The sequence below is a fragment of the Schistocerca americana genome, chromosome 1 (genome assembly GCF_021461395.2).
Source record: "Schistocerca americana isolate TAMUIC-IGC-003095 chromosome 1, iqSchAmer2.1, whole genome shotgun sequence".
Taxonomy (NCBI): Eukaryota; Metazoa; Arthropoda; class Insecta; order Orthoptera; family Acrididae; genus Schistocerca; species Schistocerca americana.
Window position 1 is genome coordinate 999,384,293 of NC_060119.1, and position 72,089 is coordinate 999,456,381.

Consider the following 72,089-nt stretch of genomic DNA (forward strand, 5'->3'; position numbering starts at 1 on the left):
TGGAACGTCCTATCACACGAACACCTTACTCACCATGTAGGGAGCGTAGGAGCATCTTGAAGAATATGTACTGCTGTCGTCGTGATCACGCACCAAATTACACTACTGGCCATTAAAATTGCTACACCAAGAAGAAATGCAGGTGATGAACGGGTATTCATTAGACAAATATATTATACTAGAACTGACAAGTGATTACATTTTCAAGCACTTTGGGTGCATAGATCCTGAGAAATCAGTACCCAAACAACCACCTCTGGTCGTAATAACGGCCTTGATACGCCTGGGCATTCAGTCAAACAGAGCTTGGATGGCGTGTACAGGTATAGCTGCCCATGCAGCTTCAACACGATACCACAGTTCATCAAGAATAGTGACTGGCGTATTGTGACGAGCCAGTTGCTCGGCCACCATTGACCGGAAGTTTTCAATTGGTGAGAGATCTGGAGAATGAGCTGGCCGGGGCAGTAGGTGAACATTTTCTGTATCCAGAAAGGCCTGTACAGGACCTGCAACATGCGGTCGTGGATTATCCTGCCGAAATGTAGGGCTTCGCAGGGATCGAACGAAGGGTAGAGCCACGGGTCGTATCACATCTTAAATGTAACGACCACTGTTCAAAGTGCCGTCAATGTGAACAAGTGGTGACGCAGACGTGTAACGCATGACACTCCGTACCATCAAGGCGGGTGATACGCCAGTATGGCTATGACGAACACACGCTTCCAATGTGCGTTCACCGCGATGTCGCCAAACAAGGATGCAACCATCATGATGCTGTAAACAGAACCTGGATTCATCCGAAAAAACGACGTTTTACAATTCGTGCACGCAGGTTCGTCGTTGTGTACAGTATCGCAGGCGCTCCTGTCTGTGATACAGCGTCAAGGGTAACCGCAGCCATGGTCTCCGAGCTGATAGTTCACGCTGCTGCAGACGTCGTCGAACTGTTCGTGATGATGGTTGTTGTCTTGCAAACGTCCCCATCTGTTGACTCAGGGATCGAGACGTGGCCACACGATCCGTAACAGCCTTGCGGATAAGATGCCTGTCATCTCGACTGCTAGTGAGGCCGTTGTGATCCAGCACGGCGTTCCGTATTACCCTCCTGAACCTACCGATTCCATATTCTGCTAACGGTCATTGGATCTCGACCAACGCGAGCAACAATGTCGCGATACGATAAACAGCAATCGCGATAATCTACAAACCGACCTTTATCAAAGTCGGAAACGTGATGGTACGCATTTCTCCTCCTTACACGAGGCATCACAACAACGTTTCACCAGGCAGTGACGGTGAACTGCTGTTTGTGTATGAGAAATCGGTTGGAAACTTTCCTCATCTCAGCACGTTGTAGGTGTCGCCACCGGCGCCAACCTTGTGTGAATGCTCTGAAAACCTAATCATTTGCATATCACAGCACCTTCTTCCTGTCGGTTAAGCTTCGCGTCTGTAGCACTTCATTATTCGTGGTGTAGCAATGTTAATGGCCAGTAGTGTATGAACCATGTCCCGCCTTCTTTTAGTACGCAGGGGAACATCATACACCTCGGTAACTTCGTTTGAATTACGTTTATTTATTTGAAGTTTCATTTAAGTTCATCTCGCTGCGTATTTCTTACAGTTATCTTCTATACTATACTGTAGCAGCTCTCCCTACATATGGTCCAAGTCTCTCTGAGCTTAGTTGCTTGTTAGTGACGCATCATATGAAAATTCCTTCCAACCTTAAGTTTTGACACCGACTTAGTTTTAATTTGATCTGAAGTTTCAACCCAAACGTTGTTTCCTTCTTTAATTCCGATGACATTGCAACTGTGAGTTTCTGTCGGAGTGTGCTACTCGCGACAGAAAACTTCCAGCCGGCGAATTCTAGCAATGAAAAACGGAAGATTTTCAAGATTAAGGAGCCTCGCAGAATAGTCCCTGCGGCACGACCCACTGGCAAGTGCAGCACCCGCAGAGGGTGGCTGGGCGCCGGAGGAAGCGTCAGCGACGCGGCTTATCCATTACTTCATTAGGAGGTAATGTGACAGCTGGAGACGCCGCGGCGGCTGTCACCGCTAAGTGGTGATTGACGACCGCCAACGGCCCGCGAAAGAATCGCTGACAGCCGCCGCCGGCAGAGTGTGTGGCTGTCCCCGGAGGACTGGCCGCGCCACTCCTGAGGATGCGACCGCCCAGCCGCAATCTATTCTTCATGAGGCAGGCCAGCGATGGCGCCGTTCCCCCAGTTCGGAACACCACCACCCCCGCCCCGCAGAGAGCGGCGCGAACATGGCTTGCAAATCCTTAGAAAGGTGGAAGCATATCCCATACTAGCATCTGAGTCAAGGTCGAAAAAATTGTGGTGGCATGCAGTTTCCACTCTGAAACGTACAGAGATACCTATAGCCTTCTTATACTGCACAAACGTTTTTATAGTGTACGTACACGAATTGGGAGAGAATATGAGGAGAAAACTCACAACTTCTGCAGATGATGCTGTCGTTTATCCTCTAGTAAATTCAGCAGCAAATCAAAATTAATTGCAAAAGCTGCGCGGGATTAGCTCAGCGGTCTAGGGCGCTGCAGTCATGGACTGTGCGGCTAGTCCTGGCGGAGGTTCGAGTCCTCCCTCGGGCATGGGTGTGTGTGTTTGTCCTTAGGATAATTTAGGTTAAGTAGCGTGTAAGCTTAGGGACTTATGACCTTAGTAGTTAAGTCCCATAAGATTTCACATACATTTGAACATTTCATTTTTGAATTGCAAAATAATTTATACAATATATCTACGTGGTGTAAAAAGTGACAACTGACAGTAAACAACGGAATGTGTAGTGTGAAACTTTCTGGCAGATTAAAACTGTGTGCCCGACCGAGATTCGAAATCGGGACCTTTGCATTTCGCGGGCAAGTGCTCTACCGACTGAGCTATGGAAGCTCGCGAAAGACAAAGGTCCCGATTTCGAGTCTCGGTGCGGCACAGAGTTTTAATCTGCCAGTAAGTTTTGCATCTGAGCGCACTTCACTGCAGAGTGAAAATTTAATTCTGAATAAGAAGAGCAAGTTCCTCAGTATGACAACTAAAAAAGTCGTTTTAACTTTCGGTTACTTAATAAATCAAACAAATGTAAAAGTTGTCGCTACAACTAAATTACCGAGGAATTACGATTGCGAACAACGTAAATTGGAACCATGACACTGAAACTGTTGGGAAGTTCAAAGAAGACTCTGTTTCGCTGGAAAAATACTTAGAAGATGCTACAAATCTACAAACGAGAGTGTCTAGACTAACAAGGGGAGGCCGCCAATTGTGAAATTCAGATTCGATTCATACTGCGCATAATAAAAGCTCATGGCCAGAGGTGTAATGTGGCAAAGCACCAAGATGCACTTCTCAGCCGTTGTTGAGAAAATCGACAGTTAAAAGAAACCGTTGCCGTGAAATACTCTCTACGATTAATAATTTTCTACGGCGTCGTGGCGCAGCGGTAAGCGCTCGGGTTCGTAATCCGAAGGTCGCCGGATCGAATCTCGCGCCATGCAACCCTTTTTTTGTATTTGTTTTTAGTAATTATATATATATATATATATATATATATATATATATATATATATATATATATATAATTCCCGGCAATCAGTTGCAACAACTTATTATTGCATAAGTTGTTGACAGTCGTTTGTCGTGCAAAAACTGGCGATTTCGAACATCATTATGTTTTCCGCAAACAAAGTTGTATTTCACAAATGTTATTAATTGTCTTCATAATGTTAACCACATATAGTTAACGGAAGACGTAGAAACGGTATTCCGAAACGAATACGTGTAGCGTAAGCCAAACGTTCGAATTAGAATAGAGACCCCACGAACACAAATTTGCTGCGGCATGTATGAAATATAAACTCCGTTACTCGCTCGTTACACTTGAAGGACAGATGTTGAATGGGCCGAAACGAGCCGCCGCATAACAGCGTAGTTGCCTGCTAACTTCGAAAGAAGGTAGATGCGGTCCCTAGCGCAACTTATAACATCGTCGAAAATCAGTGCGGACGGGAGAGCTTTGGTACACCCTGTTAAAAAAACGGAAAAATGGAGGCGGTACAATTGGAGAGCGATCCGCCTTCACCAGTATGCATAAGCAATTCATTAATAGTTTATATATATATATATATATATATATATATATATATATATATGAATTACAAAAAACTAATAATAAAAAAAATTACATGGCACGAGATTCGATCCGGCGACCTTCAGATTACGAACCCGAGCTCTTACCGCTGCGCCACGACGCTGAATAAAATTATTAATCGTAGAGAGTATTTCACCGCAACGGTTTCTTTTAACTGTCGATTTTCTCGACAACGGCTGAGAAGTGCATCTTGGTGCTTTGCCACATTACACCTCTGGCCATGAGCTTTTCTTATGCGCAGTATGAATCGAATCTGAATTTCAAAATTGGCGGCCTCCCCTTGTAAGCTGTCCTGTTTTGGACTACTGCTCGCGGTATGAGGTCGAAATCAAATAAGATTAACGGAGGATGTCGAAAAATTTCAAATAAGAGCAGCCTGTGTTCTGCTATCGCAAAGTAGTGTGGGGAGCTTCGCAGATATGTAACCGGGTTGGGGTGGCAATCATTTAACTATGGCGCTTTTCGTTGCGACGAGATCTATTCACGAGATTTCCATCACCGATGAGGAAGTCCGAGCTCGTTCTGAAAGACTTACGTTTGCTATCCGAGTGTGTAACAGTCGAGAAATTGTCTGAAAGTGGTTCTACGAACACTCTGGCAAATTGAGGTTGGGAGTGCAGGGCTATTACGTACGATAGTATGAGAACGTAGTGTGAAAACTTGCTGATTTTCTTGCTTTCCTGATTTGTCTCTATACAAGACCTGTCAACGACTTCCTCTATCGTGATGGAGGAACGTTAGTAACTATACCGTTTCCTCTAGATTGTACATATACTATCTGAGCAAAAGATTATGTATTGCAGAATTGAGCACCGGATGTCATGACAGGCGCACACACCTGGGGGAGCTGTGTTGTCAGCAAAGAAGCAGTAACTGGAGAATGGATCAGTCAGGAGAGCTCAAGGACTTCCAGCGTGGACTAATCATTGCCCATAATCTGCTCAGGAAATCCAGCAGGGTCATTTCAGCCCTACTAAAACTGCCAAAGTCGACTATTGATGAACGTGAAGAAATTACGACAGTTAAAGGAAGATCAGACAGTCTTCAAGTATTGATGGAGAATTGCGGAGAGTGATGTAAAATATTACAAGAAATCAACGGAGAGAATAACCAATTATTTCCAAAGTTCTGCCGGCATTCCGGCTGTGGCTCCTAAAAAGCCACACATTTCTGTCGTCAATGCTAAGTGACGCTGGAGGTACGGTGAAGAGCGACGCGATTGAACAGTGGAACACGGGAATTGAGTGAACTGGAGCCATGTATCACGCAATACCCTGTTACAGTCCCAGGGAAGGACTTGGATTTTGTGAATGCCTAGAGGATTTTACCTACTATCGTGGCTATTGCTAACAGTGAAACATGAAGGTGTTGGAGTTACGGAGTGGAGGTGATTTTCGAGGTTATGGTGTGGTCTCCTAATTACGATTAACAAAACGCTAAATGCGGATATGAACCCTTTTTACAGCAGTGTGTACTGCGTTCAGTATGGGAATAGTTCGGATACGGTGGTTGTTTCTTTCAAGTATGACAATGCCCCAGTCCCAAAACAGCATCAGTGAAGCAGTTTTTCGTGGAAAGGACTTGCCTGCCCAGAGTTCCATCCTGAACCGTTTGGGATGAATTGGGTTGTCGACTTCGCTCCAGACCCTAATGTCCAACTTCATTGGCTGGCTCATTGGAATGTGTCAGAAACAAAGTTCAAGCTGTCATAAGGGAGAAGCACGGAGACACCTTATATTAAAGTCCAGTAATAGGTGTCTTGATACTTTTGATCATACAGTGTAAGTCAGCGTATTTCTCTATACCTTTCCAATTTCGATTCCCGTTTCCATGTACAACTAACGGTACAGGCGCTGTACCGGCTACAGCAATTGTTGCGCAATTTGTTGAGTTATCAAAATTCCGAAGTCGTACGTTTAGAGTGACAAATGTAACTGTTACACCGACTTTTAAAAACAGAGGTCAGGACAGTCTTTTTCTGGTATAGCATCTCTTTAATTTCGTTGCTTTATCGCTTAGGATATAAAACGCTTTCTCAGGACACTCACTGGAAGAAATAGTTAAAGGCAGAGGATGACAGCAAGTGTCTGTCGTTTCTGTCCCCCTGCGACAAGATAGCCATGATCTTGGTGAACTACAATGTGAAGACGGTTTTGCGGCTTCATACCAAAATTTAGCACATGTTTGGCATGATTAAAGATTTCTTAGGACTAAGGACAACCGGCGTGTATGGCGTCACATGTGTGGCCACTAATACATAGGCCAAACTAAATGTTGCATTTCTCAGAAATGTGTAGAAACAAACGAGGAACTTCCGTCTCGGCTACATAGGCAGGTCATCTTCGAAGGATACGTCTCCATCTTGGAAGACACAAAGATACGAGATCGTGTCAGGTGTTTCTGTTATCAATGAAGCGATAGGAAAAAGAGGGTATAAAAATCTGGTGAACTTCGGCTTGGGGGTGAGATACTGTCTTTACAACAACAAAGGATGGGGCCCCTCCACGCCCGCACCAACGTGGTGACCAACACAAAAGTTCTACTGTCACCTCCGTATGCATGTTAGTTTTGAATCAAGGCGTCACAGGATGCAGGCTGTGATGTTATCCATGCGTCTGGGTAAGGCTACTCATTAACATTGTCCATCAGGAGATAGTAGTGGTCGAAAGCGATCGAAGGGTAGCGGTTGTAAGAGCAGAGGAAAAAAAGTGCCAAGGCCAGCGCCAAGGGAAAAAAAACCCTGGCAGATGGATCTGCTGCTGCGCCGTCCCTCAGCTGCACCGGGCTGTTCTCCGCCCTACGCCGTTTCCGACGTCGTCTACTCTTCTGCTGCTGCGTCGGTGCGGCCGCGGCCGCTTCGCCGCCCCCGGCACGGCTGCGGCTAGAGAAAGCCGCGCAACCGCGCCAGCTGGCGACGTGCGGGCCGCCACACCGGACACAAGTCGGCAGAGCGTTGCTGCCGCTGTCGCAGGCGCGGCTGTCGTGCTCACCTGAGCACTTGACGCACCGCGCCGCGTTGCGGCAGTACTTCGCAACATGGCCCTCGCCCTGGCACCTGAAGCACTGGGGCTGAGGATCCATGGCGGTCGGGAGAGCCTCCGTCGTAACCGGGAAGCCCAGCAACTTCCGCAAGTCGAAGATGTCGCTCCCGCCGTCGGCCGTTTGCACGGTCACGGCATAGAGCGGCGCCCTCTTCCTGTTGGTCCGGTTGTGCAACCTTGCGGCTGCATTACCAAACCCGGCTCGCAGCAGCCCTTCCCGGACCGCTGCCCCGTCACAGCACCAAGGCAACCCCCTGAGGAGTGCCTTAGTCGTCTTCATCCTTCCTACGGAAGGTGCCTTCTCACGCGCCGGCGGCGCGTCGACGATGTGGTCGGCCACTGCGACCTTGATCGCCCTGTGGTCGGCCACGTTTGCAGCTCGAACGCAGATCAGCGAGTCTGTATCGACAGACTCGTAGACCACCTCGTTCCGAGCGCAATTCGTCATGGTGTCGAACAGCGCTGTCCACCCGCCTTTGCACTTGACGTACAAAGGGGGGACAGGCCGCGACTCGTCTTCACAGGAGTTCCTTGCACGGTCGGCAGACTCAGAGAGTCGCACAACCGAAGGACCCTTCGTAGCGGCAGGTTTCCTCTGCGCACCCTTCTTTCCCATGCTGCGAGGCGCGGAACACGACAATTTGCACGCGTTGTCAAAACAACGCACGACAATTTGCTCTCCGCAGCGCCCACAGCACAGAAAACCTCTTCATGAGCTCTCAACGGCCGAGTAAGCGAAGCGCGCAACAGCAGCGATGCGCTCGCCTCGCCAGCTCAGGCCGCTCTCTCATGAGATACTGTCAGAACGCCAGGTCCCTATAAGACAGACTGCTAGCCCCGGGAAGAGACGCCACTCCCCCCACTCCCCCTTCCAAGAGCTCGCGATCGGCCAGCCCGATGCAATTCCGAGACACGAAAATACGACCTGATCCGGATAAATACTAGTATCCGACAGAACCCAAACACTTCACCGGGAGATGACTCATGAGATACGTCTTCAAACCTAGCCTAATGACGGAGATATGATTTCTGGAGAAGAATTCATCAACAGTTACGCTGTCTCATAGTCCAGCGTTGCTGATCAATAGGAATTAATTAGCTATCAAAGACGTGGACTGCACGAACACAATCCACAATCACTCAAATATTATTATGAATTTACATACAGATAAACAAAATCGTCCGTTCACTAACAACAGAGATGCCACCAAAACGTATCCCTGCACACTTTGACTTAAAATAATTATAACTCAATATTAAAACTGACTGAATTATGACTAGTGCTTGTGACAAAACACACCTGTGAAGTGTGGGTGGGATGAGCACTGGATGACGGATCCCCAGAGTACACATGAAGTCGCTACGGTCGCAGGTTCGAATCCTGCCTCAGGCATGGATGTGTGTGATGTCCTTAGGCTACTTATGTTTAAGTAGTTCTAAGTTCTAGGGGACTGACGACCTCCAAAGTTAAGTCCCATAGTGCTCAGAGCCATTTGAACCATTTTTCACCTGAAGTGCGACACGAAATGCGTAATACATTAACGACTTTCGTGTAACGGTCTCGGCAGCCTCAGTCACTGTTAACCCTATTGCAAGGTGTGTGTGCGAGGGTTGGCGGGGGAGGGGAGGGGTGGTGTTGGGGGGGGGGGACAAGTGTAACAAGTGTAGTCTTGTCAGGGCGGTCGTTCCGACCTCATCACCCTGGACCTGCATGTTCACTGGTGTGGAACAGGATCTAGGTGTTCATGTGGCAACCTGATTAATTTATTTATCATTTACAGCGAAGCTCGAGACCCACGTCAAGTGGATAAGATTGGTACTGAAGTCCAACTCACTGTCCCTGAAGGCAGTATGCTGGAAGCAACCGGCCCACAGCCGTAATCAGCACAGGGTGGCTTGTGTGTGGTTTATTGATCCGGCGATGGGAGGTGATAACTTGATCAGTGGTAGTAGGATATTAGTTCGAACCTCATCAATGGTCGATGTAAGACTGTGTGACGAACGGTCCCGTTCAAAGATGCTGACTGACGATGTCTATACTAGTGGAAAGCGGCTATTCGATAGTTCTCTGCAAAACAGGGCGCTATGGCAACCTACAGCAGCAGCCAGCTTGATGCTCATTGCCGGCTGGGTGGACGCTAATTATACGCTCCTTTACTCAACACGTTCTTGTGTAGACGCTCCCGGTGTCTCAGAGTCACGGTGTCTAATGCACAGTGGCGTCACGGATTTCGGTAACATCGTTGGTTGCTGAAAGGGTCAACTAATGTACTGGGACCGGATGGGGTGGCGTAATGCTCCACAGTTGCTTCCTGTAATCTACTGCTATTATGTATTAGCTAGGCGATGACCTGAAAGAACTAGGTAGCAGCTATTACACATGGATCGACTAAAATCCTCTTGACGCAGCCTGCAGCGACGTATGAACCACACCTTGTGGCGCTCCGATGACGGTTAATTACGCATAGACAGCATTTAGCTCCCAGTATATTCAAAATTTCTTCTCTCGCTTCGAAACCGCTATTGTTAAGTAACTAGGGAAAAAAAACGTTTAATGAAGTTTCCAGTTATTTTAGTCATCGACAAACCTGATGACATTGGTGTCTTGAGTGAAAGTGAAGAATAATTACATTATCTGCTGAATGGAATGTACAGTCTAACGTTCGCAGAATATGGACTGAGAGTAAACCGAACAAAGACGAAAGTAATGAGAAGCAGCAGAAATGAAAACACCGAGAATTTCACATCAGGACTGATGGTCACGAGCTAGATTAAGTTAAGGAATGCTACTACCTAGGCGGCAAAATGACCAATAACGGACGGAGCAAGGACGACATCAAAAGCAGACTAGCACTGGCAGAAAGGGCATTCCTACCCGAGAGAGGTCTAGTAGTGCGATTGAATGAGGTTCCCAGTTATTTTATGCATCTACAAAAAATGACCAATAACGGACGGAGCAAGGACGACATCAAAAGCAGACTAGCACTGGCAGAAAGGGCATTCCTACCCGAGAGAGGTCTAGTAGTGCGATTGAATGAGGTTCCCAGTTATTTTATGCATCTACAAAACTTTACGTTAAATACAAAATTTAAATAATTCTGAACATCAATTGTATGTTTGTGGCAAATTATCGCTAAGTTGAAATCTGTCAAATGAAAAACGTATGGTTGTTATGTTGGGAGATAGTTGTTTCAGCGAAACAGTGCAGTATGTGAAAACAATAATGTTCTGCAGTATAGGGTAAACGTGGCACAGCTTCACATATTGCGTTATTATCATGTGCTAGAAGCACGGTCCATCTCATGAAATTACCGATAAATACATCTTCACGTCCTACTTTGGCTTTCTAGAACATGCCGTATTAATGAAGCCTTGCCTTTCTAGGCGCCTGATTGGCTAGTTCTTGAGAATAGAGACCCTAGAATGGCCGACCCGAAGAGGTGAGGTCATTCTGAGAGTGAACGTGCGTGGAGAAAGCCGAACATACTGCGAGAATATACTTATTCTGTTTCAGCTGCATGTCATTATTTTAAAGTGCTTATGGTTGTGAGTGAAACACAAGAAGAGAGCTTGTGGTAAATATAAAGAATCAAGTTATCCCCAAAAATTAGCTGAGGACACGTTTCAAGCAAGATGAGTGCTACCAACGGAACCATGACGAAGCATCTTCTGCGTAAGGGACACGAAACAGAAGACGCAAGATGAGTGGAAAGAATATTCGTGACATGAGCTAGAAATGCACTCGCCACCTTCAACATCAGAGTGAAACGATTGGGTGTTACAACCAGCAAACATCATCAAATTTTCTGCAGAATACACCAGTGAAGTGATTGCGTAATGAATCCTTGTCCCGGGATGTATTCGTTTTGAAACCCTGTCGTAGATGCAGACCGTGTGCTAGTGCGGGACTTGAACGAAGAGCTATTGCGTTCGACGACAAAGATATTACCGACTCAGCTATACAGACATGACTCACAGCTCAGGCCCAAAGAGTCAGAACTACCAGAAACTCTTTTCAAATTGCCACCCAGCACAAAAGCTCTCCTGCGAACAATGGCGGAACTAGTATTCCTGGAAGAAGGGGTATTGCAGAGAAATGGCGTAGGCCTTTTCGTAGTGAATCTTTCTCTTTACAGCCCAGCCTGTACTGAAACTTTTACAATTAAAATTGTATTCCAGCGATGAAGTCGTACTAAATGCCTGATGTTCATGGACGATGATATTATGCCGTCCGAGCACGTATCACGACTCGCCCTCACCCCTTCAAAAACATCCCACATACATTACACGCTTTCCAGGACCTAACACCCCAACAACCCACGAAAACATAATATTGAGAAGAAATGGTTTAACTACGGCAAAAAGGCTGTTTTAAGGATGAATGTTTCACTCTGCAGCGGAATAAGTGCGATTTAGAAAATTTCTGACAGATTAAAACTTTTTTTGAGTCATCACTCTAGTAGCACCTACAACCTACGTCCTCAATCATTTGCTGGATGTATTCCAATCTTTGTCTTCCTCTACTGTTCTTGCCCTCTACAGCTCCCTGTAGTACCACTGAAGTCATTCCCTTGTGTCTCAACAAATGTCCTATCATCCTGTCCCTTCTCCTTGTCAGTGTTTTCCACATATTCCGTTCCTCCTCGATTCTGCGAAGAACCACCTCATTCCTTATCTTATCATTCAACCGAAGTTTCAACATTCGTCTCTAGCACCGCATCTCAAATACTTCGTTTCCCTTATGTTCCGCTTTTCCCACAGTTCATGTTTCACTACCTTACAATGTTGTGCTCCATAAGTACAGTCTCGGATTTATTCCTGAAATTGAGCCACATGTCATTTGGCAGATTTAAACTTAGGGATAATTAGCCAGAAACATTACAATTAATGTTCAGAGTTACTTAAATTTTGTATTTGACGTAAAGGTTTGTCGATGCTTAAAATAACTGAGAACCTCATTTAATCACACTACTAGACTTCTCTTTGTTCCAGTGGTTGTCTGCTTTTGATGTCCTCCTCGCTCCGTCCGTTATTGGTTATTTTGCTGCCTAGGTAGTAGCATTCTTTAACTTAATCTAGCTCGTGACCACCAGTCCTGATGTGAAGTTTCTCGGTGTTTTCGATTTCTGCTACTTCTCATTACTTTCGTCTTTGTTCGATTTACTTTCAGTCCATATCCTGCACACGTTAGACTGTACATTCCATTCAGCAGATCATGTAATCATTATTCACTTTCACTCATTACGCCAATGTCATCAGCGAATCGTATCATTGGTATCCTCTCACCTTGAATTTTACTTCTACTCCTGAACCTTCCTTTTGTTTCCGTCATTGCTTATTCAATGTACAGATTGTACAGTAGGGCCGAAAGACTGCATCCCAGTCTTATATTCTTTTTAATCGAATCACGTCGTTCTTGCATCGGCATCCGGAGGTGGACTTTGAGTGGAGATGGAGGCGGGGAAGGACGTCGTGTCGTGAAGTGTCAGGGCGTCAGACAGTGCACCATCAGCGGCAGGGTGGTCATCCTGTGGACATTTCCGATGGAGGTGTTGTCTCTTACATTTCCTCAGCGACCGTTGCTTCCTACCATGGTGTTCCGTGTCGGAAGGCGGGCGGCTATCGTCGGACACGTGGCCAGATGGCAGAAAGGCCACAGCTCCATGATCAACAACCGTGGGGTCGGGACGGACAGCTTGTGCCCGCTGACTGTCGTTTATTTTCCGTTAATCGCGTCGTCGAGAGGAGCCGACGCCGGTACCGACTAATTCAGAGGGGGTGCAGCTGGCACCACTGCCACAGACAATTACATTCATGCTCATAAATTAAGGATAATTCTGATACATGGTGAAACAACGCTCTGGTGGTTGGTCTGAAGGTTTAAATCACCTCGGGGTATGACCATGCGTTACATTTGACCTGTGGTCGTCGCACGGTGGCCCTGGAAGCAGTCCACATACGCAGAGGTGTGTGGATTCATGTCAGAGTACGGTGCAGCGAGTAAGTTTGCAGATGTTTTCAGACGTGCTAGTGGTGACTGTGTGTTGAAAATGGCTCAATGAACACATATTGATGACGTTATGAGGGGTAAAATACAAGGGCGACTGGAGGCTGGTCAAACTCAGCAGGTAATAGCACGGGCCCTCCGCGTGCTACAAAGTGTGATCTCAACATTATGCGAACGATTCCAGCAGACAGAAAACGTGTCCGGACGCTACAGTACGGAACGTCCACATTGTAAAACACCTCAAGAAGACCGATATCTCACCATCAGTGCCCGCAGAAGGCCACGGAGTACTGCAGGCAGCCCTGCTCGGGACCTTACCGCAACCTCTGGAACAGTTGTCTCCAGACACACAGTCTACAGAGGACTGAACAGGCATGGTTTATTCACCCGGAGACCTGCAAGGTGCGTTCCACTGACCCCTGGTCACAGGAGAGCCCGTAAAGAATGATGTCAAGAACACAGTATATGGTCATTGGAACAGTGGTCTTAGGTTGTGTTCACGGATGAGTCCATGTATAGCCTGAACTATGACTGTCGGCGGGTTTTCACTTGGTGTGAACCAGAAACCAGATACCAACTCCTTAATGGCCTTGAATGGGATCTGTATGGAGGTCGTGGTTTGATGGTGTGGGGTGGGATTATGATTGGTGCACGTACACCCCTTCATTGATGTCGGGGTACATGCGCAGGAAACAGTGGCGTTTTGTAGCACATGTGTTACGGAACAGATTTCTCAACTTATCATCAATACCGTGGACTTACAGATTGGTGTCGTGTGTGTTCCTTATGTGCTTATGCTATTAGCGCCAGTTTTGTGTAATGCCACGTTGTGTGGCACCACATTCTGCAATTATCATTAATTTATGAGCTTGAGTGTAGATACTGGCGGCATTTAAGATTTACCGTTCAAATTTGTCTGTTGAGAATCTCTCCACCACCAGGCTGAAGATACCCACTCAAACGTGCGTGACCTGAAGCAACCACCAACGAATGTTGACTTGCTCATGCCACTGGCAAGCACTCCCTCCACTGGCGGCGCTCACCTGGTGTCCAAAGCAGCGAACACGCCTTGTGACCTGTATTCTTCGCGCCAGCCTGCTATCGCTACGGCATAAATTGGAGCATTTTTTTTACTCTCATCAGTACTTTCGAAGGAGCATTACTCTATGTGCAGAGTAATTCAGGTGTCCCTAACAATCGGTTTTATGCAACCTGCAACGCCTTCAAAAACCACATGTGAGGTTTTTATATTCTCTAGCTTCCTGCGCGCGAATCATTAGCCCCGCGGAAAAAAATGCACTCGGTCTTTCTGTCGGATATTTAATGTAGTTAAATTTCGTAATAGGATAACTTTCCATTGGATTGCCACAGTTTTCGAGCTATTCAAGGAAAACCCGTTTGTAGGCTTTTTGAATAACATGGAATCTACAACCTCTTTCAAAAACTACATTAAACTGTATTAAACTACATTACATTTCCTATAAAAAGGTATTATTCATTTTTGCTTTAGGACAAAGGGTTTAGGCGTAGCGAGCTTGAGAGGACGAAAATATTGGGTGTGGTATTTGTTGAGGTTTGCATAAAGCCCAGTGGTACAGGCAGCTGAATCATCCTGAATGCCAATATTACTGCTGACAATGTGCCATCAATATAGCACTTAATGCGACAAAGTAAAAATGGTGTGCAGTTTAGTGATGTGAGTAGCTGTTCTGGAAATTTGCAATTAATATGTTTAATTGAGTGATTAAAATTAGGTACTCCAAAAATAAGGCATTTGAATTAGTTATTCGACTTGAACGGGTTCAGTATATGTCACCCATTAATCCTACCAACTGGCACTGTCCTACTAATTTTTATATTTACGTTTTGTTGTTTTAAAGAGAGAGTGGTAATTGTAGTTTCCCACACTCGTTTTGGAAATGAAATGCTACAAGGTTATCACGCAAAAACAACAGTGTAGTCCTTGGTAGCAAAGTTGTAGCTTTGATGAAATATTGTTTCTGAAGATGGCGTATTATGAACAAAAATATTCCTAACCTATAATTCAATGGCACTACGTAGTATTGCTCTTCTCTTAAACTTCCTCATTATTGGAACACTTTACAACAGTTTACGTTGAAAAACGAAGTATGTGTTTCAAAGATTTCCATGTCTTTTTATGTCGCATACATGCCTAACATATTTTCTGTTGGATTTGTGGGATTGCATTGGTACCCACAAAGCACATTTTCAAACGATGGAAAGCTTAAAAACATCTCACACTCAGAGCAAATTAAAACACTCACAAACAGTCAAGGATACAAACATTATGCACCAAGCATGGTAGAAGGTTCCTTCCACAAACACCATGAAAAAATTTCATTTCTGGGTTGATAAGTTAATAGTGAAAAATAGTATGGGCTGCATTTATTTAATCTTATTGTTTACAGTGCATTCGGTCAGTAGATCACCATCAGACAACAATCAAGACAAGTATTTAGCAGAGGTCTGCTCTTGATGTTGTATTCGGTCAGTAGATTACCATCAGACAACAATCAAGACAAGTATTTAGCAGAGGTCTGCTCTTGATGTTGTATGACGACGATTACTGACCAAAAGCACTAACAAATTTAACATGAAATAAACACGCCTGAGACTGTTCTTCACAATGAAGACAGCAGTCACTGTAGTTCCATAGACATTACGTCTAAAATTATAGGTAGTGTAAGTCTACATATGTTCCACTTATTCAGAAAAACGGTGCACAAATGTGAAGCTGACTACGAACATAATTCCGAGAACTTCTCGGTTAGTCGTAGTAATTGCACGTGTTGAATTCTGTTACCTGCGACATCATACTGCAATTGTATAGTCAGTTTTGGTGTTAATATATGCCAAAGACCTGTCGGGTTGCAAAGTTAATGAAAACATTTCCTTAGCATCTGTCCCTTCTGATGTTTAATTTCCAGGTTGTTTACCCTACAACGAATCTGTAAATCGTAAACTGTCACGGTCGAATACGTTACATGCTAAAATATTCCGGGCAATTCTTCTGTGGTCGAATGTATGACTTGGAGAAACAAAACTTTTCGGAGACGAGGACGAAATGATGGGTTTCTCCAAAAATTTCTTTGACTGTGGCCTGATAGCCCGGAATATTTTGTAAAGTGCAAAGCGTTTATGGGTATGCAAGCACATTTATCTGTGAATGGATCTATAAGCGGGAGAAATGCAATCAATAAGTGCTAGGGAACTTATAGCTATCCCACAAATACTATTTACCCTTTCATTTGAGAAATGCATCCCCGTATTACAGAAAAAGTTAGGGTTTTAGTCATTTGTGTATGAGGCCATGCGTTAAGCAATAAAAAAGGGTGCATTAAGATCAGTCGTTAGTGTACTGCATCAGCACTATTCGCAGAAGCTATGATTTCCTGTTTTTATGAACTCAAAGTGTATTATGGAAACATTGCAGAACGATTCCTAATGTGAGGACTGTTCGTTTCACAAAGCACGGACACTTTCTCATTTCATAACCTTCCTGCTACAGGACAGAGAAATATCACAGAGTTACATCCCCAATGGACTTCATTTACGGAAAGAACTGTGAAAGACCGACGGCGAACTGCCAAGGACTTACAATCAAAGGTCAGTTTCAAATGGGATGAAATCTCTTACTCATGAAAAACTTTCGTACGCAAGTAACCTTTTTATAAAGAAACCTATCTGCACATTTCAAAATTGGTGAAGGTTAGTGTCTGACGTACGTATTCTAAAAGGAACTCAATAAAAAATTTTCTTTCTTTTCTCAAAACAGAATTAATTTTTACCACCCATGTTCTGCAACCTGTAATTCCACCGAAAAACGTGTGGGTGACCGATCATTTTTCAGATAATGAAGCCTAAATATCCATCCCCATTAACACCCGTTACATTTTTTTTAGCTTGACATAGTATTTGGTCGATCTGCAGGAGATCAAAAGCAATACGCTGACAGATTGCGTAAAAATTCGCTTCCGAATAAAGCCTATTATTAAAATCCGCTTAAATCTGTCGCCCAATGAACCCAGCTAGAAATAGTTCCCCCGTGTGAGTCAATTATTCGCGAATATTTCTGCTGACAAGATTAAATATTTTGGCCGCGATAGCGCTGAATACCGGACGATCGAAGCAGCCGCAAAGCGAATTATTTATGCGCAATGGCACAAAATGAAACGTGCTGTCCACATTACGCTGCTCGCTATAAGCAGGTATGAATTATTAACCAGCCAGGCCACTGCACTACCGCTTCGGATCTCTCGCACCTACACACATACCGTCAATAGAATTCGTGTCTGGCCGGTCGCGGTGGTCTCGCGGTTCTAGGCGCGCAGTCCGGAACCGTGCGACTGCTACGGTCGCAGGTTCGAATCCTGCTTCGGGCATGGATGTGTGTGATGTCCTTAGGTTAGTTAGGTTTAAGTAGTTCTAAGTTCTAGGGGACTGATGACCACAGCAGTTGAGTCCCATAGTGCTCAGAGCCAATTCGTGTCTGGGACTGCGAGCGTTCATTGTTTTTCCGGGTATTGCGTTTCTGGCAGAAATTGTTTTCGACGATTTATACGACATATACAATTACACTTTCTGTGATAAATTGAAGAACAAATTGAAATTAAAACTTAATAAAGAAACAAATTCAGAGCCGCACGTTTAGCTGAATTAATTTGGTGAATACGTAATTTACTGATCACAACGAAATATCTGGTAACCATTTTCAGGTAAACCTCTTTATAATCTTTGTCGCTGAATATGTGATATATTAAGAAAGGGCTTTACAAAAGGAAATCTGTATATAAGACCATGTGATACTTTGAATTATTTCTTAATTTCATTTATCTCCATTACGGGCTGTGTAATCGACACAGCTTTCCAGTAAAAAAGAAGTGTAAAAAAGTATCTTATAGAGTAAGGTTCCTCAAGTCGTAGCCCTTATGAGAGAATTACGTTTTTAGTAGATTAATTTAAATAACAAAGTCTGTGTTGTGTACACTCAAACATTATTCTTAAACTACCAACTAGCTTCCAAACAAATACAATATCTTTTTTTCAAATTGAGCTTTCAATCTTGTTCAGATTTGTACCTTCGATACGATTAAAGTGCCTGGTTTCCTAATTCGTATCAGTATATTCTAAGTCGTATTCAGGATGAGAAGTCACCTACGACATAATAAATCCACGGAATAATGTAACAAAACATCACAGTAACAAATTACAAACTATAAACGTAAAGTTGCTCCGGTAGACACACGCAATGAGAAAACAGGAAACAAAATATCAATTCTTAACAAATTAAATTGCTTAAATTGGCGTATCAAGAATTACTTGGTTTGCACACAGACATCACAAAATTTTTCTTAATTTTACAGTTGATCTGCCTCTAAATTTTTGGGGCTGTGTTCTGTGTCCATCCAGTGAAATCAAAATTTGTTTTAGGTCATTCGGGTCACTTTTTTCTACTTTTCTACATTTTATGAAGTTTTCTGGACATCAGACAAACGGTTCTGATGTCGAGCTGCCAAATGCTGTGTTTGGTGGATCTCCGCTTTTAAAGACACAATGGAATCTGCTCCGCTTAAATATTAGTATTGGAGACATGTATTCGTCTGACACACTCATTGCACATACAAATGTCGTTGTGAGACCCCTTCTCTGCTTGTGATTGCATCCACCTAGTATTTGCCTTTTCTGGCAATTGCTTTAGACGCTTTGTTAACTATGGATAATGCGTTTTCATCCTCACTATACAGTGCGCTTGGTCAGCAGTAAGCTTATGTTCGGCTAGTATTTCCTCATATTTATCGAAGAACTCATTAACACGCTGTTTATTAAACTCCTTCCTTTGTGCCATCGGTATTGCTTCGGAAACTCGCAAGGCTCAAAGTGGGGTGAACTTTCATAAATCAATAGTACCATTTTTTACGGCCTAGAATTTCTTCCTTATTGAAGCAAGTTGGTAGGCAAGTTTTCTTAATTCAGGAATACTTACTCCGAAGAAACCAGACTCTAAACTAACCATATTCTGTGCTAATTCATCTTTCATTCCTGCTGTCATGTCACTAGGCCTTCCAAATTTCAATATTTTCTTTAAATCCTTTAAATGACGACGCAGTGTACGCTTTAGTATATTATATCTTCTACGTGTTTCATTCATTCCATTTCCACCATTCCGATCTTCCAATAAAGCATCGCACATATCCCCCTACTTCCACTCACTGTAAGCTCTCTTCGTCATACTACTCAGCTAAAACAAATAATTTATAGCTGGTATGTACCGGTACAGTTAACGAATTCTCCACAGATGCGATTCAGTTAGTACGACCTGTATCTTTTCAAGCCAATGTTACAGGCATAGAACCATAGTTTTGTACCCATTTATTATCCTCAAATGAATGGCAAGTACCACGCGCGGAGTGGGCGCGTGGTTTGAGGCGCCGTGTCACGGATTGCGCGGCCCCTCCCGCTGGAGGTTCTAGTCTTCCCTCGAGCATGGGTGTGTGTGTTGTTCTTAAATTAATTTAAGTAGTATGTGAGTCTAGGGACCGATGACCTCAGCAGTTTCGTCCCTTAGGAATTCTCAGTCACCCACCCCCTCTTCTCCGAGATTTTTACGACAAACTGTAGCAAAAACAATCCGCTCACTTGTTTATTCTTACTTGCACGATTATTTAGTTCAACTTCACACCACTTGCTGTCACATTTTCGAAACGTGGGATCAGGTATTACTGGAGTAAGCCGAGGACTTAGGATGTGGTAGGATTAACACAACTCTACCCTACCTAATACTGTTGATTAAGAACCGAAACACGTTGTGTCTGAGGAAGGAACATTGTCCTTTTTTTCTTTTTTTGAATCATCAGTCTTCTGACTGGTGAATTCCTCTCCTGTGACAACCTCACCGTCTCAGAGTTTAACTTGCCACCTACGTTCTCAATTATTTGCTGAATGTATATCAATTTCTGTCTTACTCTACAGTTCGTGCCCTCTACAACTCCTTCTAGTACCATGCAACTCGTTCCCTGATGTCCTAATATATGTCCTATCCTCCTGTCCCTTCTTCTTATCAGTGTTTTTCACAAATTCCTTTTCGATTCTGCGCAGGACCTCCTCATTCCTTACCTTATCAGTCCACCTAATCTTCAACATTCGCCTGTAGCACCACATCTCAAATGTATCTCTTCTGTTCTTGTTTTCCCACAGTCCATGTTTCACTGCCATACAATGCCGTGCTCCAAACGTACATGCTAAGAAATTTCTTCCTCAAATTAAGGCCTACATTTGACAGTAGTAGACTTCTCGTGCCCAGGAATGCCCTTGTTGACGGTGCAAGTCTGCATCTGCTGGCCTCCTTGGTCCGTCCGCCATTGGTTATTTTGCTGCCTGGGTAGTAGAATTCTTAATTTCATCTACTTCGTGACTATCAGTCCTGATTTACGTAAAGCTTTTCGTAGTTCTCATTTGTGCTACTTCTCATTAGTTTCGTCTTTCTTCGATTTACTCTCAATCCATACCCACCACATCTTGTAATTCTTTTTCACTTTCACTCAGGACAGCAATGTTTTCAGCGAATCGTATCATTGATACCCTTTCACCTTGAATTTTAATTCCACCCCTGAACCTTTCTTTTATTACCATAGTTGCTTCTTCGTTACACAGATTGAACAGTAGGAGTGAAAGACTACATCTCTGTCTTACACCCTTTTTAATCGGAGCACTTCCTTCTTGGTCGTTCATTCTTATTATTAGCTCTTGACTCTTGTACATAGTGTGTGTTATCCGTCACTCAACATTGCTTACCCCTATTTTTCTCAGAATTTCGTACATCTTTCACTGTTTTCCAGGTCGACAAATCCTATGATCGTGTCTTGATTTTTCTTTAGTCTTGCTTCCATTATCCATCGCAACGTCGGAATTGGCTCTCTGGTGCCTTTACCTTTCCTAAAGCCGAACTAATTGTTATCAAAGACATCCTCAATTTTCTTTTCCATTCTTAGGAACATTGTGACTGATTCATAATGTTATGTTTTTTCATACATATTGTTACTAATGAAACTGCGAAGTAAACGACCGTAGTGATATTTTGATTAGCAGTTCCGGAATAATCATCCAGCAGCTTTGTCGGCAGGATTTTTTTCTCTAATGTTAGCCCTGCCCTCAGTAGGCGTGGATATTTATTTTTTGAAAGATTGTGATTAATATGGAACTGGGCACTGGCGGATACGTCTACATCTACATACACAGTTAGCAAGCTAACGAATGCTGTATGGCTGCAGTTGAATCGATACGCATCAGCGGCAAATACCTGTCCTTTATTCTCAAAAGTGTTTCACGGAATGAACGTAGTATTCCTTCAGTGGATTCCCGTTTGAGTTCCCGAAGCATCTCCGTAACACTCGCTTGTTCATCAAATCTATCGGTAACAAGATGAGTCTGGTAGCCCACCCAGTTTGGATCCCAAGGACTGGGGCAGACTGAGTCGCACACGTGTTCTATACGCAGTCTTCTTTATAGATTAGGTACACTTACCTAAAACTCACCCAGTAATGCGAAACTGACCTTTCGCCATCCCTGTTACCGTCCTTATGTGATCCTTTCATTTCACATCGCTGTGCAACGTTGTGGCTAGATATTTAATCAACGTGATTGTGTCAAGCAGCACACCACCATTGCTGTATTGGAACATTACAGGATTGTTTTCCTACTCAGCTGTATTAACGGGTCTCCACAAGTACAGGATGCTGTCATTCATCACACCAAATAGAAATTCTTCATCATTCTATATACTTCTAGCGTCTCTCAGTGACGATACTTCCCGTATACTACAGCGTCATCAGCAAACAGTCGCAAATTGCTGCTCTCACTATCCGTAGACTTCTTGCGAATTGCCACTAAGGGTCCATCAAGCTTAAAGGACGAAACATCTCTCTGTGTGACAACTGAAAGGGTTCGAGATAATCTAGGAAAACTGCACACGCCAATAAATAATCCCATAAACCATTAGCCAAATACTGCCGGATCCTTCCACCAACAGAGAAGGAAGACAAAGATTTAATGCCTTGTCGCCGTCGAGGTCATTTGAGGAGGAGCATAAGCTGTAAGTGAGGGAAGAATTCGGAAGTAAACTTGGCATGTCATTATCGAAGTGACCATCCTGGAATTTGCTTTAATCTGTCTGGAGATATTACTTAAAACAAAATTTTTTGTGGTCGGAAAAGGATTTTTACCGTTGTTCTCCCGCCGCCAACAGTGGAATCATTTAGATCGACGTTAGCCACCATGCAGTAGTGCGTTAGAGTCTTTGGCTACTGACAGATAATAATTTGAGGTTCATATTAATGGAGTTTTCCGTCAGTCCTTTGTAGAATAGTTTCACAGTTATGGCTGAAATTAGACAAACAACATTTTGTTCTACTCATTTTTCTTTCGATCTGGATACCTGATTATTGAGTGGTTCAAATGGTTCAAATAGCTCTGAGCACTATGGGACTTAACATCTATGGTCATCAGTCCCGTAGAACTTAGAACTACTTAAACCTAACTAACCTAAGGACATCACACAACACCCAGTCATCACGAGGCAGAGAAAATCCCTGACCCCGCCGGGAATCGAACCCGGGAACCCGGGAGTGGGAAGCGAGAACGCTACCGCACGACCACGAGCTGCGGACGATTCTTGAGTGACCGGCTGGAGGTTTCTGTAGTACTGTCGGTTCCGGCAGAGGAGGTAAAACAGGTGAATGAAACAATGCCATCTGGAGAGGGAGGGGAGAGGGGGCTTACCGTCTCCTGAATAGTTTGATGCGGATTGTCACGATTTCCTGTCCTTGCAAAGCACTTCATCTTTACATCAGAGTGGAACTTAAAGATGTACCTCCTCAATTATTCGATGAATGTGGTCCACTCTATGTCTTTCTCTACAATTTCTCCTCCCTACGGCTCTCGCTAGTCACATTAAGTTATTCCTTCATGTGTTAACACAGTTTCTGTCACTCAGTTCCCGCTCTTAGTTGGTGATTACAAACTTTCCTTTTTTTTTTTTGCCTATTGTATACATAACCTCTTCATTTATTATGTTGCAAGTCAAGTTACTTTTTGCTCCAACAGAAGATCTGAAACAATTCCATTCTCTTCTTTCTCGTTCTTTTCGCAGTTCATGCTTAACTTACGCACACTGTTAAGGAAAAATCTCAGAAATTTCTATTTGGGACTGAGGCCCATGTTAGTTTCTATTTAACTTCGTTTGGCGAGGAATGCTTTGTTTACCATGTTTCGTCCATCATGTTTTATTTTGCTTCAAATGCAGCAGGATTTCTTTATTTAGTCTATTTCTTGTTCCCCAAGTTTGATGTCATGTTTGCCGTTGATCTTAATTCTTATTGTATGTAATTTGTCTTTACTCACGGACGACAGCAATGTCATCACACAATCTTATTAATGACATCATTCGTTTCTGTATTTTTTTCCAACAACTAATCCTCTCATTTATGTCGTTCATTACTTCTTCTGTATGCTGATCCAATAGTAGACGAAAAAAGTCCACCCCAGATTTGAGCCATTTATCTTCCAAGGACTTACTGTTCTCTTCTGGTACATGTTTAATATCGGTTTTTCCCTCTAGAATACCCCTTCTTTTCTGATGACAGCCAATTTCTGGCACCACTTTACGTTGCCGATCTACATCTACATCTACATGACCGCCCTACAATTCACATTTAAATGGCTGACAGAGGTTTTACCGAACCACCACTAAGCTACTTCTCTACCGTTCCCTTCTAGAAACACACGCGGGAAAATCAAATGCTTAAATGTTTCCGTGCGGGATCTGACTTTCCGTATTTTATTACAATGATTATTTCTCCCTATGTAAGCGGGCACCAACAAAATATTTTCAATTCGGAGAAGGAAGCTGGTGATCGGAATTTCATGATAAGATCCTGCTACAACTAAATATGCTTTTGCTTTAATAACTGCCACCGCAATTCGTATGTAATATCCGTTACACACTCTCCTCTTTCTCGCGATAATACGAAACGAGCTGCCTTTCTTTGTACTGTTTCTGTGTCCACCGTCAGTCCAGTCTGATGCGGATCCCACACCGCGCACCAATACTTTTAAGAGGATGGACAAGCGTAGGTTATATGATAAATCACACAAATCTCAGGACTGTGACTTTAACTAAATATTTAGATCTTAGAATTACTATTAACTTAAATTGAGACAATGACGTACATAATATTGTGGGGAAAGCAAACCAAACATTGCATTTTATTGGCAGAACATTTAGAATATGCAACAGGTCTACTAAAGAGACGTCGTTCACTTGAGCGACTTGGTAACCGAACAGGTGAATTTCGTAATGAGTCGTAACGCAAGATCCAGTTTGGGCTTCTGTGTTAAGATGTTCAATTTCGGCTAGAATCTATGTATTCGTAAGATATGTAATTCAACTTACACCTCTTCACAATATGTCTAAATATTGTCTATCCGTTCTAATGTTAGTTCTTTGTACTACAGATCTGATGATACTACAAAACGAATAACCTTACAAGCAGTGCACTAAAAAGAATTCAGTGACAAGTAAAAGACTATATTATCCATTGAATAGGGACAATATTCAAGTATATAATGAACATCAAAATAAAATAATGATAAATAATGGAACCTTATCTCAAACTAGTAATCTCTCTCAACCCGAGCCTAGCATTAACAAATTTATTAAACACACCTTTTAAACCAAATTTTGCTTGTAACAGTGTTTGCCTGAATACGTATGAGGACGTTTACACCATTTTTTACTTTATAGTCATACTTTCCTGGCAACATTTTGATATCTGACCCTAAGGGCATTGCGTCTCAGAACCCACAAAGAAATACCACTCTCCTGTGACAAGTTGCGCCTTTACTTTTGATCGTGTGGCTGCTTCTCATGCAATCATATTCCTGTCTTAAAATTGCCTAGTCGTGGATGAGATTTAGCAAGTACTCCACGCGCTCTGTGTGTCTGTGTCTGGGAGCACTACAGCGAAATAAATACAACTACTTATAGGCGTAAATACTATAATCAAGCGATCCATCTCAAAGTAGCAGTTGCTTTTCGTGATGCAGCAATGCCAGACATCTCACATCTAGCGGAAATGTAAACGAGCTGCACATACACACAGTGTCATATGATATTCGCCATTATTTCTAAGCACTTTTTTATATACAACGAACCTATTTGTAAAGGAATTCAGCCCACTACTACACTCAGAATATAACCCGGCAGTTTTGTAGGAGCTACCGTGGGTTTAAACACGTGATCACGTCCTAGGTTTCTGGCTTCTTCAGCGGTTGGCGAGGTACTGGAGAAACAAGCTCCGCCTCTTTCTCACAGGGGAGGCATCATACAGGAATCAATACTGCATTCACAGTGCCTACTAAAGAGCGACGATGTGTTGTTTACTTGCCAGAGATTTCAACGGGCGGAAACATTCCATACCTGCCCGAAATCTAATTTCTACCTATTCGTTCGTTCCCAGGAAAATGTAAAATTATGTTGTGCATATAGTGTATTGATCGACGTGCGGTCTTGCCGAGCTGCCTCGAGAGGTATTTCACATCAACGGAAACCACTACGAATTCCGCAGCATAAACATTGTGCCATCAACTAAGACCAAGGTCTGCTGTACTTCCAGCTTTCCGACTACACACTGTAGGATATTTTTTGCAGTAGTTGGTATGTAGACTACTTTTATTCTCCAGCGTATTGTATAACTCCATCAGTAGAAGAAATGTATAGTCTAGTGTAGTTGTTTTCAAACTGTGGGCGCAACACGCAGTGAGCGGGCGTGGGGGGTGGGGGCGGTACTGAATAATGTGCAAGGTACGTTTAGGAAATCATTTTTAGTAACAAACACATTACGATCATCTTTTCCCTCGGCCAAAGGACATACCACTGACCTGGACTGAATTTCGCGAGCCTTGAGTGTCACCTTACCGCAGTCATAGTCGTAGTGTTGTTTGAAATGATTCGGCGAGCTCGGCGACGTCGGCCGTCGTCGGAATCACCTATTATCGGCTGCACTGTGTCTGAATCCTTAAGGTTAAACTAACACGCGCAGGGCAAGCTATGGCTCGTGTATCTCGACGCCTCTTTACAGTCTTTTAGACTTCGCGAGGATGACCTGACTGCAGTATAAAGCTATTCCTCTTTAGTGACAGATATAATGTCACCAGTGGTCCGTCACCTGGCGGATGGGAGGGAGAGAACCCAAAGGCGTAAACGAGAAAGTATTATGAGAACTGTTTACCGCTAGTTGGTAACTGAACATCTACATCCACGCGATTACTCTGCTATTCACAGTAAAGTGGCTGGCGGAGAGTTCAATCAACCAATCTGTCTCTCTACCGTTCCACTCTCAAACGAGCACTTAAATTCTTCTGTGCGAGTCTCTATTTCTCTAATTTTATCGTGATGATCATTTCTCCCTCTGTAGGTGGACACCAACAGAATGTTTTCGTAATCGGAGGAGAAATCTGAAATTTCATGAGAAGATCCCGTCGTAACGAAAAACGCCTTTGTTTTAATGATTGCCATTCCAATTCAGGAATCATGTCTGTGGCAGTATCTACCATATTTCGCTGACTTTGTGTAAATAAATCGTTTTCTTCGAGGTAATTCATAATGTTCGAACACAGTATATGTTCCAAAACCCTACTGCAAATCGACATTAGTAACATGGACTTATAATTCAGCAGATTACAACTATTACCCTTTTTGGATATTCGTGTGACTTGAGCAATCTTCCACTCCTTAGGTGCGGATCTTTCTGTGAGCGAACGGTTGTATATAATTGCTAACTATGGAGCTATTGTATCAGCATATTCTGAAAGGAACCTGACTGGTATACAATCTGGACCGGAGACTTTGCCTTTATTAAGTGACTGAAGCTGCTTTGCTACACCGAGTTCACCTACATCTATGTTTCTCATCTTGGCAGTTGTTCTTGATTGGAACTGAACTTAAGGAGAACTTCACAAGCCCAGATCGCTAAAATAGCGTTATACTGGAAGTCCACTTTCGACAGAGCTATGCTGTCGTTATCGGATCTTATGCTTTTGAAAGATCCGATGATGACTGCATAACTTTGTCGAAACCGGCCGCCAAATAAAATGCTTGCGTGTGAAGTTTTCTTCAGTTGCCATACGTCACTCATCGCACTTATACTGACCATGTCAGGAATATATATATATTTAGTGATAGGCTTCACAAAAACTGCAATCAGTGATGAAGAACATCAGCAGTGGGTAATTTCTTTAAGCATTTTAGCTGCGGATAACGTGAAGCCTAAGAAGTTGAACAGACAAAAAACTAAGTTTCTATCCAGAATAACTTTGCTAAAACGACAAATGTGGCTTCTAAGGCCCTTTTGGTCTGTTACCATATTTCGCACAGGATTGGTAAATGCAAGGAACCACGCACAGTTGCAGAAACTCTGATTTTAAAAGGAGCGATCAATACGTTATCAACAATGTTAGGTGGCACAGTTGCTTGATAGGTGACAAGATTTCCTATCTCTAATGGCACATGGAATAGAAGAACTTTAGATATTTCTGACGATTTACTCGGGCAGCTGTTCGATAACTTGTGTAACATCTGTTTGCCCTTCAAGTGAATGAGTCGACTAGTCTTCATGCAGGTCCTTATTTTAATGCTTATGTTCGTTACGTTGATGAGTTTGGTTCAAATGGCTCTGAGCACTATGGGACTCAACTGCTGAGGTCATTAGTCCCCTAGAACTTAGAACTAGTTAAACCTAACTAACCTAAGGACATCACAAACATCCATGCCCGAGGCAGGATTCGAACCTGCGACCGTAGCGGTCTTGCGGTTCCAGACTGCAGCGCCTTTAACCGCACGGCCACTTCGGCCGGCGTTGATGAGTTTAACAGACGAGAGGAATTGATGTTCTGTGAGCCAACACTAGAAACAGCTACAGCTCATAAGCCTTTTTGGCACGATCAGTACCTTTTTAACCAAAACGGGATGTCACAGAGTGGTTGCGTAGGAGTATGAGCAGATGGATCTCGGTCAAGGTCTGGAACTCATGGTCGGTTGCAAGCGAAAGTTAAAACTGTAGCTCCTGATACAGCACGACTCTCTGCATGATACATTAGGAGGCTCTGGCCGATAAGGAACTTATCCTACCCCTTCATGAAGTGCTGCAAATAGTTACAGAAACAGTTAATATTATTACAGAAAAATCTATAAATTCCAGGTGCTGAAAACACTCATTTGCTAACGATTTTAGTAATACTCGATGGCTTTCAAAGGGTGAAGTACTGAAAAATATGTTGCAACTGAGCAGTTATGTATACTGTTTGTTGAAGGAGAATCACTCTCTGGCACACTGTATCAGGGGCGGAGATTTTCTATTGAAAATGGCTTACCTTACTAACATTTTTTGAGAAACTAAATGTAAACAAGTCAGATCAAGGTAATCAGCCAACTGTACTATCTTGGAGTGAGGCGTCCATAAAGAAATTAGATCTGGAAAAAAGCATGCGAGATAAGTTCCCTACTCTAGTGACACTATTAGAAGACACAGATAATCAGATACTTCCAATTGAGATCAAAGCTTGCATTCATCCTCTTGCGGTACTAAAAGTTCACTGACGATTTTGATAAATGTAACTGAATGAAAAATCCATTCATAAATGTTCCTCGTCCATTCATATAAAAGAGCAAGAACAACTTATTAATCTCTCTTGTGACATTATACTAAAGGGTAAATTCAAGAACAACTTATTAATCTGACTTGTGACATTACACTAAAGAGTAAATTCAATTGAGTTTCTCTATTGGAGTTTTGGAGACACATTAGCAAGGAATTCCTAACGCCGACCCAAAATGCAATGAACACCCTGAGTCCTTTTGAGAGGCTTGCTTTTCAGCTTTGGCAGTTATGAAATCGAACTACCGTTCAAAGCTAAATATTAATAAAGATCTTCGAGTAGCTGTTTCTGCTATGACACAAGGTCTTGAGAAACTTTATTGTCAAAAGCTAATTCATCCATCACTCTGACCTTTGTAATTTAAATTTTTAATGCTTTGGTAATCCTTGTTTGCTGGATTTTTAATACTTTCATTCCGTAGCATTTGAATAAACTAAATGATAGGAAGAAGAAATTCCGTATTCATGTAGTTGGTTTCTGTTGCGCAAAGCCCTTCTAAAAAAGAGAATAGTGCAAAGAAGATATAAAAACTAATTATTTTTAATAAAATAGGCTGGGAGACCTAATACTGATTTTCCTCGAGAAGGAAAACCCACCAGAAATACGCTTGAGAACCACCTATCTAGAGCAGCGATCTTCTGGAGAACGATTTCGTACCATTGCATTATGGTCTTCACCAGAACGGTCAGTTTAAAACATCTACGAGTGCAGAGACAGCATTATAAAATGTAGCATGTTCGATTGTAAAAAGTTATCCTGATGTTTAAAAAACGAATTTTGTGAGACTTAGCTGTTCTCCAAAATGTGTTAATCGCTTCCACATTGCTGGAAGATGTAAGGGCGAGAGCTGATAGATATCGTAACAGTTAAATCTAAAAAATTGTTTACTCTGTTCCATAATTATCTTTAACTCCAACCAACCGAGTGTATTGATTGTAACCATATGTGATCGATTTCAAAGCGTAAAACCCTTCTTAATATATAAAACGTGGTAATCGACGTATTACTCGCCCCAAAGTGATGAGTTTTAAAGTTTTACTTTATTTTATGCACTTCGTTACAGGAAGTAATGTGGCACGACAAGTGAAATTTTGAAATTGTGATGACAATTTGTCGATTCCTTAAAAATAAAGCTTTGCGTTGCTTATTCTGAAACACGTTAAAACGACGGATCTTCCTGAATGAAGTAAGAGATCATGATCCATTTATATAATGAAATAAATATTTACACTGGCCTTTATCAACCTCAACTCTTAGATTTCCGGCAGGCTTCCATCATCAGTATATATCGTTAAGGAATTCCTTCCTTTTTTTCGTATTGTTACGATTAGATTCGTGACGGCAGACACACAGTTTATGGCTGAGGTGGATAAATAAGGAGTGTGACAGTCGTTTCGTTGTATATTGTAATACAGATACAGTAAATGTAATGCCGTTTGAAAATTCCACGTAGAGAATTTCTTCTGTGCTTTTTATTGTCCACAACATAACTGAAAATACTGAACAGTGAAAATCCTTAGAAGCACAGTTCCTTGTTTATTCTGTGACTATTTTTGTTAGTTTTATGTTTCCCACGTTATTACTGTTCATTACGTTTAACTATCAATGAAAAAGTATGACAAAGACATACTCAGACCTCTTCCCAGATATTTCTTATGAGTGCTCGTGAATTTGTATATTCTCTTGAACCATTAACAGATCAAATTTTGCTAATAATTAGTTTTTTTTCTTTCACTTTTCGAGATAAAACCACATACACTTAATTCGTGCTTCCTAGGTCCATTAAACGTCTCGGCACTCGATCAGTGTGTGATTCTCTACCGGATGTTCCCCGTGATCGTAACGTCTTACATTAGTATTTTCTGTCGCATTGTAATTAGCTCGAAGCATACGTTAAATCTTCATCTGAAATCACAACTATTGGTCACATAATTAAGTGTAACTGACAATTTGACATGCTACATGCCACCGAAAACGTTTGGACATGATATGCTGTAAGAAATATCATCGTAGCCTCTAGCTGAGGGATAGCAGGTATTGCCGCTGACTTCCACAGATCTAATTGTTTCCCTTCTGAGTCGCTTCTCCTTGGCTTCCTCATCCAGAGGTTTGCTTGGACGACGAGAGATATCTCACAGCAGAAATTCACTGTGACGCTCCCGCTCGTCACGGCCATTTTAGAAAAGAGCTTGAAATATGGCCCACTCGGCCGGTGCACTCAGAGGCAGGGAAAGTTGCCACTGCTTGCTGGTGTTTTATGTAAACACGCAGAGCACCGCAGTGCGAAGCCGGCCATCTGCCGTGATGAACGGCGGTCCGTCGGCGGAGTGGTGGCATCGGATGGGCGGTGGGGGAGGGGGGGGGTGGTAAGGGGGTTGGGTAGGGTTCACGGAGAACATCGCCGCCTCTCAGATACTGGCCACTATCGTTCGGCACGGGGTGGCTCTCTTCGCCTGCCGGTATCGTCCCCACTCAGCGGGAGAGACAACGGGCAGATGGATGCCAACGTTCCTCTCACCACAGGCGCCAAACAGGAAGGCGACCACGTGTTATATCTCGCCTTCTGTCTCGTTTCTTGTAACACTGACTTGGAAATCGTGCTCTTCAGAGCGTCAGTCATAGTGATACAGGCGATTAATCGATGAGCTACGATCCCTATTTGAGTTCTCGAAAAGTAATTGTACGGACGTAGTGCCTCACGTTCTCATTACTTATCCACTTTGTAACCCTGCTCTTTCAGGATTTCTCTCGCTTTTTTCCAATTGTGAATCGCAACGGATAGTGATCCAGTGCCTTTCATGCAAAGACCCACAATTCTCTGCAGCTAATACTTTGAAATTACAATGAAATGAATACTCCTAGCTGCATACAGGCGTTGATATAAATCAACGGGGACAGTTGAAAATGTGTGCCTCTACCGGGACTCGAAGCCGGGATCTCCTGCTTACATGGCTAAACGCTCTATCCATCTGAGTCACCGAGGACAAAGGGGATAGTGCGACTGCTAGGACTTATCTCTGGCACGCCTCCCGTGAGACCCACATTCCCAGCTCATTGTTGTTGTTGTTGTTTGTTGGGGGAGGAGACCAGACAGCGAGGTCATCGGTCTCTTTGGATTAGAGAAGGGTGGGGAAGGAAGTCGGCCGTGCCCTTTCAAAGGAACCATCCCGGCATTTGCCTGGAGCGATTTAGGGAAATCACGGAAAACCTAAATCAAGATGGCCGTACGCGGGATTGAATCGTCGTCCTCCTGAATGCGAGTCCAGTGTGCTAACTACTGCGCCACCTCGCTCGGTCCTAAGTTATTGTCCTGCACTATATTTTCATAGTGTCCCTGCCCATTATACTCATTAATTGCGTCTTTATCCCGATTCCCGTAGGAGTTTGGGCACTGTTTGTGCATCCGCACAGAAGAATGTGGTCAAATGGCCGATGAGCCTTACCTGTATATATAAAATCTTGCACAGACTGATTTGCATTTCTCCTTGCCAATGAGCAGGAGGTAGGTTAGAACACGATTAACTATTGTCACAGGCTACAATAATTCATATGTATCGATTGAGTGTACAAGCATAGAAGTTGTTTTACCTTTCCACTAAATTTAATGCTATAGTACGTTGTGAATCACATTTGTACAGTTCCGGAAGGTATTGTGGTGGCCTCTTGTAGACGAAAATAGTTTTTTTCCATTTTCTATTCGGGCATCGATATACAAAATTCTCTCTCAACATGAACACCGTAGTATAGAACAATTCTATGTTCTTCTCTATAGCTACACCGGGTAATCTTGTTGCTTTGTAAGTCAACGTTTCGCCAAATCCATTGACGGTACAAAACAAAATGACGATACTATCACACATCCAGAATAGTTTTAGTCGAGGTGGCACAGACTAGAGAATCATAGAGTGGTCTCGAGAAAGATACTTTCACAGTAATTCTGATGTTACGTAAACAGACAGAAAATCTATTCTGGGTGATTCACTCGCACAATTAAAATTAAATTGTACTCTTAAGAAGGATTATTTGTTTCAAGCATTCAGCTACAGAAAATACTGATGCTGGTTAATTTTGGTCTGAGCTCCTCTTCTTGTTAGACCTTCGTACTGATTCTAAATATTTTGTCCCTTTTGGCAACTATCTTCCTCTATCTCTTCACCGAGCGAGGTGGCGCAGTGGTTAGCACACTGGACTCGCATTCGGGAGGACGACGGTTCAATCCCGTCTCCGGCCATCCTGATTTAGGTTTTCCGTGATTTCCCTAAATCGCTTCAGGCAAATGCCGGGATGGTTCCGTTGAAAGGGCACGGCCGATTTCCTTCCCCATCCTACCCTAACACGAGCTTGTGCTCCGTCTCTAATGACCTCGTTGTCGACGGGACGTTAAACACTAATATCCTCCTCCTCCTCTATCTCTTATCGGACATCGTCTGTAGTGACTTCCTAGCCATAATACCATTTATTACTATTACAGGTAGCTTTATTAAGGTGAAGTAATAGAAAACGATGTTTGATATATCGTTCTTGATTTCCTTTACGCTAAGTACATAAAATACAGGTTACTGGTGTTCAGGGTTCTTAGTATCAATTACTGCATTTTTACTGTAATAAATGTAATTTCGCCTTGTAGGTATTAAGGCCCTGTTATAACGTAGTGCCTCAGTACATATTATAAACACAGTTATAGGTCTCATCGCCTCATATCTTCCTGATTTCTCCTGATTTCCTGGCAGATTGGTAGAGCACTTGCCCGCGAAAAGCAAAGGTCCTGAGTTCGATTCTCGGCCCGGCACACAGTTTTCATCTGCCAGGAAGTTTCATATCAGCACACACTCCGCTGTAGAGTGAAAATTTCATTCCAGAAACATCCCCCAGGCTGAGGCTAAGCCATGTCTCCGCAGTATCCTTTCCTCCAGGAGTGCTAGTTCTGCAAGGTTCGCAAGAGAGCTTCTGTGAAGTTTGGAAGGTAGGAGACGAGGTACCGGCGGAATTAAAGCTGTGAGGACGGCGCGTGAGTCGTGCTTGGGCAGCTCAGTTGGTAGAGCATTTGCCCGCGATAGGCAAAGGTCCCGATTTCGAGTCCCGGTCCGGTACACAATTTTAATCTGCCAGGAAGTTTCATGATCTTTATTGGTATTCATGGTACCATGTTGTGAAGAGTCCAGAGTTTGTCAACATCATGAAAGACTCTCGGTGCCGCACCGAAAGATATCCCTGGGAAATACGATCATTTGCATAATAGGAAAGGTCTTGAGGTGTTTGAATAGTTATACAGCGCATTGCACCTTTTAGAGGTACGTCAAGTCATTACAGCAGAACTGTAAGTAAGAAGCTGTACCTCCCTGCAGAGTTTAATGTTAAAAAAGTTCGTCATATGTACAATGAAAATGTGTTACTTAACGTATCTTATCAATATTACAGAAATGTATTCATTTCATAGTTCAATATGAAATTTGGATTTTCTGGATGCGATACCTACAGCACTTGTGACAAATTTCTAGCATAAATGCAAGCTACTATCCTAAGACTGAAGAGTACTAGAAATGAAGATGCACAACAGAAACTTCGAAGAGAACGAATTCACTTGAAGTCAGAACTGATATACACACGACGAAAGCAGAAACATTCCACAGAAGAAAAAAAACCGCAAAAATTAGTAGTATAAAATAGAAAGATTATGAAGGTATGGTCAAACATTTCCACAAATGAATTGTTTCAGAGCTATCTCTGTATCGTTTAACATTCATGTTCTGTCTAATAGTCACCCTGTTTTCTACTGTTATGGTCTATGTTGGCTCAAATGGCTCTGAGCACTATGGGACTTAACATTTATGGTCATTAGTTCCCTAGAACTTAGAACTACTTAAACCTAACTAACCTAAAGACATCACACAACACCCAGTCATCACGAGGCAGAGAAAATCCCTGACCCCGCCGGGAATCGAACCTGGGAACCCGGGCGCGGGAAGCGAGAACGCTACCGCACGACCACGAGCTGCGGACTACGATCTATGTTGCACCATTCTACATACACAAAGTTGGCACCAGACGTAAAGCATATGGACATATTTTGTGATGCATGCGATGGGCAAAATAAGAAATATACTATTACCAGATTCTCGTATTATGTTGTCAACAACACTAGAAGACTGAACTCAGTTACAGTAACGTTTCCCATTTGAGGTTACTCTTATATAGATTGTGACCTTAATACGGTCTTCATTAGCCTGCTGATATTGTTGACCATTGTCTGAGCCAGTTTTCTGCAGCTGGAGTGAAACCTTTTCCTTTTGATGTGATTGGAATAATCTTCTCAGATCTTGGACCCATTTTTCATCATTTCTGTATAAGAAGTGGTGTCCTTTTGCCATTCCGCCTGTGAAGGGGCTTATATTACACAAGAGATGGGACCTCGTGTTCAGTTCCTAAGATCTTACAACGGTGCGAGGGAGAGTTCATCAATAAAGCAACCTCTCTGTGGCCTATGTCCCCATGAAGCTGAGGATACAGCTAGTGAGCTAATTTCTGGAGAATTATTCCTTCCGCACCCTTTCTACAAAGGTAAGATGATTACTTTCATTCCACGCTCTTAAAATAAGACAAAATATTGGGCATCGTGGTTTTATTATTAATCTATTACTAAAGAAATAATTTTATGCAGTTACGAATAAAATAATATCCTTTACACACAGTTGCAGATCTCAACCCATTCTCACTTGAAATGATAAGGAACCTCTAACACTTGATGCAGTTTTGCGCACTAGCAGCAACGGATTTCTACATGAAACTGCCACTCTGTGAGACAAAAAACGAAACAGCAAGTGCTGGAAAAAGGCAAAGTATTCGGTCTAGCTGACAGCATTAAAGACATCGTCGTAAATGTGTTATTTCAGTACAATATATCTGACATTCATTGTTATTTACAATACAAATGTGTACTACAACTGAAAATTAGACGTAATGATCATAATACTAAAATGAAAATTGCGAAATTTATAACAATGTCAGACAACACAATACTCTAACTACTAGCGCACGTAGCTTCACACTAAACACCCAAACTTTGATCACAAAGCTTTCGAAGTTTAAACTGCTTCTTCCGAAAAACTGACACCAATGCCACCCAGCATTTTTCCCGTTACTTATTCAAGCGTTACCATCGATCGATAGTTTCATGAATAATTAGATGAAATAAGGGTTTGAAACATGTTTCACTAGATTAGTTGTTCGCTGACAGTGCTTGCACGTTGAAGTACGTTCTTTGTAGGTTTTCTGTTGTTACTTAATGTGCATTATCACTACTTCTGTTGGACAGAACCCACCAAAAACACGTTATTATGATATATAGCTTACTGAAAGGGCTAAAATTTGTAGTATTTCCCATTCTTGTGTAATCTGACCTCATTGATGGCAAATTCATAGTCTTTTCAAGTAAAATATCACAAGCCTCGCCCGGTCATATTCTGCTCATTCCAACAAACCACACACTATATTTCTGGCGCTAGCGTGTCCCGAAAATTCTCGTGACCCTTAAAGTTTAAGCAAAGCACACCTACTTCCTGTTGCCAATAGCAGAAACATACAATTTTTTCGGTGTACTACGAAACATGATGCCCCTTCGGATTGTTTGGATGTGACCGATGAGTCTATGCCCGAGTTGTGAATACGGAAAGTGAAGCAGTGCGTCGCGGCAGCGAGCGCCGCCCGTGAGGTGTGTGGTCGGCAGTGTTTGGACGCTTCCCCACGTGCCCTCGCGGCGCTGCCGTCGCCCGTAATGGAATTGCTCCCGCGCTGCGAATTGACGTGCTATCGTCCCCTGCGAGCCGCCCTGGATGTCTTTCCACTTACGTCGGCGCCGAAGCTTAAATAAACCCTTCCTCTCCCCTTCCCCCGTCTTCACTCTTTTGCCTTTTTGCGCCGCCTCCTGGATGGCCGCACGCATAAGGGCGATACGCCTATACGGTAAAATGGACCTAACAGGCCGCCCGGTTACGGCAAGCTACCGGAAGGATACAACAAACTCATCTGGGAATTCAGCCGTGCTGGGTACATGCACGAGACCTGCCACATTACAAGATGCGAACAAACTTCAGTCGGTAGCGATCTTAAGGAATCATAATGGATGAAATACAGGGGCTAGATCAAACTCAGCGAACACGCATCGGATGTGCTGCAGGCCTGCATTGGAAATTGCAGCGTGTTAATCCTGATCGATACGCAGTGAATAGTTACACCACTCTCAAACTGCAATTCTGTTATGCGCCAAAGCTGGCCGAAAAACTTCTGTAGTATTGAGATATGACTATTGTATAGGCTTCTTGCTTATCGGACCATAAATGGTAATGTGATTATGTATTGACGTTGCAGTCACCAGCTGTGAACACTGAAGATTGCTGACTCCCATCAGTGGACATGGTTACCTAAAATGATATCATATACTCAATATTTACCATTGCTTTTACTGCAACCGTAAGATCAGCTTATAGCCACGACTTAGGTATACAAACCATTACCCTTGCATGCTTCCGCTAGTGTTCCTCATTTTGTGGTGGTGAATAATCTCAACACACGCTCGTTCAGTAGAGGATGGCAATACCAGTTCTACCACAAATGTATTAATTATGTACTTCCTGTGACACTTTTGACGTTCATGGTGCTCTTGGACGCAATTAGGTTCTGCATTAAAGTTAATGAAAGTGATAGCAACCACTTTTAGTCTTGTAAGTTTAGTTCTTCTTTCCACTGTAGTGTTTATATAAGTAAGTTCCTGTGAATCCTGTACACCCCAGCAGATATACTACAGTTATCGAACTTGCCAATCGTGGTGGGCACCACAGTTCTCCTTGTAAGTCTCTAAGGTATGAAATGGCAGTAAAAAAAAAAAAAAAACGCAATACAGAGCGCTCCCAGAGACGTCGCATTAAAAGGAGAGAACAGAAAATAACAAAAATGCGTGATATTTATATATATATATATATAAAAGGAGCCCCGCAAATGAAACTGTCATGTGCCGCACTTCGCGTGCCTTTAGTGAACAAGAACAAGTTTTATGGTCACCGTTACCTGCGGCGATGTTCTGGCGCAAGATGGCGATAATTATATCGTTTCTCTCCTCTTGAAATGCACAAACCACGTACCACGTAGAGTTTCCTCATAGTTTTTGAACGTAAGAAAAGTGGCACAGTGCAATTGTCATTGCAATCTATTGAAGACGGGTGCTCTAAACGTAGAGACAGAGGTTGACTGGACATGGAAAACACAATAGATTACAATTATACGAGGGTCGGTCAAAAAGTAATGCCTCCCATTTTTTTTCTACTTAAAGAAATTAAGTTAAGTGAAAAATTTGAATTTGGCGCCATTCCTCAAACCTTCTTCTGCAATCCACTGCAGTAGTAACTTTCTGTGTCAACAGGTGGCAGCACAGCAGAAGTTTGTAAGATGGCCGACATCGATGTTCGTTTGAGACAGCGTTGTGTGATTGAATTCTTGAATGCAGAAGGTGAAGCGCCCATACGCATTCATGAAAGACTGAAGAAGGTGTATGGTGTTGTGACAGTGGATGTCAGCATTGTTAGACGATGGGTTCGTCGTTGTAAGGAAGCTGAAGGGCAAACACCGTTGACTGACGAAAAGCGGAGCGGCAGGCCGGTGAGTGCAGTGACTCCACACAACATTCAGCAAGTTGATGACATCATTCGTGGTGACCGTCGGGTGACTGCAGATGAAGTGTGTCGCATTATTTCTCTTAGTAAAGGCAGTGTGATCACGATTATTAAACAATTGGGGTACTCAAAAGTTTGTGCACGGTGGGTTCCAAGAATGTTAACCGATCAGAATAAAGAGGCAAGGAAAACAATAGCCTCCCAACACTTGCGGCGCTTCCGTTTGGAGGGAGATGAGTTTCTGAAAAAAATTGTGACCGGGGACGAAACATGGGTGCATTTTTTTGAACCCGAATCAAAGAGGCAGTCAATGGAGTGGCGTCACACAAGCTCGCCGAGGAAGAAAAAATTCAAAACTGTGTGATCGGCAGGGAAAGTTATGGCAACAGTTTTCTGGGATATAGAGGGTGTGATTCTGGTTGATTTTTTGGAGCAGGGATGCACAATAAATTCTGTTCAATACGTCACAACCCTCAACAAACTTAAAGCACGTCTTCAGCGAGTTCGCCCAACAAAATCAATGGCAGATGTTCTTCTTTTGCATGACAATGCAAGACCACACACCAGTCGTCACACCTCTGACGAGATTGTCAAAATTGGATGGGAAGTTTTGCCTCATCCCCCATACAGCCCTGACCTGGCACCATCAGACTTCCATCTGTTCCGGCCACTAAAAGAAGTTCATCGTGGGATTCATTTTGAAGATGAGGAGGCCGTCAAAACATCCGTGCGTCAATGGCTTAGGAAGCAGAGCTGTGATTTTTACCGTGCTGGGATACATGCCCTTGTTCAAAGATGGACCAAAACTGTAGAGATGGGCGGAGATTACATTGAAAAATGACAAAATGATCCTCAATGTTGTGGTTTTCAACCTATGTAATTGCATTTAAATTTCCTGACAATTAAACGTAGAAAAAAAAATAGGAGGCATTACTTTTTGACTGACCCTCGTATATACGAAACAGCATATATTACATCTAGCGTAATATTATTAACTGTTTCGGCCGATTGAGGCTATCCTCAGATATACAACTAGAAAAAACAAAAATGAAACATTAGTAATCCACTGTTTATATTGAATGGAAGAAATAGTCACATAATTGCAGCAGGTTACCTAAAATACCGGACTGTTGCTACAATCGCCGTCAGGTGATAAGCCTTGTTACAACTGAGGCTACAAACAGCTCCGCGATTCCTATGTGACCCTACGTCACAGACTTTGCTTCACTATTACGAGATCATGGCTCGTACAGCGTTTCGTACCACTTACTAACTCATTAATTTATTAGTGTGAGATAGGGAGTGTTTCATCAGTGACACACTGGTGCGTCGGACGAGCTAACAGCGAAATTTATTCCTCGCGAATTGTTGCATGTTGAGGGCTATCTTCACCAACTCGTAAAGAGAAGGTACGGCACCCTTGCAAGATTCCTAATTTACAGTTTAAAGGTTTGGTTATTTTGGGTCTTGTAAAGTTGTGTGTATGTGTGTGTGTGTGTGTGTGTGTGTGCTTGGGGTTAATATGCGCGCAACGGCGAGATTATCAGGGCCACTACAAATATTAAAAGAAACGAATGTGGATAAAAGGACAAAAACCTTGTCACACTCACTTGCTCACCGTCTCACTCGCGCTGACCCACACAAGCACTCCATCTCACACGTAGTGAAACAAAGAAGAAATAGTGAAAAGTGCTAAACTTTGGTTGAAAACGTAAATAAAAGGACAGAAGAGCTAAGACAGAGACACAAAGAAAGATCCTTTATTGTATGATTATATGATAGCGGAACAAACACTGGTAGCAGTTACTTCTGTAAAATATCTAGCAGTATGCGTACGGAACGATTTGAAGTGGAGTGATCATATAAAATTAATTGTTGGTAAGGCGGGTGCCAGGTTGCGATTCATTGGGAGAGTCCTTAAAAAATGTAGTACATCAACAAAGGAGGTGGCTTACAAAACACTCGTTCGACCTATACTTGAGTATTGCTCATCAGTGTGGGATCCGTACCAGGTCGGGTTGGCAGAGGAGATAGAGAAGATCCAAAGAAGAGCGGACCGTTTCGTCACAGGCTTATTTGGTAAGCGTGATAGCGTTACGGAGATGTTTGCAAACTAAAGTGGCAGACTCTGCAAGGGAAGCGCTCTGCATCGCGGTGTTGCTTGCTGTCCAGGTTTCGAGTGGGTGCGTTTCTGGATGAGGTATCGAATATTATGCTTCCCCCTAATTATACCTCCCAAGGAGATTACGAATGTAAAATTAGAGAGATTCGAGCGCTCAGGCAGGCTTTCCGGCAGTCGTTCTTCCCAGAACCATATGGTACTGGAACAGGAAAGGTAGGTAATGACAGTGGCACGTAAAGTGCCCTCCGCCTCACACCGCTAGGTGGCTTGCGGAGTATAAATGTACATGTAGCTGTAGATATAAAAGTGACTGGCTGACGACTTAGAAAAGAAATAGGTGAGACTGCCATCCCCGTTAACAAATTAAGAACATCTGCATAAAATTTCTGGAAACAAATCTGAGAGACTGCAACAACATTCGCTTCAACGGTTCTTAAAATAGAGGGCAAGTTTGCCAACAAATCTGAAGCTTCCGTACGGTTTGAAAATAAAATGCAGTCTAGTAGAATGTGGCGCACCGTGATCTGTGCGCCACAAGCAGCACACAAAGGCCAGAGCAATCCATGCGTCAGAGGGCTGTGGCGTATGCGAAGGCGAGTAAGGAGGACCTCGTCCCGACTTCGTGACTGAAATGAGGCACCGCACGGCCGCGCTGTACGCTTTACGTGACGCAGCTTCTTATCTGTCACTTCCAGCCACTCGTCTTCCCGTCGTCGCATAACTCCGTACCTCAGCAGCGAGGTGACACCATGCAGTGAGATGGCACACAGGATTGCGACAGGCCTCCTTAACGATACGTATGTGCCCTGGCACCCAGCAGAAATACTCCTCCTTCTCCAGTTGTCGTAGTTGGAGGAAAGCGTCCTGTATATAACTGCCTACATTTTCTCCTGGGTACAAGCGTTGTAGAGAATGAAGGGTACTCGTGGAAACGGAATTTAAGAATTTAGCACTCTGTCTCATCTGCTCCTGTGCAGCAAGGTCGCATATAATGCTACCTCCAAGACAGTGAAGTCGCAAGGCAGTCTGACCTCTAGGACGCGATTAGGGGGAACAACCGAGCCACCAACGGAGTCCCCCTTTATTGACCCATTCGTAAAGACGGCTGCAGAGTTTTGGTGATGCGTTTATACATAAAATGTTACATTAAAACATATGGAGGAGTACTGCTTCTCCTGCACTGCACAAAATCTAAGATTACTCTGGGCCCATGCAGTATCAAGGGTTACAGGTGGTTAAAACCCTTCCGATAGGGTTCTACATGCTCCACACCAGCTGACTCCAGCACATCTGCATGCGGATCACCCACGGCCTCACGCTTAGTACTCTTGTCACTGGGCAGTGTTTTATACTCTAAACAATACTAGTCAATATACACTACTGGCCATTAAAATCGCTATATCAGGAAGATGACGTGCTACAGGCGCGAAATTTAACGGGCAGGAAGAAGATGCTGTGATATGCAAATGATTAGCTTTTCAGAGCCGGTGGCGCCGGTGGCGATACGTACACCGTACTGACATGAGGAAAGTTTCCAACCGATTTCTCATACACAAACAGCAGCTGACCGGCGTTGCCTAGTGATACGTTGAAACGTTGTTGTGATGCCTCGTGTAAGGAGGAGAAATGCGTACCATCACGTTTCCGACTTTGATAATGGTCGGATTGTTGCCTATTGCGATTGCGGTTTATCGTATCGCGACATTGCTGCTCGCGTTGGTCGATATCCAATGACTGTTAGAAGAATATGGAATCGGTGGGTTCAGGAGGGTAATACGGAACACCGTGCTGGATCCCAACGGCCTTGTATCACTTGCAGTCGAAATGACAGGCTTCTTATCCGCACGGCTGTAACTGATCGTGCAGCCACGTCTCGATCCCTGAGTCAACAGATGGGGATGTTTGCAAGACAACAACCATCTGCACGAACAGTTCGACGAAGTTTGCAGCAGCATGGACTATCAGTTCGGAGACCATGGCTGCGGTTACCCTTGACGCTGCATCACAGACAGGAGCGCCTGCGATAGTGTACTCAACGACGAACCTGGGTGCACGAATGGCAAAACGTCGTTGTTTCGGATGAATCCAGGTTCTGTTTACAGTATCATGATGGTCGCATCCGTGTTTGGCGACATCGCGGTGAACGCACATTGGAAGCGTGTATTCGTCATCGACATACTGGCGTACCACCCGGCGTGATGGTGTGGGGTGCCATTGGTTATACGTCTCGGTCACCTCTTGTTCGCATTGACGGCACTTCGAAGAGAGAACGTTACATTTCAGATGTGTTACGACCCGTGGCTCTACCCTACATTCGATCCCTGCGATACCCTACATTTCACCAAGATAATGCACGACCGCATGTTGCAGGTCCTGTACGGGCCTTTCTGGATACAGAAAATGTTCGACTGCTGCCCTGGCCACCACATTCTCCAGATCACTCACCAATTGAAAACGTCTGGTCAATGATGGCCCAGCAACTGGCTCGTCACAATACGCTAGTCACTACTCTTGATGAACTTTGGTATCGTGTTGAAGCTGCATGGGGAGCTGTACCTGCACACGCCATCCAAGCTCTGTTTGACTCAATGCCCAGGCGTATCAAGCCCGTTATTACGGCGAGAGGTGGTTGTTCTGGGTACTGATTTCTCAGAATCTAAGCAACCAAATTGCGTGAGAATGTAATCACATATCAGTTCTAGTACAATATATTTGCCCAATGAATACCCAGTTTTCATCTGCATTTTTTCTTGGTGAAGCTATTTTAATGGCCAGTAGTGTACATCTATTGGAACCGAGAGTGAGCTTATTTCCGACTCAGTGGGGATAGTCACAGACAAACACTGTTTCTGGCTGAGAACACAAATTACGATCAGATTGATCACCAGTGCCATTTCAAAGAAAATAGTGTGTGTCCACCATTAGTTGCAGCAAACCAAGAGACTCTACATAGCGTACATAGGCGTCGAGTATCAAGTCGTACTAATATACACTCTTGATAGTATATTAGAGGCCCCCACCACCAGTCCAGCGCCGATCCACTTCTCAAATCATAACACGGCGCCGTAAGCAACCAACGCTTCATGCAACAGTCACTGCGAGACTCCATAAGACGAACTACACCCATACCACGGGCAAGCACGACCTCTAGCGCTCTGGAGCGGAGAACCAAGACTCACATCGCCTTCTGTTTCCTTTTTTTCTTTTTCTTCATTGTATTTCAGTGCCCCATATGGGGCGGGCTTACAGCAGCATGGGCGCCGCTCTGCAGCCGAGAGACAGACAGTAAGTACAGGACATGGAGACATTTGAAACAACATAAAGGAGACAATACGGCGAAACAGACATGTAAAGAGAGAAACATAATGGAAGATAGTGTAAAAAAGGAGGTGACTGTAAAAATAGTGATAAGAATCTAAAAAAAATACACAAAAAACACACATTCTGACGATTAAAAGAAACACAAAGCGAAGTAGAGCCAGAGCATAAAAGTAGAGATAGGATGGCGTAGCACACAATAATCACTAACAGCAACACTTTGTACAAGTCCAGCACACGATTAAAATCACAGCTCTTGACATTACAGGAGACCAGCACCAAACACAGCACTGACGACGCACGACGATGATGAACGGAGAGGATCTGCTAGGGGTATGGAGACGAGGGAGAAGGGAAGAAAGGTGGGAAGGGCAGTACTAGAGGAGGGGTGAGAGGGGAAATTGGCGGGGGTGCCCTAATGTGAAGCCAGGTGGGAAGGTCGTTGTGAGTGGGAGGAGGGGGGGGGGGGAACAATGCCAAGCTACAGTTGGTAAGAGGGGTAGAAAACATGGGAAGTTCAGCATCCAGGAGAGGGAGGTGCTGAAACTTGCCCTGATGAAGGAGATGGAGGGTGTGGTGGTAGATAGAGGGATGGATACAGCGATAGAGGTGTGGCTATGGGTGGGAGGTGGAGAGGAAGGAGGAAACCAAAGGATGGGGGGATCAAGCCTGTGGACAGTGTAAAGGATGCAGAGATGTTGGAGGAAAAGGAGGAGGTGGGGGAAGAGGATAAGGTCATACGGGATTCTTGTGGGGGGAAGGAAGGCAGATATGGAAGGCAAGGTGGAGCACATGGCTTTCTAGGATTTGCAGGGCCTGACAAAGGTGTGGGGTGGGGGAGTGGATATCCAGGCAGTGCTTTCATCACAGAGGATAGGACAGATGGATTTGTAGGTATGGAGGATGGGGGAACGATGCAATCCCCATGTGCAGCCAGACAGGAGTTTCAAGAGGTGGAGGTGGGAATGGGGTTTCTGCTGCATGCTCAGGAGATGAGGGGTCCAGGTGGGGCGACGGTCGAGGGTGAGGCCCAGGGATCTCAGGATTGGTGTGATCTGGATAGGACGACCATAAATGGTTAGTTAGAATCATGGAGATAGAAGGAGCGGGCGGTGGCCCTATGATGACTGCCTGGGGTTTGGAGGGGTTGATACGAAGGAAGTCTGGTTACACCAGGTGGTCAACTGGTCAAGGTGTGTTTGAAGGCTGCGTTGGGACCGTTGAAGGGTAGGACAGAGAGCGAGGAAGGCGGTGTCATCAGCATATTGGAGGAGGTGGACAGGTGGGGTGGCTTGAGGATATCTGCATTGTACAGGAGATAGGGGAGAATGGAGAGAACGGAGCCCTGGGGGACGCCAGCAGTAGGATTCTAACATCACCGGAAGCGCCGCACTTAAATAGCGGCAAGAAGAGGAAAACCAAAGAGAAAATACGCAAGCCAGAACAACCTGTATTGCTGCCCCGACTAGAAAGAGAATCAGTGGCCCCAGCGATTGCCCCATGGACCACTGCCTTTCAGGTCTGTCAGGTGTGGTACGAAAGACAATTTAGAGGCAAAAATGGGGCTCAGAAATCTCACTGTGTTCTTAAAATGTAAATGGTGTCTTTCATATACAAGTCAGATAAATTAAAAAAACTGCGAGAGTGATTAAAATGAATACGCACACAATTATCTGCAGAAAAATGAATATCCGTTTGTGAAGACCACGCCTATAATCTCTGGACTTTAAATTGGAGCCTACAAGTCACTGATGCAACACGGGATAAGAAAGAAGCACTGAAAAACCGTTCACGAATAAGGAGCATTCTACAGGACTCCTGACTGTAGACGTGATACTGTTTATGGCTAAGACAGAGAGAGTGCCTGAAACACTGCCCTGAGGGATACCATTCACCTGCTGGGAACGATCCAGCAGCGTGTCACCAAATCGAGACCTAAAAAGCCGCTTGAACAGGAAAGACCCGTATGAAGATAGGGAAGTGGCCACGAAAGTTCCATTGATGGAGCTGCTCCTGAGTACTGTGTCCCCAAGTATTGTCGTACTCCTTACTAATGTTAAAGAGTATACCGAGACAGTGACGTATAAGCAGGAAAACTTCTGAATTGCTGCCCCTAACAGGATCAGGATATCGACAGTGGACCGAAATTTTCGGAATCCACACTGAGAGCGGCCAGAGAGTTGCTTAGTCTCTAACAACTAGACCAGACAACAGTTGTCCATTCGCTCCAGGGGCTTTCTGATACAACTTATTAAGGCCATGCTTCACTAACTACTGGGACATGGGCTGTCCTTTCCTGGTTCAATGAGAGGTATCAAAATTCCCTGTCTCCACGTGTTTGGAGAATAACCTGACTTCTATATTAAATTAAGACATTGGAGGAAGATTTCTTTCTATCGGTTAGCAAAACTCTAAACATAATACAACAGATTTTGTCCTTTCACGATTTAGTCCAGTATCACGAGTCTCAGGTAGTGCCGATTCCAGCTCAGAAACGAAGAAAATACAGCTGTAAGACAGAATTATTCCATGTGAAGTCCACAACTTGATCCACTGTACAGTCGCACGGCAGTGGCAAAATCCCGGATCCTGGCGGGCATTAGCAGTAGTTGATGCAGAGTGCTCTGCAATCGTCTGAGCAATTTCTCTGAGCTTTGTTCGGAGATATCGCCATTTCAGCACTGCTGTTTTTGGTAAGCAACTGCGTTACTTCATATCCTCCTGAGAGCTTCCCTTGCTTTTGTAGAACAATTGGAACAGTTGATATGGTCCAGGAACGCTTACAATTAACTTCTCTTGCTATCCTTAATTGCGTGTAGAGCATTCGCTCTCGCGACTCGAGAGGCAGCGATGTCGTCTGCAGTTGGGAAATATTAAAATCATCGTAGAGCTGCACGCCTGTCGTGGATAGCTGAGTGGCACTCATCAGTCAACCAAGTGTCAGGTTTCCTACTAAGAAAACCTGAGAACATTGGGATGGGAAATTCAGCTCTATGGTGGATCACTTACGTGTTGTGGTCCACCCATTCATCGAACCAGCTACACAATAGTTCTGTTATTTCAATCTCGACCAGCGTGCGGGATAAACGAACACCTGTATCTTTACGTGCGAGCTCTGATTTCCCTTATTTTATTATGATGATCATTTCTCCCTATGTAGGTCGGCGTCAACAGAATATTTTTGCATTCGGAGGAGGAAGTTGGTTACTGAAATTTCGTGAGAAGATTTTGCTGCAACAAAAAACACCTTTGTTTCAATGATGTCCTCCCCAAATCCTGTACCATGTCCGCCACACTCTCTGCCCTATTTCGGGATATTGCTAAACGTGCCACACTTCTTAGAACTATCTTGATGTACTTCATTAATCCTACCTGGTATGGATCCATGACCGCGCAGCATTACCCCAAAAGAGGACGGGCAAACGTAGTGTAGGCGGTCTCTTTAGTAGAACTGTTACATTTTGTAACTGTTCAGCGAATAAAACACAGGCTTTGGTTTGCCTTCCCCACATAATTTTCTACGTATTCTTTCACAATTAAGTTGTTCTTAATTGTAATTCCTAACTATTGAATTGAATTTATGGTCTTTAGATTTGACTGATTTATCGTGTAACCGAATTTTAACGGGTTCCTTTTAGCACTCATGTGGATGACCTCACACTTTTCATTACTTAGGATCAATTGCCAATTTTTGCACCATACACATATCTTTCCTAAATTGTTTAGCAATTTGTTTTGATCTTCTGATGACTTTACTAGACGATAAACGACAACGTTATTGCAAACAACGTATGGCGTCTGCTGAGACTGTCTCCTAAGTCGTTTCTACAGATAACGAACAGCAGAGGGCCTACAACACTACCTTGTGGAACGCTAGAAATCACTTCTGTTTTACTCAATGACTTTTGTCAATTACTACGAACTGTGACCTCTCTGACAGGAAACCACGAATCCAGTCACATAACTCAGACAATATTCCATAAGCACACAACTTCACTATAAGCAGCTTGTGTGGCACAGTGTCAAAAGCCTTCTGGAAATCTAGAAATACGGAATCAATTTCCCTGGCAGTAGCACTCAACAATTCTTGTGAGTAAAGAGCTAGATGTGTTTCAAAAGAATGATGTTTTCTAAATCCGTGTTGACTGTGTGTCAATAGACCGTTCACTTCGACATAATTCATAATGTTCGAACACAATATATGTTCCAAAATCCTGGTGCAGATTGACGTTAATGATAATGGGCCTGGAATTTTAGCGGATTACTCCTTCTACCTGTCTTGAATACCGTTGTGACATGTGCAACTGTCCAGTTGTTGGACACTGATCTTTCGTCTTGCGAGCGGTTTTAGGTGATTGTTAAGTATGGAGCAATTGTTTCAGCATGCTCAAAGAAACCTAATTGTGTACAGTCTGAACCGGAAGACTTGTTTTTATTAAGTGATTTAAGTTGCTTCACTACTCCGAGGATATCTACTTCTAAGTTACTAATGGTGGCAGCTGTTCTTGATACGAATTCTGGAATACTTACCTCGTCCTCTTTGGAGAAGGGGTTGCGAAAGGCTGTGTTTAGTAACTCTGCTTCAGCGGAACTGTCATCGATAGCATTTCAATTGAAACCTCCTGGCAGATTAAAACTATGTGCCGGACCGAGACTCGAATTCGGGGGTAGAGAACTTGCCCGCGAAAGCCAAGGTCCCGAGATCGAGTCTCTGTCCGGCACACAGTTTAATTTGCGAGGAAGTTTCATATCAGCGCACACTCCGCTGCAGAGTGAAAATCTCATTCTGAAACCGTTTCAATTGTTATCGCACAGAGAAGGAACCGACTGTGTCTTGCCGCTACCATACTTTTCATACGAACAGAATGTTTTTAAATTTTCTGCCTGATTTCGAGACAAAGTTTCGTTGTGGAAACAATTATAAGTATCCCACATTGAAGTAAGTGCTAAATTAGAACTTCTGTGCAAAATCCCCAGTCTTGGAAATATTGAGTTCGTTTAAATTCGACATGCTTTTTTCGTTCTTTGTGCAGCAATGTCCTGATCCGTTTTGTGTACCAGAGGGTTTCAGTTCCGTTTATTTGGTATAAATCTCTCAGTTGCTGTCGACACTATTTCTTTGAATTCAAGCCACGTCCGGTCTACACTTACATTGTTAATTGGGATGGAGTGGCGATTGTCTCTCAGGAGGGCGTCAAGTGAATTTTTATCTGCTTTATTGTGTAGGTATATTTTTCATTTACGTTTGGAGTATTTGGGGTTACAATATTCAATCTCGTTACGACAACTCTATGTTCACTAATCCCTGTATCCGTTTTGATGCTCGCTATTAGCTCAGGATTATTTGTTGCTAAGAGGTAAAGTGTGTTTTCACAACCGTTTACTATTCGCGTGCACTCATGAACTAACTGCTCTAAATAATTTTTAAAGAATGCGTTTAGCACAATTTCGGATGATCTTTTATGCGTAGCTTCTGATTTAAACATGTATTTTAGCCAACACATCGACGGTACATTCAATTCACGACCAACTATGATTGTATGAGAAGTGTACCTGTTTGAAAATAATTTCAGTTTTCTTTGATCCTTTTAGCAATTGTCTCTTCTGAGTTGGGAGGTCGGTAAAAGGATCCGATTATTATTTTATTCTGGTTACCAAAAATGACCTCTGCCCATACTAGCTCACAGGAACTATCTTCTTCAATTTAGCTACAAGATAAACTACTCCTAACAGCAACAAACACGCCACTGCCAACTGCGTTTAGCCTATCCATTCTGAACATCATTAGGTCCTTCGAAAAATTTCGGCTGAACTTATCTCCGGCTTTAGCCATCTTTAAGTGCCTATAACGATTTGAGAATCAGTGCTTTATATTAGCTGTTGGAGCTGTGGTACCTTCCCAATACAGCTACGAGAGCTTAGAACTGCTACACCGATGGTTCCTTGATCTACGTTCTTGCTGTGTTAGACGTGCACCCTTCTTGACTGAAGCCCCTTTTGTGTTTCTCCGAGACCCTATAACATAAAGAAACCGCTCAGTCCACGCCACACAGCCCCTGCTGCCCGTGTAGCCGCCTCCTGCGCGCAGTGGACTCCTCACGTCGTAGGAACCCGAAACCCAACCACCCTATGGCACAAATCGAGGAATCTGCAGTCTACACGGTCGGTGAACCGTATGGGCCTCTGATTCAGACCCGCCACTCGGCTCTATGGCAGAGGTCCGCAACCGATCCGGCTGACTATGATCTGCTTTCATTTCGCAAGCAACACAGGCAACTTTCACCACTTCTGTTAGCCGGTCGAAACCAGAGAGAATCTCTTCCAACCCAAAGCAACGGAAGTCACTGGTACTGAAGTAAGCCACCACTTGCAATGGGCTGCACCCTGTGCTCTTCATAGCATCCGGAAGGACCCGTTCCTCGTTTGCAAGACTTCACCTGGTAAAAACAAGGAGTGAACATTGGCTTTCTTTCTCTCCGTGACCGTAGGGGGCCCCATAACGTGCTTAACATTGGAGCTCCCAACTACCAACAACCCCACCGTCTGTGGTTGCCCAGCTCTTGCTGGCTGAGATATTTCCACTGAAACAGGACAAGCGACATCATCAGGCTGAGGGACAGTGTCGGTCACGACAGCACGTGGAACCAGTTTCTCACACTAACCGGGGAGGCCTTACGTGCAACCCATGGGCCTCCTGCCACTCCCAGAGGCGACCTTCCACTCGACCACAGGACAGGGGTCAACCTCAGTGCGAGCAGTAACTGGGCTGGCCACCGATGAGGACCGATCGGCGGACTCAGACGTGCCGGACGTCCGTTGGATCCCCATGGCCGGCCCACAAAGGTGATTCTCATCCACTGCAGCTTCAAACTGTGTAACAGAAGCCATCACAGCCTGAAGCTGAGAGCGAAGTATCACCAATTCAGCTCGCATCAGTCACAGTCCCTAGCCATATTAAAGCCCATGGAAAACTACGCTACACAGGCAATCAAAGCACAATCGACAAGCACTGCGGAACTCTACTGAAGACACGGAGGAAAACGCAAGAAATGTGTCTAACAAATTATGTTAACACGCAGAGACTCAAAAACTGAACTACCAAAGCACTCAGGTGACATTAAATATTTCGCTCCTGATTAAGAACTTGTAATATGTCACAAAGCCTGTTTACTTTCCGACATAAACGAAAACGCGGGAACTGTGTCTGTTAATATTAACACGCAGAATCTCAAGAAACTAAACTACCGATGCACACAGATGAAAGTATACAATTCGCTCATGGTTACGAAATTGAAAAATGTCATAAAATCGGTTACTTGCCTGTTACTGCTAGTGTCTCGGCCGGCTGCTGCTGCCTGACTAGCAGACTAATGCCAGCATTCGCTGATGATATTTCTACCCTCAGCGAAATTGAAGAAGGGTTACTGGATATGCTCAATGGAATGGTCTAACGAGTACAGTGTATGAATTGAGAGTAAATCGAAGAAAGACGAAGGTAATGGGAAGTAGCAGAAATGAGAACATCGCCAAACTCAACATCAGACCTGTGGATCTCCAAGCAAAGGACGTCAAGGAATTATGCTACTTTGGCAGTAAAAAATACCGTTACGGTGGTAGCAAGGAGCACATAAAAGGCAGACTAGCACTGGAAAAAATGTTATTCCTGACCAAAAGAATTATTCCAATATTGAACACAGGCCTGATTATGAGTAACAAATTTTTGAGAAGTACAGCATTACATGGTAGTGAAAAATGGACTGTGAGAAAAACGGAACACAAGAGAACCGAAGCATTTTAGATGGATGCTACGGAAGGTTCCACGCAGAATCGGCGAGGAAAGGAAAACACCGGCAAGATGAAAGGACATTAGATGTTAAGAAATTCCTCATTTCCAGAAATGCTTTTCTTGCTATCTCCAGTCTCCCTTCTATATCCTCTCCACTTCGGTCATCGTCAGTTATTTTGTTGGACAAACAGAAAAAATCATCCATTACTTTTCGTGCCTCATTCCTCTCACTTAGTGTGTGGTTCCCTCAGTACGGCATGGTTTAATTCGACTACATTCCATAATACTTGGTTTACGACTGTCGGTGTTCTTATAATCTAGTTTGATGACACTATCCATTCCGTTCAACTGCTCTTACATGAATTTTGCCGCCTGTGGCAGAATTTCACTGTCACTGGCAAACTGCCAAGTTTTGATTTCTTCTCCCTGAACTTTAATTCCTTACTCAAATTTCTCCTTGGTTTTCTGCTCTGCTTCCTCAATGTACACCGATCAGCCAGAACATTATGACCCCCTACCTAATAGCCGATATATCCACCTTTGGCACGGATAACTCTTCGATGCTCGGAAGCAACGTGACCTTGGTAGGTGGCTGGAGGGATTTGTCACCACATCTGCACACAAAAGACCACTAATTGCCGTAAATTCATGGGAGGTGAACGGTGAGCTCTAACACCACGTTCAATCACATCCCACATGTATCCGATAGGGTCCAGATCTGGCGAGTTTCGAGGCCAACACATCAATTGTAACACATGTCGCTGTGTTCCTCTAACCAGTCCATAACACTCCTGGCCTTTTGATATGACACATTATCTTGTTGAAGAATGCCACAGCCGTTGATAAATATTATCATCATAAAGGGCTATACGTGGTTTCTTCATGATGGTAATGTCACTTAATTTTTGTCCATTTTCTATTGCATTTCTACCGTCAAATGTATCGAAGAAGAATAGTCGGAAGAAAGGTAGCTACGCTATCAGAGATATCACTTCTGTCTACGATTTAAATGGTGTGTTCTAGCCAGTTGACCAAAAGAAGAGAACGACGATCGGATCCTGAGGCCCCCGCTATGTCATGCACCTGACGTCACTGCGGTTACCAGAAGAACTGATAGTTCCACCCGTAAGGTTGAGGGAGGAAACTGGCCACCGAAACCTGAAAGGGACCACGTCGATAATTTCTTAGAGCGCTTCAGAAAAATCACCGGATGAAGACTAGACGTAGATTCTAATTTCTTCCCTCACGATACAAGAAGATGGGTAGACGTATATTTCAACTCCTCCCCTCACGATCCCGAGACAATGGTCTTGAGTCAATCGAACCCACGTTACAGTACATGTTCAAAGTGACCTAAATAGGAAGCAGTGTACTCTTTCACATGTCCTACCGTGGATTGCAGCACTCTTTCGCATGTTTCAGCCTCTCTACGGATAGCACCACAGGCGTCGAAACACGCTGTTGAAGGGTCTGCACATCAGGAACTGGTTCAGCATACACGACTCTTTTGAGATGTCTCCAGAGGTAATATTCCAGGGGATTTAAGTCCTGTGATCTAGCAGACCACGCTCTGCATTCAATCCAACGTCCTGATAAGACGTCGTTGAGGTGTAGGCGAACTGTAATGTGGAAGTGTGGTGGTGTGCCGTCATGGAGAAACTACATAACCTTTCGTATTGGCAAAGACACATTGTTAAGCAGCCCATCAGAGAATTCCGCAGGAAGTTCAGGTACGTTCCTCACTCGTTCCTCCTTCGAGGAGTTGTCGTACCATAACCGGTCCAATTACATGGTCGCCAAGAATTCCTGCCCACATATTAATGTGGAACCGTCATTTATGAGACACCTCAAGCTTGCCTTATGATTGTCTGTTGCCCACAAATAACGATTATGCTGAGTGATGATGCCTTTTGCGGCAAAGGTTACCACGTCGATAAAGAGGACTGATGACATAAATCCGATGATAGTGACGGTCTGGAGCAAAACCCATCGATAAAATCCTTACCGTAGAAGGAAATCCGCCGCTGATAACTCTTGCTCTCTTTGCAGGTGATAGGGATAGTAGCGGCTGTTATGCAGGATACACATAATCATACTTTGGCTTACACCATGTTAGCGGACCACTTCCCTGGAGTTTGTACTAGAGTTCGTCTCAATACCCTGAAAAACCCCCTCCTCCAGATCTGATGTACGCAGCCCCGTCCACAGCACCCTTGCTCGTCAGCCTGCCTGGAAGGACCCACCATCGCACAAAATCCCAACGACAGCTTGAAATGTGGTGTGATGTGGTAGGCTTCTGTGAGGGTACTTGTTTTAGTATAGCCCTGCTGCCTCTCGACGCTTTCCATCTGCTTGGCCACACACAAACATCATCTCGGCTCTATCCCAACATGAATATCGGACCATTCTGCTTGTTGCAATATGCTACGTTAATCACACAGCATGCAAGACACAGGGAACACACAAGTAACACACGGCATTTGGTCAGAGGAACTTCCATTCGTCAGCGCCCTCTACCGTGGTAACCATGCATTTCCGGACACATGCTCATAGAACCTCTTTTCCTTCATTTCCAGTCAGGAATCCGTCCCTAAAATTTGTTGGTCATATTAATTACACAGAAGTAAACCTTTTAAAATTGTAAGGTGTTACAAAGGCGGATGAAATGGCAGACACATTTGGCAGTGGACCTATTTTAGTACTAGAGGCTACTTTAAGACGAAAAATTATCATTAATTTTAAAATATTGTGCTATGAAATTGTACTTGAATTGTTCTTCTATTATATGTACAGTGGCCTCGTCAATGAGACCGGAATCACAGTTTCGAGACAGTGTTAATTTTATGATATGTCTCGTTTTAATCATATTTATGTGGTCCACTCATAGTCAAAGTAGTAACAGTTTCACGTGATTCCTTCCAAAACTGTTTCACTGATATATCCCAGTTCTTGATAACATGCGGTAAATGATTATTAGAAATAGTGTTAAGGTCAACAATGTCTTCGGTAACTTCTATTCCGATTTTCGGCTGCAAAAAATGACATTCGTGTTTCTCACACAATTACTTAGCACATTGGTGGATACACAAAGCTTTAAATCTTTCCAGGTTTATCCATAAAGTAACTGTTTTCGTATTTCTCTGTGAGACAATTCTTTGCTATGAAATTTAGTTAGCCTAGAAGATTCCGTTTATAATGATTTAGTTTCAAAACAGAGTTTGTACCGATGCAAAACGTAAGCTGGTTTTTATGTTTTCTTGACATCAGTAATGAAAAATGTCACATGGATGAGATATTTTTGCAGATGTAAATTACGTAACAACTCCTGTAAATGTATTGTTCAGTAAACGGGAAACTGACATAACGTTTCAAAAACACACTTAACCTTTTCATAAATAGTTCAGTACTTTCCAAAAACTAAATATACTTTATCCTCTACACGTTGTATATTTTAAAGTTATTGAATTTATTTTCGTAACTGAATAAATGCCTTCCATTTACAGCATATTCCTGAGTATTTTGCAGTCATACGGAATAGAATTTCATTTAAATATGTCCCTATGCTTAAGAACGGGAGTTCGACCGTTTATCAGCTTGACTAATAGAAGTTTCTAGATCCTTCTAGGTGGAACAGTGATTTATATATGCTAAAATTTGTACCAGAGCACTTCATTTCAGTTCCTCATTTCCGTGTCGTCAACTAGTAACTGAAAAGTTATTAGTTTAACCATTTCAAGAACAGTGAAAATTGGCCTGAATTATCAATCATAACACTCTAAAGCCTTCTTGACGATAGTGGTGTCACTTAATGAAATTTATGTCCATTTTCTACTGCATGGTAAGATAACGCTTACTTTTTGAAGAAACGTAATCGCATTAACTAAGCTGTCCACGACTGTAATGATGTCCTCTAGCCAGTTGACCAAAACACAATGGGATGACGATCGGACCCTGACGTCCCTGCTACGTCATGCACCTGATGATTCTGCGGTTACTGGAAGGAGGGATGGTTCCGCCCTTAACGTAGAGAGGAAACTAGCCGCTAGGAACTGGAAGGAACCACACCCACAATCTGTTAGAGTGGTTCAGAGAAATCACAGGAAGACCAAGACAGGATGGCTAGACGTAGATGTCAACTTGTCCCCCCCCTCCCCCCCACGACGCCAAGACCGTGTTCTAGAGTTAATTATGTGTTTCCTATTTTTTATTTGTTTCAGGCGAAGCCCACTTCATTGTATTCAATAATCTCACATTTTGACACAAACAGAACTTTTGCTGGACTTCATTACAAAATATAAAACATATTTGTGGAAAATAATTAGTCTATAAAATACGTTATTGTGGCACCTCTATTACAATAAAAGCATCAAATTTAATTTAAAATCCTATTATAAATACACGATGAACATTAATAGAACCGACAAACAGCAGAGATATATCCCTGATGGTAATGAAGGAGAGTAGTTCCTATCAACATGTGTCTTGAAATGGAAATATCTCCGCACTATGATAACGGATACTTTTGTCGTTACGCCCCACATTAATTTCTCCGCTTATTTCACACAGTGTTGCTTGTCTGTTAGCACTGACGACTCTAAGCAAAGGCCGCTGTTCTTGGTCGTTAAATGAGATCCGTCAGCCATTTCATTGTCTTTGGTGAGAGATTTGGTATCCTTGGTATCCTCAGCAAACTCTTGACAATGTGTATCGAGGAATACTAAATTCCACAACAATGACTGTAATCGAATACCCCGCGCATCTGGCTTCAACTACCATTCCACGTTCAATGTCTATTAATTTGTTTAGTGCGGCCGTTATCACGTCTGAATCCTTTTCACATGAAACATCTGCGTATAAATGTCAGTTCAACCAACGCACTGCCCCCTTTATATCCTGTGTACGCGGTACATATATGTGCATATTGCTGTCTCATCATTTTTTTCGACTTAGTGTGAAAATAATAATTGCTATAAAAATAGTAGTAGTAACACTGGACCCAAGTATTTCGTTTTAGTTACCTTTTACATTTCAGATTGAGTTAAAGTGCTTAGTATATTTTTCAAAAATAATATTTATTAGCTCAGACACTGCGGCAGTGCAAGCAGCTGTTTAAATAAATCTGTTACAGACGTAGTAGTATAAATGTCTCGAGCAGAGTAGTAAGTACGTCTACTAGAAGAGAATACTCAATACGTTTATGCCGTGGTCTATCAAATTATTCATGGCTTGCTAATTCAAGTATACTTACATTTCTCTTCAATAATGGACAATTTTCTGTCACTCGTTAAAGTAAATTTGGCCTGGCTTAATGCAGTTTAGGTCCGTGTCCATAGCTGATTGGTGCCATGCGGAAGGCCGGGCTTCGATTACCAGATCTGCCAGGGATTTTTCCTTGGTGTACGGATTGGAAATTGTTCCACACAGACTCGTGATGCCAACTGAGGAGCTGCTTGACAAGTAATAACGGCTCTAGGCCACAACCACACAGAGATTGGTGGGCTCATCCCACGTCACTCCCGTCTGTACCTCATTAAATTGCTCAAATGGCTCTGAGGACTATGGAACTTACCTTCGGAGGTCATCAGTCCCCTAGAACTTAGAACTACTTAAACCTTACTAACCCAAGGGCATCACACACATCCATGCCCGAGGCAGGATTCGAACCTGCAAACCGTAGCGGTCGCGCGGTTCCAGACTGAAGCCTAGAGCCGCTCGGCCACACAGACCGGCTATACCTCATCCATTGACGGTGTTAGCAGAGGAAGACACGGTGGCCAATAGGTGTCGTACGGCCTGCCAGGGCCTATGGACGGAATTTGTGTTTACCAGAAGCCAATTGCGAAAATACTCCTCTCCCAGTGCGATCGAAGGGAACGGAAAGGGGTGTTGTTGGGAAGGGGGGCGGGGTAGCCAGTTTCGGAATGAACGTAGCTGAAGGGGGTGGGGATGGAAGAAGTAAGATGAGGGAAGAACAGAGAGGGAGAGTGCGTCGCGTGTAACTTTTGCCAAGTGTCAAGCAATAATTGTGCTGCTGGCTGCTGGCAGCTCTCGCGAGTATTCTAATTACGGCTGACGGCGCGGCGGCGTTAGAAGTGCTGGCCCAGCAGGATAAGGCGGGCCTTCCTTGGCTTCTGGCGCACCACGTAGCTGCCTCCTGCCCGCCTGGCGTCTCTGGCTCCGACTGACGACGTCTGAGCTGGACTGGCAGCTGCTCACTTCTCCTTCCTCCGGCCACCCTCGACCTCTACTAGTGAGCCGCTCTATGCAGAAGCATCTCCCGCAAATCACGGTTCCGATCAATACTATAGATGTGGCAACAATGCAACCAGCGTGTGGGCATTCGTTGCAAATGACCATTAAAGAAAATGCCGTAGCAGGATGCCCATAGTGTGTCTAGTACCGGTCCAGACAGGTTTTTGTTCGTTATGAAGAATGATAAATGTAAAGAGGTTTCCTGCTAAGAATAAAGAAAGAGTCCAAGAACGAGTGTACCTTTGTTAGGTTTCCTTATCTCACTGGGTAAAAACTGAAGCGTTATTGGATCAAATCGTTGTCCGTCTCTCTTTGTACGACTGTTAGGACAGAGGTATCATATTGAAATGTATGTCGCAGACTGGGGTCTATGGTCCCTTCACGATGAAAAAAAAAAAAAAAAAAATAAGCTTCTAAGTCAGTGGAATACAGAGATATGACCATTTTATGTACTAGTAAAATCACCCATGAAAACCTAAAGGGTAGTTCCCGTTGGCCTGGGATCATAAAATTTCGCAAGAAACAAGATTCACTGTAAGATTAAAGCAGAAAATCGGAAAATTGTTAATCCATAATCATAAGACATAAAAATATTTTGACATTACAAACTTACACTTCATTCGTAATCCGTCATGGACTCAGAATCTGATCTGGTTTTCAGTAACAAGCAGATTTATTCACGAGAAAGCTTGATCTATAAAATTTACAAATATTTCGTGCTAACTGGCTGAGATACAGTGAAGTGGACTCCCCTGCTCCTCTGAAAGCGGTATGTTTGCCATCTATTTGGACAGGCCACGCGACATCATTTTGTTGATCATCTTATAATTAAATGTTTCCCTGACACATTTAAGTCTCTTCGTTATCTATGATAATGATCGAAACAGAAGAAATGAATTAAAATTTGCCTTGCGACCAGGACCGGACCCCAGATCTTCTTGCTTATCAAGCGGAAATGCTAACCATTATACCACCACCACAACGGACGACATTGGTGCACGGACTGCCTAAATTGACATCTTTCCCCAAAAAAGTTCAGTTCATATCTTCAGCTTATTTTCCGTTACATTTTCAATACTGTCAGAGCTCTCCGGTATTGGAATAGCACCCCAGCGTTGGACGTAATGGGAAGTCTAAATCAATGCTGTATCAAAAGAGACGGCCATTTTTAACGTATTATGATATTCAGAAACTCACTCATCAAAACCAATAGCATTATCGTGGGTAACGAAGAGACTTAAATGTCTCAGGAAAACGTTTAATTATAGGATCCATAAGATAACTTATGGTACAAGACTTTCCCATTATGTCCAACGCTGGGGTGCCATTTCAATGCCGGACAGCTCTGGCAGTAGTGACAATGTAAAGGAAAATCAGCTACAGATATGAATTAAGTTTGATTTGGGGAGGGGACACTTAACTTGGGTAGTTCGTGCGGCAGTGTTGACTATTGTGTTGTGGTGGTGTAATGGTAAGCACTTCTGCCTAGGACGCAAAAAGACCCGGGTTCAAGACCTGGCCGCAAAAAAAAAAAAAAAAAAAAAAAAAAAAAAAAGTCTTCTGCTTCGATCATTATCGATATGTCTGTTTGTTAGTCTACCTATTTGATCCCCTGTTATGACTCCCTTTCTTAGGAACGGATAGAGGTATCAAGTTGAAATTTATGTCAAACGCTGAGTTCTGTAGTCCGTTGGTGATGTAGAAGTTTTTAAGATTCTAAATAAATGCAGTAACAAAAGAGACGACCATTTTTAACGTATTTTGATATTCAGAAATTCACTCTTAGACCTAAAATCATGAAATAATTTTTCAAAGCAGAAGTAAAGGAAAAGATCCTAATATTGTTAGTTTGTAACTATATCACATAAAAAATATTTTTTGTCTTTTATTGTCCGCCTGTCTGTCTGTCTACCTGTCAAGGCCCCTCTTTCTCAGGAAGGGGTAGAAGTATCAAGCTGGAATTTATGTCAAATACTAAGGTTCATGATCCTTCGACGGTGCAAAAGATTTAAGTTCCTTACTCAATGCAACAAAACACTCAGCCATTTTGATTCAAGTAAACCCATTCATAAAATATTTCTTATTACATCTTTTTTTATTACATCTCATTTCTTCGATATTGTAGTTACTGTGGACGGAGCACATTCTTAGGTACCCTAAGACATAAGGAATGTATTACACAGGGTGACTCGGTTGCCCCCGTCGAGCTGCCCATAACACCTTCAAATATCACACGCTAGATTTCCTTATTCTCTTTCCCTCTACTTGAAAACTGTTAATTCTATAGAAGAAACGAACATAACGCTTTTTTTAGGAAATTTAGTGCAGTTAAATTTTGTAATTGGATACGTTTTCGCTGGAGTGCACTGTTTTAGAGTTATTCAAGAATTTTTTATGTAGGACTAATAGTTTCTCAGTAGCGAGCGGGAGATCACCGAAATCTTGCTTGTGGTATTTGAAGGCGTTGTGCATTGCATAAAACCCAGAGCTAGAGGCTGCTGAATCATCTTGTGTAATGCGGATGCCTCTGGATTTCTTTTTATTGTTGCAGCCTGTCAAGGTTCTATGTCCCAAGTCGGAGGATGGACTGGTCTGTTCCAACAAAACTGAGAAGACCTCCGCAGAAGTTTTAAGGTCCTGATTACGTTGACTGAACTCTCCAGCATCATTCTTAATCTACTAACTCGCACGATCCTCCCTAATTACGTTACTGCTTCATTATGCGGAATGGCACAAGACAGCAAGATTGGCCAAGAGACAAAAGACAGGACAGTTCCTTTCAAACAAGTATACTCAGGGCATTTCATTTGAATGCGACAGGAAGAGACAAAAGACAGGACAGTTCCTTTCAAACAAGTATACTAAGGGCATTTCATATGAATGCGACAGGAAGAGACAAAAGACAGGACAGTTCCTTTCAAACAAGTATACTAAGGGCATTTCATATGAATGCGACAGGAAGAGACAAAAGACAGGACAGTTCCTTTCAAACAAGTATACTAAGGGCATTTCATACGAATGCGACAGGCGAAATACCTTCAGACTTGAAGAAAAATATAGTAATCGCGATTCCAGAGAAAGCAGGTGCTGACAGGCGTGAAAATTACCGAACTATCAGTTTAATAAGTCACGGTTGCAATATACTAAGGCGAATTCTTTACAGACGATGGAAAAATCTGGTACAACCCGACCTCGGGGAAGATCAGTTTGACTTCCGTCGAATTGCAGGAACACGCGAAGCGATACTGACCCAACGACTTACGTTACAAGCTAGGTTAAGGAAAGGCAAACCTACGTTTGTATCATTTGCAGACTTAGAGAAAGCTTTTCACAATGTTGACTGGAATACTCTCCTTCAAATTATGAAGGCGGCAAGGATAAACTATAAGGGGAGAAAGGCTATACACAATTTGTATAGAAACCAGGAGGCAGTTATAAGAGTCGAGGGGCGCGGAAGGGAAGCAATGGTTGAAACGGGAATGAGACAGAGTTGTAGCGTATCCCCGTTGATATTCAATTTGTACACTAGACAAGCCGTAAAGGAAACCAAAGAAAAACTTGCAGTAGGATTTAATATCCAGGGAGAAGAAATAAAACCTTGAGGCTTGCCGATGACGTTGTAATTCTGTCAGAGACAGCAAAGGACTTGGAAAAACCGTTGAACAGGATTTATAGTGTCTTGAAAGAGGGATAAAAGATGATCATCATCAAAAGCGAAACGAGGATAATGGTATGTAGTAGAATTAAATCAGTTTACATTACGAAATGAGACACTTGAAGCAGTTGATGAGTTTTGCTATTTGAGCAGCAAAATAACTGAGGATGGTCGAAGTAGAGAGGCTACAAACTGTAGACTGGCGATGGCAGGGAACGCGTTTTTGAAGAAGAGAAATTTGTTGACATCGAGTGTAAATTTAAGTGTCAGGGAGTCTTTTCTGAAAGTATTTATGTGGAATGTAGCCATGTATGGCTGTGCAACATGGACGAAAGTTTATATAAGAAGAGGATAGAAACTTTTGGAATGTGGAGCTACAGAATAGTGCTGGAGATTAGGTGGATAGGTCACGTAACTAATGAGGAGGTACTGAACAGAATTTGGGGAGAAGAGTAATTTGTGGCTTAACTTGACTAGAAGAAGGGATCGGTTGGTAGGACACGTTCTGAGGTGTAAAGAGATCACCAGTTTAGTACTGAAGGGAAGCGTGGAGGGTAAAAATGGTATAGGGACACAAAGAGATAAATACTCTAAGCGGGTTCAGAAGGACGTAGGTCGCACTTGTTACTCAGATATGAAGGAGATTGCAAAGGATTGACTGGAATGGAGAGCTGCATTAAACCAGTCTTCGGACTCAAGACCACAACAACATTTAAGATAAGATGTTTCTCTTACTGTTTACAAAATAATAATTTAAAAGAATAAAATGATGGTAAATCTGCGGAGGTATAGACATATCTTATTTAGTTACCTTCCAGACAGTTACAGCAACAGGTGACAATTTTTTTTTCCTCCAATGCAGCTGAAGCATTTAAATCTGTTGTTTACAAGTAAATTTAAATCAATTTTCTGACAATTTGAGTGAAGGAGCAACAAACGATCAAAGTCGTAGAAGTGTATGCGACATGCAGTACATAGAGTCGTTGGTGCTATGGAGCGACAAGCTTCCTCGATATGATGTTCGAAGTCGTCTGTGGTTCTGGGTTCGGTGACATGATATGCCTACAACTTGATTTGTAGATATCCTTTTCTAACAATGTATTTTGCGAACTGTGGATGAAGGGCAACAGGCGGCTTCCATATTACTACATTTCCGTAAAGCATTTGATACGGTGTCACACTGCCGACTGTTAACGGAGGTGTGAACAGGTTCTCAGATATGTGAGTGACTCGAAGACCTCTTAAGTAACAGAACCCAATATGTGGTCTTCGACTAGGAGTGTTCGTCAGAGACAAGGGTATCGTCCGAAGTGCCCCAGGGAAATTTGGTAGGACCGCTGGAATTTTCTATACAAATAAATGACCTGGTGGATAGGGTAAGCTGCAGTCTGCGGTTGTTTGCTGATGATGCTGTGGTGTACGGGAAGGTGTCGAATTTGAACTGCTGTACTATGATACAAGATGACTTATACAAAGTTTCTAGTTAGTATGACGAAAGAAAGCTAGCTCTAAATGAAGATAAATATTATGTTAATGCGGATGAGTAGGAGAAACAAACCTATAACTTTCGAATACAGCATTAGTAGTGCGTAGCTTGACATATTAATGTCGACTAATTGTCTAGGCGTAACGTTGAAAGCAATATAAAATATAATGAGCATGTAAGGACTTTAGTGGGGAAGGCGAATTGTCGACTTTGGTTTTTGGGTGAGTTTTTGGAGAGTTTGGTTCATGAGTAAAGAATACCGCATATAGAACGCTGATTGCTGAGTACTGGACGAGTGTTTGGGAACGGCAGAATGTCGGATTAAACGAAGACAGAGAGTGGGAGGAAAAGAATATCTTCGGTGCTGGGTAATTATGAGTGTGTTCCTCTCCAGTGGTTATTCCTCTGCGCACGTCGTCTCGTCGAAGTGAGGGAAATAACTGTTTCCTCATGGGCACCGTATGCCTCTTCATCGAGTTCAAACTCTCATACCTGGGACGTTCCAGCTGCACAGAGGATTACTCAAGGCATTTTCCAGGAAATTATAAAAGTGTTGGTGGCATTTCAAGTTGCTCAAAATCACGATATGTCGTTCATGCAGCTGGTTTCAGAAGTCCAGTATATTTTTCGGGCCATCGGAAAGCATTCGTCTTGGCTCACGGCTAGTACTTTCAGTCTGGAAAAGAATAATACTGGTGCAAGGACTTGTTTACCTACTCGGAGAAAATAGGAAATCATCTTCGTGACTAGATACCACACTTCCACAGAGCAGCGAGACATGAGACGGAGGGCGTCGCCCTTTCTAACTTGGCACATCCGGCAAAACGAAAAGTTCAGCATATTGATGGCATGCAGACGGGACCGGGGACTTGTTTACAGTTAATTACCAAGTACCACGTTATCCGTGCTACTGTGTCAAGGGTGCTATGGTGAATTTTCTGCCATATCACCGGCTAATGGAGCATAGGCCGTGCTTCCACAGGGTTGGCGGAGCACCTCCACGCAAGTTTTCGATGGATGTAGTGCACTGTCGCTGGTCTACTGGCAGACAGATCTGTCATAAGTAGCTATACTGAAGGAAAAAATCTCTGATATGGTGAAATGGTTGAGATACGTTCTTACTATCACTGGTGCATTTCTACAAGCTGGTGGCAGTTCGTCTATCAAGGAGCCCAACAGAATCGTCTGTTTTCCACCGGTTTTCAACATCGCATTGAGATAAAATACCACCATACTATTGTGACCTTATATGAGCCTGAGGCCTCATCTACTAATGGGTATAGTCAGTGCATTGTATCGGAACTTGTAGAATAATCATATACTGACGAAGCATCCAAATTCTGCCAGTATGTAACGAGCATTTGGCATCAGAAGAATCTGTGCATAATGTGGAACACACGACCCCAAGTAGATATTTGTGTAGGTGACCTGTTGACTCATGCCTAAAGAGCGCAAGCTGTTCACTCTGACACCATTCCCGACAGCTTCAGTAGTGAGTGGGCACATTGAGGGCGCTCGTGGCTCTTTCGTGAGATTATGTTTCGTGAGCAGAGAAATGACCAATGTGTGTGTGTGTGTGTGTGTGTGTGTGTGTGTGTGTGTGTGTGTGTGTGTGTGTGGGTGGGTGGGTGGGTGGGTGTGTGTGTGTTTGTGTGGGTGGGTGTGTATATATATTGCTACACTTATTTTTAATTTATTTTTTATTTTCCAGTGGGAGGATATTCTCTCACTGGAATTTCGTATAAGAAAGTATAAAATATCATTAGTGATCAATATACTTTTCTCTTCAAAAAAAGTAAGGTAAAAATTTTAATTCGATTCCCGCCAAAAACTGCAAATCAAGAAATTCGTTATTATTATTTTTCATTTTTTCAATCCATTGTAACTCAGTTTAACCTGTCAATCTCCCAAAAAACAAAAAGTCCCCATTACTTTTTCATTTCAAATGTCTATTTGATAAAAGAATCTTAAATCTGTTATTAAGCTCTATATAATTTCTTTCTCCGTGTCTCATATTCAAATATTCACATCCAGTAATGTTATTTAAAACATTTACTTGAAGCTTGCTAATTTCTAAAGCAAATTACAGTTGTTAGCATTGTTGAGGTTCTTGATTAGGAGCTCCATTTAGACAGTAAGGGGTTTTAATAAATTAATTTTAAATTTTTTAAAGTTTACAGCTGAGACAGGGTTTTATTTTCCACAATTCCTGTCTCATATTATACAGCCTGGGCTATAGCACACACAATTAAAAAAAAAAGAGAGAAAGAAAACTATTATTTAAGCAGGATTCGAACTATGAAACGTCCCTTGTAATTATTTCATAATTTGAAACACACTCACCTTACTAACTGTGCTAACCATGCAAAGTAATGTAAGTTGCTTTAATTTAATAAACCAGTGCTGTGACACAAGTGAGGCCTATATACTACAATGCTGCTTCAGAGCTCCGGAATTGATGGAATAATGTTATTTCTCATCCAAATATTGAAATATTTAAACAGTTCAAGAAGACAGCATAATCTACATGAAAATTACTACCCAGAGAAATAATAAATAATATTGGATATGGTCTTCTAATTGACAAACTACTTTTTTTCTGTATCTTTCTTAGACATGGAGTCAGCATATTATAAATTTTTGTTTATTTACATAACTAAAAATTTTCACTAATAATCCTATGGTGAGCATTGCATGTTAAATTTCTTTTAACATACATGATTATGTAAGCAATAGTTTCATTCGGAAGTCTATCATTGAATGTGGCAGACAACTTCACTTTCAATTTCTGTGTGTGTAACGCATCCATTTTTTTTGTTGACATTTATACATAGATGGGATAATTTTTTATTGAATTGTATGGATTTACATTAACATCACCATTCAATTGTATAACAAACTGGAAACCTCATGAAGCATCTAATGCCATCATATAATTGGTGGGTCTAGGTTCCACATTTCTTAAGGAAAAACGTCATTTCTTCTTTTCTTTATTCTATAGTTTGATGTGATCAAATAAGGAAGAACCAGTTATCTATTTTTTGTCTGAAACACGCAAAATAAAATAAGGTGCATCAGGCTCTACAGAAATATAGTAATTGGTTATATGGAGCTCAAAATTTCTCTTTCTCTTTCCATTCACTGCTTTGTGGTTTGAAGAAAGAGATGGGTAGCTACGAATTTTTAGTCTTTCTTTTTCTAGCTAAAGTGAAGATTCTCAATCAAATTTAACTAAAGGAACATGGACTTCATTGAGTCCACAACAATGTTGCCTTCCTTAGGAAGTGTGATCACATCTTTCAACACCAGTCTCATTATGGTCAGTCCACTGAAGAATGGCTTTTTTTGCACTATAATTTCGAGTAAACTAACTCACTCCTTTATAATCTTTATAGAACACACCAAACAAGTCTGTTGGAAAAAACTTCTTCATTTCTCTTACTTTTTATCTTTGCAATGTCAAGGATATGAGCTTCCATGGTTGACTCTTTTGCTAGAGACAAAGTCAATCATCTTAGGACAGATGAAGAAATAAACAAATTTTCCACTTAGACAAAATATTGTTTTCTTTCTTTATGACAATAATTTCGAATAGCTCTGCCACGTAATTATCAGTTACTTTTATGTTGGAGTTTCCATCATTTCTTGGAAAACCTGTACCATCAGATCCAACATAACAGTGAAGCTCATATACAGTTCAGGTTTATAAGGATGAACATAATCACCTCCATAATTTATATTAATTTGTATGTCCTTGTTGGGAATATTTAGGTTCTTAGTCTCCTCATTCACAGTGAATGAATAAAACCAATAGCTCTAAGACTATTTCTTTTATAAAGGATAAAGATATAGAAACTAATTTCTAAAATGTCTTTTCCAGTAGTATGACCGAAGTTAGTTAAATGATAATCTTCACCAGTTACAATTATTTTCCAGTATTGAATTTTATCATGAATTGGAATAAGTACAAAATAATGTGGTTCATAAATTGATGGTCCACCCAAGTCAGCACTAAACTTGAATAAAGCAACAATATTAGTTATTAGATGAAAGTTATCATTATGCTTAAGAAACTTTCCATCTGCTAGATGGCAGTTTATGTCAATTGTTTCAAATGAAACATCTTTAGGACATAACAACAGTCGTTTGATCAGCAAGAATAGTTTGGCCACTACATCCTATCACACTTCCAATACTGTCATATATATTGATATACAATTTTACCTCACTTTCAGTAGTAAGACTATTTAAAATTTCATCTGCCTTAATGTGTATGTTAGGGTTTTTCGAATCAATAAATTTTTCTGGGCTTTTCAAAGTATATTGAGTAACAGGAATTTTTCTTGTCACCCCATCAAAATATGGTTTATAAGTTTTGACTTAATCTTTGGAGTTAAGAACGATGTACAAAAACGAACTAGCTGTCATCTATAGGTGCAGCCAGTCCTTTTTTACAACAGATGACTTACCATTCAGTTAACATAGATAACTTATTTACTACAAAAAAATGTTATTAATTAAATGAAACCTAATTGGGAACCAAAAATGAGAATTCCAAAGAAGAAATCAAAATAAGAATGGTAAGATCTTGCCTAATTCTATTCAATGTGCAGTAATAGGTCCAAGCAAATGTGGAAAAACGACATTAATGATTATATTTAATGCCAGAATTTTTGATCTGGAATACAATCAGTCCTGTTGTATGTTTACTCTAAAAGAGTTTATAAAGATTTATAAGAAAGTGGAACATAAAAACAATGAGAACATTATTACTTTTATTGAAAATAATAATGATATTATACCACTGGATCAATGTCAAGATAAATCACTTGTAGTACTCGATGATTTCACTGTAAAAAATCGGGATATGGTTACAGAATATTTTACTAGAGACATATACAAAGGAATAGATTGGTTTCATTTAGCTATGCATATTCAAACATAACAAAACAGTGAGAAATAATTAAAATTTTTAAAATATATTTAGACTAGGCAATAGAAATTTAAATAATATTTACTAGAAGTTTCTTGGTGATGATTTAAAGTTTGATGATTTCAAGGAATATAGTAGTAAATGTTGGAATGATCAGTTTGTATTTTATACAATAGGACTGACTAGAAAATGAAGGGAATCAAACACATCAAATTAAAAATCTTTAACAATATCTAAATGCAAACATTAAAAATAATTTGTGAAAGTTTTTGACTGTAGTAAATGTTTGGAAAATATGTCCTGGAAGTCATCAGAAAAGCTAGACGAAATAGAAAAGAAAGGAATACAAAAAATTTAAAAGAACAACCAGTTATTGATCGAATTGAACAAGTAAATCAAGGAATTGCTAATTTAGGTGTTAATACAGTGATAGCTGTTGAAGAAAACACAGAAGCTGAGAAACTAATGGCTCCTTATCACCATTATTTAGAACAATTTACTGATCTGAAACCTATTAAACAATATGATTATACACTAAGAGAATACAAAGTACTGGATGCATTAAATAAATATGAAAAAGAACTAAAAATAGAAAAAAGTTAAAAGATGAAGAAAAAGAAGAAAAAACAAAAGAGAAAGTATGCTGGAATATGTCAGTTATTGCGAAGATAAAGTTTTAGCTTTAAGACCTGTTGGTACATTTAAACACATTGGTAAATTACCAGTAAAATTTGTTAGTGATGAATTAACAGTTGATGAATAATTGCATGAAGGTACACAGAGATTAATGAATCTTTTAATGCAAAAACAGATTATGACAGCAGATTTACATACAAAATTTGAAGCTCTCTATGCATCAGTTATTGCAGATACATTATTTCATTTATGAGCATTGTATGCTGAAAATAATAAAATAAAATAAAAACATGTAAGGGCATTAAATAAATGATCTGATGACAGAAGTTGTTGATGTCTGTTTCCCAAAATTAGCAGCAGGTTTAGAGTGAAGTGTAGATGAGAAGAAACACAAAGGTTTCATAAAAATTGTCTGTGTGAAGTGATCGACAGATTAGCAGTAATAAATGGGGAACTATTAGCTGAATGGTAAGTATTAAAAGAAAAATGTAGGAATAAAACAAATGTTAACGTTTAGACAGTGGTTTTATTATCAGCATTCCAAAATAAATTCGATATTTGATCAGATTTGTGAATAATCTAACACGTGCATTTTTAAATTTTGAAAAACATGAAGAAGAATCAGTGAACTGTGCTTTAAATTCTTTGGCAATGCGAGATATCAATCTACTAGGTTTTCTGTAGTGTGGATAATTCACTAAACTAGATGAAAGACTAGCATGTGGTGATAGTGATAGAAATCCTTTGATGAAGCTTGTAATAAAAATAATAATAATATGTGTGTACAGAAACAATAGAGTTTGAGAGAAAAGGCCGAGATTGGATAGTTCTCATGCTTTGTTTGGTAAGTAAGTTGAACTTAAATTCAATAATGAACAGTTAACAGTGTTGTTAATTTGTTAACTGATGATTAAAAAAAGAAAGATAGGTACAAAATCTGGCGGAAATTGGATCATAATGCTAGGCATACCAATCATGAAAGAAATTGTTAAATATCTAACAAAAAAGAGAGAAAATTTCTCGACTAACGAAACAAAAATATGTTTTTCTACCATTACTTTTACCGTTATTAATTATTTAGCTGTGACAGGTTCATTAGCTGGCAGAGCAGCTGCTGTAGCAAACGCCATAACAAGCAAGTAAAATTAGAGAATCGAAAAAATGTACATAACTTAGAATTAAGGAAGGAAAAACATCGAGTTACAAATATAATTTTAAAAAATCAAAGAATGTAATAAACCTATATCAAATTTTGATCCAGAAAATTTATCTAAACAACTAAAAATTATATACTTATATGGTGTTCACATGATTGGTGAATTATATAATAAAGCAAAAAAATTGAAACTGGCATGTTGTTGTTATTGTCTTCAGTCCAAAGACTACCTTAATGCAGCTCACCATGCTACTCTATCCTGTGCAAGCTTCTTCATCTCCATGTACCTACTGCAGCCTACATCCTTCTGAAACTGCTAAGTGGATTCATCTCTTGGTCTCCCTCTACGACTTGCACCTTCCCCACTACAATCCAATACTAAATTGTGGATCCCTTGAAACCTCAGAACATGTCCTACCAACCGATCCCTTCTTCTGGTCAAGTTGTGACACAAATTAATCTTCTCCCAAATTCAGTTCAGTACCTCCTCATTAGTTACGCGATCTACCCATCTAATCAACCACATTCTTCTGTAGCACCACATTTCGAAAGGTTCTATTCGCATCTTGTCCAAACTATTAATCGTTCATGTTTCACTTCCATAGATGGCCTCACTCCATACAAAATACTTTCAGAAAACACTTCCTGACACTTAAATCTATACTTCATATCAACAAATTTCTCATCTTCAGAAACGCTTCCTTGCCATTGTCGGTCTACATTTTATATCATCTCTACCTCGACCATCATCAGTTATTTTGCTCCCCAAGTAGCTACTACTTTAAGTGTCGCATATCCTAATCCAATTCTCTCAGCATCACCTGGTTTAAATCAACTACATTCCATCACCCTTGTTACACTCTTGTTGATGTTCTTCTTATATGTTCAATTGAAGACACTGTCCATTCTGTTCAATTGCTCTTCCAGGTCCTACGCAGTCTCTTACAGAATTACAATGTCATCTGCAAATCTCAAAGTTTTTATTTCCTCTCCATGGATTTTAATTCCTAGTCCAAATTTTTCTTTTGTTTCTTTTACTGCTTGCGGAATGAACAGATTGAATAACATTGGGAATTGGCTACAACCCTGTCTCACTCCCTTGCCAACCACTGCTTCCTTTTCATGCCCCTCGACTCTTGTAACTGCCGTTTGGTTCCAGTACAAATTGTAAATAGCCTTTTGCGCCCTGTATCTGACCCCTGCCACCTTCAGAATTTGAAAGAGAGTATTTCAGTCAACATTGTCAAAAGCTTTCTCTAAGTCTACAAATGATAGAAACGTATGTTTGCGTGCCCTTGAACAATTTCTAAGATAAGTCATAGGGTCATTATGGCCTCACATGTTCCATCATTTCAATGGAATCCAAACTGATCTCTCTCGAGGTTGGTTTCCACCAATTTTCCATTCGTCTGTACACAATTCGTGTTAGTATATTGCAGCCATGACTTATTAAACTGGTAGTTCCGTAATTTTCACACCTGTCAACATTTGCTTTCTTTGGGGTCGGAATTATTATACTCTTCTTGAAGTCTGAGGGTATTCCTCTTGCCTCATATAGCTTGCTCACCAGATGGTAGAATTTCATCAGGGCTGGTTCTCCCAGTGCTATCAGTAGTTCTAATCGAATGTGGTCTACTCCTGGGGCCTTGTTTTGACTTTCTCAAATTCTTCATGCGGTGTCATATCTCCCATTTCATCTTCAGTTAAGTCTTCTTCCATTTCCATAATGTTGGCTTCTAGTACGTCTCCCCAGTGTAGACCTTCTATATACTCCCTCCACCATCCTGCTTTCCCTTCTTTGCTTATAACTGGTTCCCCATCTGAGCTCTCTATTTATTTAATTTATGAACAAATGAATGAGCTGTTACATTCTAAACCTAATGTGTAGATGAAACTCAAATTTTATAGTTAATTATCGCAATTTTTACCGCAGATTTTAATAGATATTGCAAATTCTAGAGTTTCATACACCTGTAATATGGTCTGGAGGTTGTGCAAAATTCATCAAAGAATCTCTCTTACTTATGAAGAAAAGTGTAGCTATAGCAACAAATGCAGTCAAAAGTAAGTGAGAAGAAAAATTATTTTGTAATGTTTATGAACTTCCACTGCTATGAGTGAG